Source organism: Chiloscyllium plagiosum, chromosome 3 (assembly GCF_004010195.1).
Source record: "Chiloscyllium plagiosum isolate BGI_BamShark_2017 chromosome 3, ASM401019v2, whole genome shotgun sequence".
NCBI lineage: Eukaryota > Metazoa > Chordata > Chondrichthyes > Orectolobiformes > Hemiscylliidae > Chiloscyllium > Chiloscyllium plagiosum.
Window position 1 is genome coordinate 124,729,989 of NC_057712.1, and position 72,089 is coordinate 124,802,077.

General features: G+C 42.3%; 1 protein-coding gene across 1 annotated transcript; it reads left to right on the forward strand.

Moving 5' to 3' along the window:
* The first annotated feature begins 4,464 nt into the window (after positions 1–4,464).
* Positions 4,465–38,139, forward strand: LOC122548510 (potassium channel subfamily K member 5-like). Its single transcript, XM_043687251.1, has 5 exons — positions 4,465–5,120; positions 30,654–30,765; positions 30,867–31,033; positions 31,997–32,165; positions 34,376–38,139. Exons 1-5 carry the CDS (start codon positions 4,935–4,937, stop codon positions 35,215–35,217), a joined length of 1,476 nt encoding a protein of 491 aa, XP_043543186.1. The 5' UTR covers positions 4,465–4,934; the 3' UTR covers positions 35,218–38,139.
* The last annotated feature ends 33,950 nt before the right edge of the window (positions 38,140–72,089 follow it).

The following is a 72,089-nucleotide window of genomic DNA, read 5'->3' on the forward strand; positions in this document are numbered from 1 at the left end:
ACATTGAGTATCCACTATCTATTCAACCATAAGGGGAAAGTGAGGAGTGAGGCTATATCTCTGTAACTACTTTGTTTTGACCAGCACTTTATCAACCATCACTCTTGATAAACCAGCAAGAATTATATACCTCAAACACTGCAATGTCCAAGTACTTATGCTGCAAATAAAGCATAACAGTGACCCTCTACATTGTGCTTCTATTACTTCTATTTTTTGAGGGATGTTGATGTCTCACAACTTGACTTGGTCAGGGTTTAAGAGAGAAAGTGAGGGCTGCAGATGCTGGAGATCAGAGCTGAAAATGTGTTGCTGGAAAAGCGCAGCAGGTCAGGCAGCATCCAGGGAACAGGAGAATCGATGTTTCGGACATAAGCCCTTCTTCAGCATTGGTCAGGGTTTACTGCGGTTATGTGTATCTCTTGATTATCCAGAATATTTGATCAGTCAGCACACTACTGGTCCCATAAGTGCTGGTTAATAAAAGGTTTGCTGTACCTCTATGTCTGGTAGCCTCTGAGGTCTCTGGGGTTATCCAATTCTGGCTTACTATCCATCATGTCATTCATTTCTTCAAATTCATAGGTGCCAAGCTCAGGACTTCACTCCCGAATCTCTTTCCCTATTTAATTCTCTTTCCTTCTTCAAATTACTGCTTAAAACCTTTCTCTGAACCTTTGATCTGCTGTCCTAATGTCTGTCTAGAGATTGGTGCAACTTTTTCACTGATTCAGCTTCTGGAAAGTGCCTTGGTATGTTTCACAACTGTAAACCTTGCATATAAATGCAAGGCATTAATGCTGAATTTCCTTCTGGTCACTTCCCCAGATGGTGAGCATAGGAATTGAGCATACATTGTCTGTTCAACCAGTGGGGAGGGTATCACCGCAGAGTTCATTCTGTCCTCATATGTGATCTTTTCCTTGGGGAGGGGGAATTTTTTTTATTTCAAAAATATACGTTATTCATAAAATATTTTGATGAGCTGTACAATTGGTCATGCCATACATATGTAAACATTCCATTTCTTGGCATAGAGAGACAGAGTAATCATTCATATATACAGGTCTGTCGATTACTATCCACATATTTAGCAGGGGGGTCAGCAGAGTCCCCTTACTGCGTCAGACCCCTGTGCTTAGGCAGGCAGACGTTACACGGTGGTCTTTCCCCACCGCGCCTTGGCGGCAGCTGCCCCAAGCTTCAGCACGTCACTCAACACGTAGTCCTGGACCTTGGAATGTGCCAGTCTGCAACACTCAGTCGGGGTCACCTCCTTCAGCTGGAAGATCAACAGGTTTTGGACTGCCCAGAGAGCGTCCTTCACTGAGTTGATGATCCTCCAAGCACAGTTGATGTTCGTCTCGGTGTGCATCCCGGGGAACAGACCGTAGAGCACGGAGTCCTGCGTCACGGAGCTGCTCAGGACGAACCTCGACAAACACCACTCCTTGGGGGGGGATTAGTCATTGCTCATAGGGGGAAAAAGTGAAATGCTTTATCAATATTGTTACAATTGGGTGAGGAGAGGTGGTTCAGCTCTCTCTTTTTGATCACCGCGGTTGGTTGCAACAAGTATTTTTTAATTCTTTTTAGCATTCATCTGTACCACATTTCACTTCAAAATTCATACTGGCAAAACTTAAGAAGGCAATTACAAGGCTGGCTTGAGTGAAAGCAAAGTATTTTATTTCTTACTAACTCTGAGAAAAAAAACAATCACACAAAAATACAGTTATTTGCTTAAGACAGGGAGAATGATGACTACAAACAGGAAAGATAAAGCAGACACAATTTAAAACAGTCTTGAGTTGTTAAGTGTTGAACCTGAGACCATGGCTCTGAATTAGTGATGCTGGAAGAGCACAGCAGTTCAGGCAGCATCCGAGGAGCAGTAAAATCTCGGATGCTGCCTGAACTGCTGTGCTCTTCCAGCACCACTAATCCAGAATCTGGTTTCCAGCATCTACAGTCATTGTTTTTACGTGAGACCATGGCTGTTTAGTTGATGTACTGGATCCTCAGCAATGTTCCCTCCCAGTTACATGGCCACATAGTCACCTGAAGGAAATGTGTGTGCTAATCAGCCTGACGACATATTGACATGCAGTTCTGGAAGGTGCTGCTGTGTACAGACCTCAGAAGCCTGCAGCAGTAGTAACAATTACTAGCAATATTTGTAGAAGCCTTGAATTGTCAATTTTTTTTAGAGACATCTGGAGGGCCAGTACCTTGGCTCATTTGTTAGCACTGCTACCTCAGGGACTTGAACTTGATTCCAGCCTCAGATAACTATCTGTGGAGTTTGCATATCCTCCCTGTGTCTGCATGGTTCATCTCCAGGTGCTCTGGTTTCCTCCCACAGTCCAAAGGTTGTGCAGTGGCCATGCTCAATTGCCTATGGTGTCCAGGGATGTGCATGAATGGATTAGCCACGGGAAATACAGGGTTACAAGAATAAGTGGTGGGTCTGGATGGGATGCTCTTCGGAGGGTTGGTGTGACTTAGTTGCTGTAAGGATTATTACATCTTGAATGTGTGTTTAAATAAAACTGCTGGAATACTGAAACAAAGACAGAAGTTGCTGGAGAAACTCAGCAAGTCTGGCAGCATCTGTGAAAAAAAAACAAAGTTAAAGTTTCAAGTCTCATGATCTTTCTTCAGAACTGAGTAAATTGCCATTTCTTCAGTTTGCTTTAATATTGGTGCTGGCTTTTGAGAAACACTACAATGACAATGTTTTCAATACAAAATATCATGTTTGGTTAAGAAGTTATGGCTCCAGCTTGACTCAGCTGCCACCCGATCCAATGTGGTGCCAGGACTTGACTTTATACTGCTTTATGCTTCAGGAAGTCAAGTTGAACGGATAATTTTAATAAAATTAAGTAGGCACAATACAAATGGACAGAAAATTGAAAGCCACAAGTTTTTTTAACTCTGCTTTTCAATTTACTTCCTTCTTATCAATCTACTCAGAAACAGCTAGAAAACTTGGACTTAAACCTCCCTTATCCACACACCAATTAACCACTATATCTTGTTTTGCAGGAGGAACCCTTGCACAGAGGTTATCTCATTGCACAGTTTGCCAAGTGCCATTGCACACTCCTCCCTCTGGTAATGTAGGAACTTTCTATGCCACCATGCAATAAGTCAATCGAATAATGAATCTTATAGCCCAAAAAAAATTTGTAGTGTACTTTGTCTGTTGATAGTTTTGGCAGTATAATACTCAAGTGAAAACATTGTCAAAAAAGTTCAACTGGTTCAGTGGTTAGCACTGCTGCTTCACAACGATAGAGACATGGGTTCAATTCCCGTCTGGGGCAACTGTCTGTGTGGCGTTTGCACATTCTCCCCATGTCTGTGTGGGTTTCCCTCCCACAGGTGAACTGGCCGTGCTAAATGCCCGTAGTGTTAGGTGCATTGGTCAGAGGTAAACGTAGGGGAATGGGTCTGGGTGTGTTGCTTCTCGGAGGGTCGGCCGAAGGGCCTGTTTCCACACTACAGGGAACCTAATATTTTAAAAAATGTGCAACAGATCAGCAATACTCAATTTTGCTCATTAATGGGGCATATCTAGAATTTGCAAAGACGTTCAACGAGCTGCCACTTTACATCAGGAGACTTAAGAGAGTTTAACGCGGGGATGTGGACAGGCTTTACTGATGGTATGCTTCCACGAGCATACGAGTGACTGTTTTTCAATCCCAACGCCCGCCCTCAACGATTAGTGAAGAAGACAAGTGTGTTTGAATTTGAATGCACTTGCTTTCCGGACAGACTATGGGGCGCGGGGGAGAGAGACACTGAACAATGGCCCAATTGAGGCGCGTAGAGATGGGAAAAGAAAACTCCTTCAAATTATTCATTCATCCCAAACAAAAAGTTCACGAACAGAAGTTTTGTTTGAACAAAAAAAAACTTACAAATCAGTCCACTCTTGCATTCTATATAATGGATCTCCAATTAAAAAAAAATTGCCCAAGCCAATCTTTTAAACTTAAAAGTCGAATGTGTTTAACCCATTAACTCAACTGGTTTTGGAGTAAAAAAAAGGGGGGGGGAGTGACTTTCATAAGCAAAATAAACACTTAAAAGAAAACACTGCTTTAAGCTTTAAAATGAGTTCACCTATTTCTCACAGAGAATTTTCTGAGAAAGAAAATTGGCGTGAAGTTTTTGTTTTGTGTGTGTAAAAAAAGGGGGGGGGGGGGGAGTGACTTTCATAAGCAAAATAAACACTTAAAAAAAACACTGCTTTAAGCTTTAAAATGAGTTCACCTATTTCTCACAGAGAATTTTCTCGAATGGAGCAGAGAAAGAAAATTGGCGTGAAGTTTTTGTTTTGTGTGTGTGGGGTGGAGGGGGGGGAGAAACGGTTCGAGCAGCGAGCAGAGGGCGGGAAGAACTCCACCTCCTGGATGATCATAAATTCCTCACAGCCACCTCAAATATTGAACTTTCTCGCCGGGGCTGGACATTTTAAAGAGATCGTCCAGACCGACACGTGTCTCCAAATAAAAAAAACACTACCGGAGAAAGAGGAGGAAAAAAAATAATCTGACATTCCACAACTTTTTTTGTTGTTGTTGTTGATAATACAAACTACTTGTAAATTTTTTTTAGGGTTTTTTTTTAAAAAAAAAGTTTTAACTCCCTCAGAGTCCAGTCGAATGGTGACTGCGTTTATTCCCCGAGTGTCTCCTATTTTTGGTGGTGGTGGTGTTGGCTCCCAGACTCGAACAAGGAGTTGTTCTGTTCCGACCGCCATCCTTCCAAAAAAAAGTTTTTTTTTGGATGAAGTTTTTAAAGAGTTGTTAGTTGGGACTCATCGCGCAGGCGCAGAGAGACGAGCGCCGCAAATTCAAACGTGAATTTCGATCTCTTCGCTTTTGAGAGGCGAAGGGGAAAGAGAAGGAGGGTAAAGTATGGTAGACAGGGGGCCCTTACTGACCTCAGCTATCATCTTCTATCTGTCAATCGGTGCTGCCATTTTCCAAGTATTGGAAGAGCCAAACTGGAGAGAAGCAGTGAATCAGTATGAACTGAAAAAGTCTCAGATCCTTAAAGAACACCCGTGCCTGACTCAGGCTGATCTGGAAAAGATCTTGGAGGTAAGCATTATACGGCCCCGGCATCTTTCCCACCCCCACCCCATAGCCCTTTATTAATAGGTTTTCATGTCTTTCCTATCTTCACATTTATTAATCCTGTATTTACTCTATATTAAGTGGTGCAACTTTTCACTCCTCTGTTAGCATCTTCTCTCAATAACTATATTTTCCCCCCATGAGCTCTCCTTGTTTCCAAAATCCTTGAAAAAGTTATTAATCATTTAAGTTGTGCCTCTGATCAACTTTCATATGACTGTAAGATTCCCTCAAATTAACTTCCATGTGATTTCTTAAAAGTCTCAAATCAACTCTCAAAAACTCTCATCTTAAAACTCCCTCAAATTAATGACTTGTTATAAAAACTCTCAAATCAACACTCAAATTTTAACGCACCCTCAAATTAACGTTCAAGGAATTGTTAAATTCCATCAAATTATCTATATTCTGACTTTAAAGTTCCCTTAAATTAACTTCCGTGTGATTTAAAGAAAAACTCTCACTACATCTTCCATATAAGATATCCCACACTTAAATTTCTTGAATGACTCCTTTAAGATTTCACTCTCTAAATTACTTGGTGTGTGGCTTTGAGAGAGGATATCTGGTAACGTCGTAATGGAAATGAAAATGATTTTTTTTGATCCACTGGAATTTGACGTGTATTTGTTTTAAATGTTATTGAGCCCGTGGTTGCGAGAGACCCAAGTTATGCATCAGAACCTCGTGATTATTTCATTTGGAGTATTTCCCAAACTCCGAGTAACTGAAGCAGTCTGTGTTATTTATGTTTTTAAAAAAAAAACGTACTGCCAATGCGTTTATTCACGATGCAAATCAAAACACACACACACACAACTGTTGAAACCTGACGCTCTGAGGGGAGGGAAAGTGGGGGTGGGGGGTGGGGAAGGGGTCAACACTTTATTGACCCTCCAGAGGCACGGGTTGTGGGTTGCTCCGGACTTTACTTCCCGTATTGAGTATGAAGGCGTGTGACGGTGGTCCCGGCTTTATTTTCACCCTCTCCTCCCTTCCAAAGCGGAAAAGAGAGAGAGAGAGAAAATTTGTTCACAGCCGCCTCCAATCTAAAAAAAAGTAACCCAAATGTGAGATCGAAGCGGAAAATCGCCTCCAGTGTGAAACGCCGGATTTAAATGAACTGGGATCTGAAAGGTAACATCGTATGGAGTCCCCAATCCGTTTGTCAAACGTCCGAAAGACTTGCTCAGTGTTATCACTGTTTGCCACTTGAGCAAGTCTCGAACACAGCGATTACACCAGCACTGAGTTAAGAACGAACAGTGATCCCATATGCAAAGTATCAAAATTTGCACGGAGTTCCCCGTTCCTTCCCGCAGACGAGAAACAAGAAGTTCTTTTTAAAAATAAAACTGTTTAGGTTAAAATATACAAGAAGCTTGTCTTTCTGTAATCTTCCTCGTCCACAGCGGTTTAGCGGTCCTGCCTGACAGCACCAGGGACCCCGGGTTCGATTCCCGCCTCGGGCGACTCTGTGTGGAGTTTGCACATTCTCCCTGTGTCTGTGCGGGTTTCCTCCCACAGTCCAAAGATGTGCAGGTCAGCTGGATTGGCCATGCTGAACTGCCCGTAATGTCTCGGGGAAATGTGGGCTTTCGGGGATTGGGATGCCCTTCGGAGGGTCGGTGTGGACTGGATGGGCCGAATGACCTGTTTCCGCATTGTAGGAATTCTGTGACTTGCCTCGGATCTGAACGAAGTTTGAAAGTGTTGTGCCGTAGACAAAATGTACCAGTTAAGGGAGTTGGTGTGTGCTGTTTATTTATTGATAAGACACACTCTCTCCACACCGCAGGGCAGATTTTAATGAATGAATGTGTGTACATAGAATGACTCTACAACTGTCGGGCGGCAACACAAAGGATATAAGTTGTGAATAGGAAGGGAAAATTTCAGCAATGGATCTGTCCACGGGTGAGTGGGTAAAGGAAGTGTGTTCTGACACTGGAAGGTGGCTGTGTTAGAGAGAGGGGGTGAGTGCGCGTCCAGCTTATACTTCACAACCTGTCAAACATCAACGCCTCGCGTTTTTCAACCCTCCACATACCGATACATCAAGATATTATTATGTATTTAAATATATATTATCAAGGAGGTTTTTAAGCTGTGCTTAAGGCTCCCGGTTTGGGGAGCGATTCAGTACAAGGACAACTTTGCCTTCAAACTTGAACTGTGCAAATCGCGCCACTGAGAGGATATCTGACAGCAGAGTGCAGACTATTTAGTTCCCTGGTCCCTTTTCTTTGGAGGACCCGCTCCCTCCCCGCCAATCTTACTCGCCTCTCACTTCTTCAACAATAGTGACGACTTAAGTCCTAGTACTTGAAGATACAAGGAGCAGTGGGACCCGCAATTCTTTCCTGCCTTTCCCTTGCCTACTTTGTTGACCCTGCCTCCCTGACTTTGACTCGGTTGGTTTGACTTGACCCTGCTTTAGGCTCCCTGCCCGAGTGATGAGCGGTGGGTGGGTGGGAGGGTGCGCACACCGGGTTGTTTTCACTGTGAAGTGCACTTGTTTTGTGTTTTTTCAGAGACCCCACGGTTAGCTCTCGGCAGAAGTGAAACGTGGTGAGTGAGAGAGACCGCAAATTTTTGGTGGGGGCGGGGTATTTTTGTGTTGCTCGCACTTGTGGTTTTACAGAGAGAGGCTCTCGATAACGTAAAAGCAGCTTCTGTCTGACGGGTTGACTCGTTGTCGACACGTCGGGCACCTGTGGGACTTGCCGTGCCCACACCGAGGGGGCGGGCAGTGGGGGGGGGGGGAGAGTGCGTTCTGTTTTCAAGACGGAAAATTTCCCAGGGCAGTTTATGCTGTAGCAAGTTTCCAATCTCAGAACTGAGGGGCAGTATGTGGAGATGGGAAGGTGTGTTTCATCTTTGTGTCTGAGGTGGGGAGAGTGTTGGGAAGATAAAACTCAATTTCCTCTCCTAAATTTTTCCAATCTTGAAATGTCTGGTGGTAAATTCAGGAGAACTTTATTTTTCGCTGAAGAATTGATACAGTACAGAACAGGCCCATTCAGCCTGCCCTGACGCACAAACTACTCTAGTCCCACTTTCTTGTATTTTGCCCATAGCCTTGATTGTTAAACATGTTGCATTGCCACAAGGAGGTGAAGAAAATCTAGATAAGGATGCTGGATAAATGAAGGAGAGAGAGAAAGGAATAGAATGTTCCACTGAACGTGATGGAAGAAGGCTTATATGGACCATGAAAACTATCAAGAATCAAGAATTGTGTACCTTTATATCTGCTGTATATTGAAAGTAATTATACACAGTGTGTCCACATTGTAGGACACAGAAGAAGTGAGGTTTTTTTCAGGAGTGGCGGTGGGAAAGATCAAAAACTAATGGAGATTTTAAAGCTTCTTTCTATTTTGGTTTACATATCCTAATCGAGGTGTCCACACTCAGAACCATGAGCATGGAAAGTCAAAGCAAAGAGACTCAATTAATTCAAAGCAATTTCTTTTGAGGATTCTTTTTCTTCCACTTCCAGCTTTGTTCTTTCATTGTTTAGGTTTTTATTTAAAATTGTAGAGTCATTTTCTTTTGAAAATATATGCTGTGGTCAGCTATTGTGTGTTATTCTATTTACAAACTGGTCAAAGTGTTCTGCAGATGACGGTGCCCTTATTTTTTAAGAGAAACCAATATTATGCAGGCTCTTTTGAATGTAAAACACCCATCAGAATGCTTTTGAGTCTTTGCCAAAATAGCTTTCTGTTTTAACATACCACTTGCCTAGTGAGTGAGGAGATCAATTAACCTTTTAATTGGGCATCTGTTTAACTTTAATAAAAGTTGAGTTTTTTACTTGCATTCAACTTTCTGAACATACATTTTGAATATGATCAAGCCTCAGACCTCAACAAAGCTCTCTGTATCAGTTTTGTTGTGTGTAGAGAGGCTACCATTAGCAAAGTATCAAAAGCAGTTAGCTCCTGCTGACTTTTGAATTGGCCTTCTTGATCCTCTGTGTGTGGATAACAAAACATTGGTGCTGTTCACCTGACAGTGAAATATTCCCTTGTCAAGCTTGAAGAGCTGTTTGTCAGCCAGGGCCCAATTGCATAGTACTCTGGTCCCTCTCTAGAGACTTGATCACATAATCAAGGCTGACACTCCATTCTGAGGACGGGTCACTAGACCCGAAACGTTAACTCCGATTTCTCTCCACAGATGCTACCAGACCTGCTGAGCCTTTCCAGCAATTTCTGTACCTGTTTCTGATACTTTAGTACGTTACTGGGTGAATGCTGTGCTGCCATTGTTTGGGTGAGACATTAACTGAAGGCTTATCCTGTGCAGGTGGAAGTATAAGATCACCTGGTACTGTTGGGAACTGAAAATGTGTTGCTGGAAAAGCACAGCAGGTCAGGCAGCATCCAAGGAACAGGAGAATCGACGTTTCGGGCATGAGCCCTTCTTCAGCCCTTCCTCATTCCTGAAGAAGGGCTCATGCCTGAAACATCAATTCTCCTGTTCCTTGGATGCTGCCTGACCTGCTGTGCTTTTCCAGCAACACATTTTCAGCTCTGATCTCCAGCATCTGCAGTCCTCACTTTCTCCTGGTGCTGTTGGGAAGGAGAGTACTGTTCTGGCAAATATTTATCCCAAACCAGGCATTGTTAATTTATATTTTGTTGTTTGTGGGGGCTCACTGCATGTAAATTAGCTGCTGGCTTTCTGCGTTTCGAGCTCCAACTGCACTCTTTCAAAAGCATTTTTTTTGGGTGTGATGCAATATCTTGAGACAGTACAAAGTGCGATATCAATGCAAATACTGTAGAAGTTGTCAAAGTAAATTAATTGTAAAACTGAAATTCTAAGATTTATTTGTTGGTCTCTGTTGAGTTAGCTGATCATCTTCAATATACTGTTTATCCTCAGTGCTTCAGTCCCACTGAATCAAGGTTCAATTATGTCTGGATTCTTGTTTCTGCTAGAAAATGCCTGTGAGGACATCAGGATGTTTTTTCAGGCTTAGCTGTGAGGCATCCATCATCAAATAGCGCTCTGTTGCTCAGACACCAAAGTATGACTGCCCGTCTGAGAACTCAAATGTTTGCCTGTAGAACTATTTTGCAGTATGAGACCACACTCCCTGGGTGAGAGAGAAGGTGGTTTGGGGAGAAACTGGGTTGGGGAGGAATGTAGGGAGGGAGAGATATTGTGGGAGGAGTGGTTTGGGTGGAGGGATGAGAGATGTTCCATAAAGGTAATTGTGCGGTTATTTTGGAAACATTTAAACTGCGTGTCTTTTCTCTTATAGCTCGCCAAGCTTTCCCAAGCTGCCGGGTAATCTTTGTATATAGGTGAGTGACGCTGAATCCCCTGCCCTCGCTCAGAGGGAGGAATGGGAGAGCGTCGGTCACTCTTACTGGTGTTAGCCAAATTGGTTTCCTTTCTCACTTGTGCTCTCGCGCGCTCTCTTCCAAACCTCTTTCCCTCCCTCTGCTGATAAAACTGCTTTGAAAATCAGCTCTTTGCTTACCAAACGTAGAGGTCTTGACAACAATTTGATGTGGGTGGGGGTGGGAGTTGGGTAGAGGGTGGGAAACCATTTTGTGCTTGGCCACCTTGGCTGATGCGAGATGTCTTGTGCATGGGTGTGAAGGTACCTGTCTGCTGCATGGTCTGTTTTGTTGTGAGATCTTGTCGTTCATTTTTAACATGCATTTTAGAGTGCACTAAAAATTATTTTCTCGTGCAGCTATTGTCGGCGACATAATTTGCATCACGGCTGAACTGGCTAACGTCACCCTGTGTAGACGAGTGCAGTGGAAAAGTCCGCCAAGCAGTTCGCGCATGTGATGACCCCCTCCCCCTTCAGTAAGCTGAAATGACTGAACTCTATTTTTCTCTCTATTGACTTGACTGTTGGGGGGGGACTTAATTCCCTCTGCATAAACCGAATGATGAAAGGGATAACACTGCTTTGGTAGGACATTAACACACTTGTCAGCAAGCACGCATTCCACACAGAGGAAAGAAAACCCTTTTGATCCGGCACTGAACTGATTTTGGTTCAGTTGTGTCTGTGGTGATGACTCTTTGCCCACGTGTTAATGCCAGTGGTAATAAAATTGTTTAATAGACCCCTGATTATTACATTCCAACATGTATTTCATAGGTTGCCCTTTGAATTTCACGTGGAAACAACGTGCTATCTGATTAATTTTATAGCTCCAGTCAACTGATTATAAACTGCAAGGCTAGCTTGGAACTTCTCAAGGTCTCCTTGGAACTACTCAAAACGCTTGTCGCACACTTCCAGAATTTCAAAAAATAAATGCCAAGGTACTCTCTCTCCTGCCACCTACCAGTGGGTGTTGACTCGTTGGGGTAGAGTTTCAAGGGTACAGGTAGCCTTTTTTATAAAATGGCTGATTTGCCATTGTGATTGTGCACATTTTGACAAAGAACATTACCATTTTGGACTGTCTCAGTGAAACCTGTCCTGTCCTCCACTGGTACATGGTGGGATTTGTTGATGATGTAGAATTGGGTATTGCAGTGCATTATTGCTGTGCAATGGCTTTTAAAAAATTTTGTTCATTAGCCAGTATTCACTGCCAATCCCTAACTGCCCCTGCCAAAGGTGGTGCTAAGCTGCCTTGATGAACCTTTGAAGTCCTGGAGAGAGGGGGTGGGGAGAAGGGAGATGCACAATGATGTTAGGAACTGAGTTCCAAGATTTTGACTCTACTGGACAAGAATTGATTTTAGATTTGTGGTCTTTGCTTCACTCAAAACCAACCCAGACACCAACCTTACCTTCTGCTCATTCTGCAGCTAAACACTGTATGAATATCCCCTATTTATTCCAGCTTGATGTTTTACCTCTGGGTCTAGAATTTGGATTCCATCACATTAATGGGAGTGTTATCCTTTGACTGTTCTCTATAATGAGAAATTAAGTTGAGGCATCTCGAGTCCATTGCAAATGGACATCAATTCACAGCATATTACATGTTAATTGACATAAAGTTGTCATCTTGCTTGGCAAAGCCTCAGGATTGGCTGAGTATTTATGTGAAAGGTGGGGCAGAGGGGAATGAAGATGATATGAAGATACTGCCCACTAAGTTGAGAGTAATTTGGGAGAACCTGCTGATCTTAGAGATGTATCAAGTGACTTGACATTCAGCTTTAGGCAAAGTGCAGTTTGGGAGGTAGTGAATTGTCATCCCATTATACAATCCACCCAACCAATCTTCACATTCTAATCAATGGAAAGAAAGTTGGGCAGGGTTATTTATCAGGCTGAAGTTGAATTTCAGCCTAAATGAAACATTGCTGGTTATCCCAGAAACTGGCATCCCCTACCTTTAAGAAAAAGCAAATTCTTAGGAAGGGCTTTGCAAGGCAAGGCTTTTGCCTGCACCTTTCTCTCTTAACCTGACTATTCTGACCAGTGGGCTACAAAAGAACATTTTCTGCTTGACGTAGCCTATAAAACCAGTTGCACCCAGACCCAGGGGCAACTGGCCACTGTTCTTAATCCCTAACTTTATTCTTTTCTCTTTTGTACGTTAAGTGGCGTAACAGGGTGCACCGGAGGCAACTGCAACGAGCGCTGATGTCTCTCGCTTTTGACCCTGGTGGCTGTTGGGAGCTGAGAAGGATTCGGGAGAAATTGTACTGGAGTACTATCGGGCAAGTGACAGATTTTCCCCCGGATTTAGTTGGTGAAAAGCTAGGCTTGAAATGTATCATAAGAGGTGGCCACAGAAGAGGACATTTGCAAATATTCATTGGTCCAAAGGCAGAGATGGCGAAACACGAATAGCCCTCATGGCCTGAATTGCCATTTCTTGATCGATGTTTCTTTTTCCATTGAGTAATTTGATTCAATGGCATCAAGGCCCTCATTGGCTCTGTGTGTATGTGGAAGTTGTGTATAAAATCATTTGTTGTATTTGAGACAGCACCCATACAAACTTCACCTGTATCTAATATTCTACTTCTAAAAGAAAAACATAGGAAGTGAGCAGTTGCCTTTGAAGACTGGGTGGACACTGGTTGGTGGGGTGTGGGGGAAGCGGAGTGGAACCTGTGGTGCATATCACCCCGATAACATTTTGATTTTGCTGTTCTATTGAATGTTTATTTGGTTTTTTTACAGTGTCCCATCAGGCCAAGTCTAACCTGCTGTTGTTTTGTTGAAACCTGGCCTTTACTGATGGCAGAAACTAGTATTTGCAAATAACTGACAAAAAGCCACATCTGTTGTCCTCCAATTGGAACCTCCATTTATGTATGTCCAGAGCAATTAACCTTGGTGGCATTGAAAGTGCACATCATAATGTGTAGAACTCCACATTGTTACTTGATTGAATTGTTGTACTTTACATGATAAATTGTTCCAAACTTTCCAGAATGTCCCTCTGACTTACCCCCTGATCAGTGCCAAAGCAGATTCAACTTTGGATGTTTCTATAATGCTGGATTCATAATGAAGGACATACTGGACATCTGCAGTGCAGTAAGGAAAGGTAGTGATGGTCTCAGCATTGGCTATCCATGGGCTATCTCCAAAGTGGTGGCAATTGTGGCCACAATAAGGAGGTTTCCTTTTGAAGATGTGGTGATCTTAGAGCAGCTTTAGGCCATTAAAGGCGTTTGCGGTCATCATTATAGATGGCAGAGAACAAAAATTAAAAATTTTTAGACATTTTAAGAACATCTTGGTGGTAAGCATTATTCTTTTTTTTTCCAGCATTAAATGGGATCCAACAGAATACTGAGATTCATGGATTGATTCATGGGTTCTGCCATTTTTGTCCTTGCTCCTAAGTGGCCCAACTTAATCATGCAAACCAGGTCATGTGTCTATTTGAAGACTCTTCTGTGAGATTAGTGGTAAAATGGGCAAAGCGTCTATCAACGTGCTCTCGTAGTTTTTGTCCAGCTCTACAGTGGCCTAGCCATTAGCTCTCAGAAGAAGCATCTTGGCCATGGTACAGTGGACAAAGTATTTTCATGTTGATGCAGATCCAGGAGAAGAAGGAATTCCCATGGTTTCGTGGATAAACTACTAGTTACCCCTAACAGGCCACGTTTCACCTCTTCTCTCCTTTCTCACTTCCTGACTATTCTGATCACTGGGCTACAAAACAACATGTTCTGCTTGATGTAGCCCTTTAAAACCTTTGAAGGCAGAGCTGTAGACATTGTCTACATGGACTTCAGCAAGGCATTCAACAAGGTTCTGCAAGTTGGGTGGATAGCAGGGTTTGATCATGTTGAATCTGGGAGAGCTGGACAATTGAATACAAAATTTCCTTGAAGGTAGGAGACAGGGTGGTGGTGGAGGATTGTTTTTCAACCGAAGGCCTCTGATCAGCAGTATTCTGCAAAGATTGCTGCTGGTTCCATTGCTTTTTATCATTCACATAAACGATTTGGTTGTGAATATAGGAGGTATGGTTCATAAGTTTGCAAATGATATTAAAATTGATGGTGTAGTAGACAAGAACGTTATCTCTGAGTAGAACTGGACCTTGAACAGGCAGGTCAATGGGCTAAGGAGGGGCAGATGGAGTTTAATTTAGATAAATGTGAGGTGCTGCATATTGGTAAGGCAAATCAGGGAAGACCTACATATTTAATGGCACAGCCCTGGGGAGTGTTGCTGAAAGAAACACAGGGATGCAGGTGTATTGTTCTTTGAAAGTGGAGTCGCTGGTAGACAGGGTAGTGAAGAAGGATTTTGACATACTTGCCTTCATTGGTCAGTACTTTGAGTATAGCTGAGGGGCTAACCTTATAGAGGTTAGTAAAATCATGAGGGGCATGGATAGGGTGAACAGCCAAGGTCTTTATCTGAGGGCAGAGGATATCTGGTCGGCATGGACGAGTTGGACCATGCTATGTGAGTATGACTCTGACTCTTAAGTGGCAAAACAGGATGCATTGGAGGCCACTGCCTCTTGATTTTGACCCTGGGAGCTCAGGAGGTCTCGGGAGAAATTGTACTGGAATACCATTGGGTGTGTGACAGCTTGACTTGACTTAACAGGCCAAAATTAGCATACTACTTAGGAAAGGCTAGTTGGTATGTTGCTTAGCACCTGCAGCATTAAGGACCAAGAAACAATTATCCACAAAGTTTGGGACTTAGCCTTGGGAATTATTCTCTTTGCATATTTGGCATAAAAAGACTGATCCAAGTATGTTCTGGCTGCTACAAAGTGTGCATTGTAAAACACACCAATGTCTTTTGAGTGTTGTTGATGGGAATATATACACTGAAGAGAAAAATTAGGAGTGGAGTACTTTGACGCACCCCAAACTCTTCCCCCGCTTGGCCTCTGATCAATAACAAGGAGAAAATAATTCCCTTCTCTGCACTTTTTGCAGGCCAAGAATTCAGGACCAAGACCCTACCCTCTAGAAATTTTCCCAAGAACATTTGCCTGGCAACCTTTCACTTTGCCTCCAAGGAAAACTTCTTAGAGTCTGCTAATGTTCGGAGCCTTTCATCTCCTGCACCACTAAATCAGCCCCTCCCTCACCTGTGTCATCCTTGCCTTCCACATGAGGATATTCCACTCAGGTCTCTTCAATCTTTGAAACCTGCTGTATTTAAAAGATGTGAAAATATTATTACTTATACAATATTATTACTTATACAGTTTCTTGTGGTTCTCTGAATGATCTATTCCAAGCCAATATGTCCTTTTGCCTCATTACTGTTTTAAAACAAAAAGATATTTTAGTCACTTATCGCAAATGTTGCTTTTCTGAGGTCCTTCAGCAAGGTCAGTGGGTATCGCTGATTAGTTCTTGGCCTTATCAGTCAAGAAGCTTTCTGACCTTCTCCACCGTGGGATGCCAGCACTCAGAATCTGGATACTCTGGAATTTTCCATTCTCTTCTGTCTGGAAACAACCCTTCCTTCTCCGGAAGTATTGCACTGCTTGAGGCGATCTACCACAATGTAGAAGATGACTCTTTGTTCCCAAGAACTTTTATGCTTTTTCTTTTTTTTTAAAAACAAAAACCCTCCTTTCATTCTTAAAGTTACTGAGAGAGTTGTTGGAAGGAGCTAAGGTCTGAATTGACTCAGTCTGATTCTTGCATGTCCGATCATGCTTGGGCTGTTTCAGGCATTGTATTGCAACATTTGGCAAACTGTGATCCAAACATTCCTCACTGTTCAAGCTTTATCCAGTGCATGTGATTTTTATGAGGATATGTAAGGAATAAGCTGTGCTGCTATGTGCTCAGCCCCTTCCTGAAAGGAATCTGATTCAGTCTTGAAATATTGTGCTCGAGTTCAGAGGTTATTCAGCCCAGTGAAAAGACTTTCACTTTCCAACTCCATAGTTCAGTTTTCCTCATTCTGTCTGGAATCTGGCAGAAACCTGAACTCCCTCATTATAAAATTCCAGGCTGACAGTAAATGAAGAAGTGTTTTTACGCCAGTGATTTTTCATGACGTATGCTTAATCTCTCTCTGAGAAAATAATGTTAACACAGTTAAAGATTTGGCTGAATGCAGGCAAATGTATCGTCTTGGTCTTTGCCACTGATCTGGAATTAGGAGCCAAATACTGACTTAAATATCTTGGGTTAATTTCTCCTCTCTCTTGGCTTCTCGTGAAAAATGAATGTGACTCAGCCCAAGACCAGTGAAAAGCAGGAAAACACATTTGCTCTTATCACTGCATGGAGTCTACTTCCACTTCAAGTACATTTGTGGAAATTAACAGCCAGCCGTGAGGAGCTGCCAGAGAAAGATGAGCTATAATGGAGGTCTTGTGGGAAGAAAATGAAGATGCAGTTCAGCTTGTAGTGAAAACCTGCTGGATACACACAAATCACTGACTTCCTTGAATCAATTATATGCAGCCACCACATTTTATTTTCTGTTTTCTGACTCTGATATGGCATGCTGTTTTCATATTACAGTATAAAAGTCTCTGCATGTGGATAATATTAAATATATCAGGTTCCTATTGTTTCACATTTGTGGAAATAATCAGAGGAATAACATTTAAACAAAATACCAACATAAGTGCACTGTAAAAGAAGACTATGGGGTAGAATTTGCAGTGTGGTCCTGTCATAACTGGGGGGGGGGGGGGAAGTAGCACTACCAACAGTAAATTGCATTGATATATTGATATTTTTCAGCATTAGCGAAATGTCCCAAGGCATTACGCCTGTTCAGGGTGGGAGGTAGATACAGAGACTTCTGGTGCAGTTCAATCAGAAATTGAATATTAGAAACAATATTAATTTTTAGTCTTTGCAATGTTGGTAGACATAAACCTGTCCCATCTGATCTTGAGAATTGCAAACTCAGTAATAAAATTATTAATTAATTATTTTGCAATGATTTGTGCAACTCTGAATTGCCATTATCAGACTTTTTATCGGCCAATGTAATGTTGTAAAGATTATTCCCCACCGCACTGATACAAAGCAGTCCAGGTTTATCAAGTAGAAAAGCTGCAATTTAATGCCTTTTAAATAATTATTGTGATAAAGAATGCTTTATTGCAGGGAGTGGTTGAGGTGGAGACAGATTTTGTTTTGGGAGGGAAATGCTCCTGCACAAATTTAGCAGAGGATGATGTGATCTGGAGTATGGGAGTGCTGGGGTTGAGCAGTGGTGTTGGTGCTGGCCATGAGAAGGTTCAGATGGCTCCAGCAAAGAGCCAACATGGACACCACGGCATCGACTTGCACATTGAGTCGCAAGTCAATGATAAACATGTTCAGCAGTGAGGTAATTGCAGGTTACCGTTGTCCATTTGTTATACGAATGTTTCAACTTTTGACTTGCAAGATTTCAGAAACATGAGAAATTGTAAGTCTCACTTATCCACTTTCCAACGTTGTGTTTGAATATATTTTCAGACATTACCTCAAGTTACTAATGGAGAGTCTTCGTATCAAAATTCGCGCAGGGATTTGTTTGCTTTTGCTGTGGACATGATATCTGAAGGGGTTATTAATACCTTGGAATCCTCTTCAGTGTTTTGTTTTACTTGTGCCATGGAGACTTAACATTTAAATAAACAGAAATGTTACATGAAAAATCCCAGAAAAGTGCCTCACTGAGCAATGATTTCTTAAATTTACACTTCAATAGAATTGAACAGCCTAAACAGTGCTGCTTGTTATAGTAATGTAACAGTCTTTAGTTCTCTTTTTATTATTAGCACATTTTCTATACAATCATCTGATAGTTCTGTTTTGTTGGTCATGCTGATCTGTTCATTTTCCCTCCTTTCCAGGGAGAGAGAGAGAGATGCGGGCACACAGAGCCATTTCCTAACTTTCATTGTACGTTGAGAAATTCAGTAAAATTACTCGACAATCATGAGGTCAGGTTTGGCTCAAGTTGAATATACAACTTGCATGAGACCATGAAGGTTGAGAAGTGGAAGGAAAGGGTGAATTTTAAGCAAATGACTAAATTGAGACAATGAAGCTTAGCCTCTTTCAGTTCTATGTGAGGTAAATCTTCTGCGCTTGGATCAGAAGATCAAAGATGATGACAGGAAGAATTCACTGGTTTGGTTTTACTTGAAGTAGTCACATTTTACACATTTTACAATATTCTGTAGTTATCCTGTTGTAAAGGCTGATGCAATCTTTCCTGATTCAACCAGTTGAGTTGCAGTTGTTGAACTGCATGATATGTAATAAATGTAACTGGATCTCTGAGGAGCCGATAATCTTGAAGGCTTTCAAATTAACACTTGTTTAATTCAGCTCACAACCTTCTGGCTCCCTGATGATGTTCTGTTTATAATCTCCAACTATCTTAAATCTCCAAAAAGCCTGTCAGGCACATTGTTTTTGTTAATTACTTACTAACAGATCTTCTGTGATAATGCTCCTGATGGGTCAGAGGTTACTACTATGAATCTGGCATTAGGAATAAAGTACGACTCCTACTGAGGAGTACACCCTGGAGGCAAAGTATTTTGAAATTACTGTCAGATCTAGTACCGTCAAGGCATCTTTCAATTAGTTTGATGTGGTGTTTCCTTATAGGTGGATCATTAACAACCGAGGTGCTTATTGTCATTTTACCATGTGCACTGGTTAAGAGATGTACAGCATGGTAACAGACCCTTCGGTTCAACTCATCCATGCCGTTAGATATCCTAACCTAACCATTTGTCAGCACATGGCCCATATCCCTCTAAACCCTTCCTATTCATATATCCATCCAGATGTCTTTTAAATGCTGTAATTGTACTAGCCTCTACCACTTCCTCTGGCAGCTCATTCCATACACTCACCACCCTCTGCGTGAAAAAGTTGCCCCTTAGGTCCCTTTTATATTCTTGCCCTCTAGTTCTGGACACCCCCCACCCCAGGGAAAAGACTTTGCCTATATACCCTACCCATGCCCCTCGTGATTTTATAAACCTCAAAAAGGTGACCCCTCAGCCTCCGATGCTCCAGGGAAAACAGCCCTAGCCTAACCAATCTCTCTCTGTAGCACAAATCCTCCAAGCCTGGCAACATCCTTGTAAATCTTTGCTGAACCCTTTCCGATAGGAAGGAGACCAGAATCGCATGCAATATTCCCTATTTTAGCAGATCAAGCAATTTTTGGGGTAGTATCCATAATGGGATCTATGGTAAATGGTTTATCTTAAAAGGTGGGATGAAAGGCAGTTTTCATTCCATATACTCATTTTAATTAGCTCAATTCCTCTGGGCTTTACTGGTTCCTCCAGTGGGGAATGGATCAAAAACAGCTATCCTGTTCAGAGAGATATGGAACTTGCATTCTGATTCTGACCTACAGTACTGTGCTAGGGATGCTGAGTCAGCCCACTACTGTCCTGGTGGTGTAGACGAGTGAGAAAACATTCCAGAGCTTTCCATTCAACTTTTAAAAGTCATAGGGCCTGAAATGTAATTTTGCTGTGAAAATTTATTAATGATTTTGGATCTAAAATGAAGCTCAGTAAATCTGATAATACATCAAAATGGAATTCTGTTTATACCAGTGATGAATTCCTTGAAAAATGGTTTGCATATTAATGTGGGGGACTGGTGGGTCTTTCCAATTTTTGCAAAATGACTGTCTTCTCCTCTGGAAACCCCCGGGCCAGTTTGTCAGACACGAGTTAAGCTTCAAGAAGGTGATCTTGTTGACCTCTGGTGGAAGGACTTTAAAGTTTGATCACTTTGTTATTGTCCTGCCTCTATGTTCTAAGTTTTGGTTTATTTTTCTGTGTTTTAAGGTGGTGCCGGAGAGTGGCGACATTCTGCAACACTTTTTTTTCACTGTGTGTTTTGTAATAAAATACACATCAAATTTTGATCAGTTGAGTTCTGAAGAAAATATCTTCTTCGGAATTGGTATTACTTGGAAAGTTTAATCATTTTAAAAAAATCTTTTGGTAGGAGTAGACATGGGGGCTGGGATAGATGACTCGTGTCAACTGTAATATTGCTATTGGACTCCCAGTCCAAACCCCACTGCAAGGTGTTGAAAGTATTTGCTAAAATTAACTGGAGCGAATAATATACAAGCCAGGGCATGTTGGAAAATGCAATAAAAATGTGGACCTTTCCAACAGAAATGTCACTACATTAGCAAATACTGACTAATTTTGCAGTCTCTCTTTATGACTAAACTCAATTATTTTAATGTACTCATGAGCTAGTCTCCTGACTGGGACCTTAGTAAACTTCAGTTTGTCCTCAACTTTACTGAGCATATCTTAATTATGTGGGTGGGGTTTGTGGTTGAAAACTTAAAGATTTGCAGCCTTTTTAAGTGAACTAATTTCTCTCCATCTTAGTCCCTGGAAGTACTGGAATTTCTTCCCTAGCCCCCTCTGCCTCTCTATGTATCTCTTCTCTTATGACATGCTTCTTGAAGCCTTGTCTTTGTCCAAATATTTGATTGCTTACTCTAATATTTCCTTAAGTTGCATTTGGTGTAAAACTTTTCTATTTTTGGCAATCCACTTCCCTTGCAAGGGTTTAAAAAATCTTTGCATTTATAACTGCAATATTTGCAGCAAAATTCCCAGTTCCTTATTTTTAAGGTAGCACTTTTTAATGTGAACCTGAAAGGACAGATATGACCTTGGTTTAATGTTTTATTGAAAAGGCAGTGCTTTTAACTACATGGCCCTCTCTCCATATATTATAAACTCTCTGTGAATGTACACAGTTCGGGTATAGGGTTGTTCATGCATCTACTGCTACCCACGATTTTGTACCCAATCTGGGCGCTCAAAATGAAGAGCAGATGATTGGGTATGAATTGCAGGACCATGATGAAACAATACGATAGAGTTAATATCTTGTAGAGGGATGCAAACTGGCAGGGAGGAAGAAATCCAAAAAAAAGGTCCCACTAATTGCAATGAAAAGACTGGGTGTGTACTCCCGGAAGTTGGCTGGAGATCCACTTACTCTTTAATTAGACTTTTGAACTGACTTTGTGTTCAATGCTTTGAAATGTTTTATTCTCTCACTGTTATTGCAGAGATATTTGGATTCAGACTGCGCCTCATTCAGTGTTTCCGGCTCTGGGTACCGGAAATGCTGGAGGCATTGAAGTGTTGAAAGTAGACAATATAAGAGCCACAAGGTTCAGTCTTGGCACTGAGATCTTAATTGAGGGAAAGTTAGCCCTGTCAGTTTTGACAGGTGGCGTCACCATGGATGTCAATGAGGGTGGGGCTTAAAGTTGCAAAAGATTGCCGTGTATTTTCGTAAGTTTTGAAAACTGGACGTCTGAGGCAAGGTTTATAATTTTAAGAGTTTATTAGAGTGGATATGAACAGACTGTGTTTCTCTGGAGGGAATTGAAAACAACAGAAACACAATCTTAGTCTTAAAACTAAAGCCAAGTGAGTGAAATCAGGAAACCAATTTTTAGAAAGGGTAGTGAGAATCTAGTGTTCTCTTGCTCTAAACTCCTCCCCGTATGTACGCTAACAACAAAAACAAAACTGAACTCTGGGGAGTTAATTGCAGTTTGCAAGATTCAGGGTTTTTTTTTGCTGTGCAAGGGCATCAAGGGATATGGAGACCAGGCGAGAAAATGTAGCTGTGATATAGATCAGCCATTGAATATGTAGATCAGTCTGAGAGGTGTCAATAAAATTACAGTATGGCAGGAGTAGGACAAATGGACACAATCTTAAACTATTAAGTTTTTAACATCCATCATATTATCTTCAGTGAGTGACACACACAGCATGTATGTGATGGTGAGAAATGATTGCAGATTGCAATGGTGAGAATGTATGATCTAGCAAGATCCTAATTTTAAAAAGACCATATTAAGACCTTCCCAGAATTCTCTACAATGTGTTTCATTGAATGAATGTATTCAAGAGGTGGCTAGATATAGCACTTGGGGCGAATGGGATCAAAGGTTATGGGGAGAAAATGGGATTAGACTGTTGAGTTGGATGATCAGCCATGATCACGATGAATGGTGGAGTGGGCTTGAAGGACCGAATGGCGGCCACCTGATCCCATCTTCTACGTTTCTATGTTAGGATATCCTCAGCTATGACACATATATTCTATGGATCACAACATTTGTTGTGTCAGAGTGCCAAAGATATGCTGGGTTGGAGAGAGGGGATAGAGAAACAGTTAAATTGTTTTCAATGGTACAAAAATGGAAACTATTTTTCACTTTTACTAATCTAAAGTTAGATTATAACCAAGGCCGCAGATTAGTAATTTTTCATAGAAGGTGATGGAGTCATGAAATACAATCCCCCAGAACACTAGGGAACGTCCTGAATCTTGAATTAAAAATGAGTAAACTTAGTTTAAAAGCTACCTTTTGTCAGCACTGTGTTTCTTTACTGCTTCTTGCCTTCAGAGTTGTTCTTGTTTTAATGTTGAGTTGGGAAGCATGGCTAGAGATTTGAGGAAGGGAAATGGGATAGTGTAGAAAGGAAGGGAAGGCTGTATTTGGAAGGGTTTAAAAAATAGTTTGAATTCTGCTGCTTTGATCACACTTTTGTCTAACATAGCACCAAAGTGCTTAGAAACAGCCTTGTTAAGGGGTGTTATGTTGCTCTGTACCAGACCTGACTGTTGATAGACTCTAGCTATTCTGAAGTGAAGAACACAAGAGTCTAGTTGTAAACCCTACCAGAATGTTTGCTTTTACTATCAAAGTGATAACTGCCCACAGATAGCAAGGCAGATGAATTTGTCTGGAATGGTAAACACAAGTTTTTATCACAAAACTTCCATAGTTAGGAATTTTAAAAAAACATTCCAAAACACAATTCCTGGAATATTTTTCTGCTGGTCAAAGGGAGGAGTTGACCAGTTGACAATCTTGCAGTCTGACCTTGGACAGGTAACTCTGTGGGTTATCGGGTGCCTGGAGGTTACATTTGAGAGAGACTGAGATGGAGGAGAATGTGTTTTATTTCTGCACAAAAGTGTACCTGTCCAGGAGAGTCTCGTTTCCCAATGAGTGAGACCACTTCTTTTTTGCGAAAATCAACAATTTGAAAAATTCAGTAATTAGAAAAATGTTTGCATTCACTATGATTTTGAATGTGCATAATTATGTAAGTGGCTTTTTATTTTAAGTAGAAGTTTTCCAGCTGTTGAGTATTTTGGACATTTGTTTCTCAGCAGTGTTGTACTGCACTGAGCTGCTGATAAGTGATAATAATGCTGATTCATAGGGTAGAATGCAATTTTACTTGCGGGTCTAATCCTTTTCTCTAATGATACATGTTTTTCAAGGAATAGTCAATATGTATCCTTGGACAGGCTGTATGGTCCTCATTGATCACAGTCAGCAGTCAACTCTCTTAATACTGTACAGCTTCTGTATTCTCCATTATTTTAATGGAATTACTTTCAAGACAACCCACTTGTGGCTGTTGATCTAGATTGGGAGGGAGCCTATGCTTTTTCAGAAAGCTTTATCATCCTTTTACAAGCTGCTTTGGATGGAAATAGATTTGAGATGTTGTTGCTCTTGCTCTTTACCTATGTTTTTTTTTAAGAAAGGAAACTTGCATCCTCCTCTCCCTGTAACCTTATGCCCATGACACTTAGCAGATCTGTGTTTCTCTATTTTCTTGAAGGAATGCAGCCTTTTGGTAAACAGCATTGTTAGTATATCTTGTATTAGTATGCCTCGAGATAAGTTTGTCTGTAAGCAAATGGACCTATTTTTGTTGTTGCATAAAATGCTGCATTCACTGGCCACAAAGCTCTGCAAATCCATATAGTGCCTTCATAGCCTGTAATTTGAATCTGTAATTGTAGTCCAGAGTATCTCCTTGTTCATATGGATTATGAAAAATAGCACATGCCACTATTTATATTTCCCTCCCATCCCAAGAATAAGAACATGAGTAATATTGGACCTCAACGACTCTTTGTTGACACATTTCTGCTATATTTTTCTTCCATCTGTGACAATGAAAGCAAATAAACTTAGCAGTAGCACTCTGGTCTGTGAATTAAAAACACGAGTTAAATGTTTTGAGTGCATCACCCCCTTTCATTCTCCACTCCCCTGTTGTGCCTTTCCAAAATGTGAGGATATTTTGAAATGCCTTTGCACTGTAGGGCAAGTTGGCAACCAGTCTGCACTCAGCTAGTCTCACAAAATAACAGTGATAAATCACAGTACGGTCTTTCTGTAAGAATGTTGATTAAAGAGTTGGTCAGAACACTGAGGGGAACTCTACTGTTCTTCTTCAACATTGCCTCAGGATCTTCAATGTCTGCCTGAGGTATAGAGCCTTGGTTTTCAGTCTCATCTAAAGAGTTTCTGTTTTTGCATGCTTGTTGCACTCTGTCTCTTCCTCCACAGGAATGTGGTGCAAGTCCTGTGACCTTGGTTAAACATTAACCAAATGCCCAAGTTCAAGAACTGCAGGTGTGTATGGGAGAACAATTTGAGTTTAACCAGCTAAGTGCCATCGAGATCACTAGTACAGAATATTTATCCCATTGGGGCTTCATTTATCAAACTTACTTGGCACAAAGTGGGCAGAACTCTGGTGCCCAGTGACACAAGGACATTCTTCCACCACTCTAAGCTTCATTGCTGAAATAGGCTGATTCATTGGCACCTCTGCTTTGAGTGCCACTTGTTGCTGAGCTATTGGCACTCACTCCTCTGAGGACAAAGTGAGGTGCTGGAGATCAGAGTCGAGAGTGTGGTGCTGGAAAAGCACAGCAGGTCAGGCAGCATCTGAGGAGCAGGAGAGTTGACGTTTTGGGCAAAATCCTGATGAAGGGCTCATCCACGAAACGTCTACTCTCCTGCTCCTTGGGTGCTGCCTGAGCTGCTGTGCTTTTCCAGCACTACACTCTCGACTCATTCTTCTGAGTTGAACGCAGATTTTGAGATTGACACTGGAGAAGTGCTGCTCTTCCAGATAATTTAAGAAACTGAGGCCATGTCTATCCATCTGGCGAAATCTGTCCCTCAATCAACTGTGCACAAACAAATCAACTGGTCACTGTCACAATGCTGAGCAGGTTCTTCCAAACAACAGAAGATTGGCTTCCTACATTTTGACTGATAATGAGAGGCAATGACCTAGTGATAATACTGCTAGGTTATTCAGAGACACAGGTAAAGTTCTAGGGACACTAGAACGGGTTTGAATCCTGCCACAGCAGGTGGTGGAATTTGTATTCAACAAAAATCTGGAATTAACAGTCTCATGATGACCATCAAACAGTTGCTTATTGTCAGGAGAAAAACTCATCTGATTCACTAATGTCCTTTAGGGAAGGAAACTGCCATCCTTACCTGGTCTGGCCTACATGTGACTCCAGACCCACCGCAACCCCCCACCTCTGAGTAATTAGGGATGGGCAACAAATGCTGACCGAGCTAATAATGCCCAGATCTCCCATGAATTAATATTAGAAAAAGCACATCAAATGTTCTTAATTAACAAATCCAGTGGCCATTTTTCCTTTTTTGTAAAGGGATGGTTGCTTGTATCAATATGGTTAATACTTTTAAGATAGATGCATTTCTAAATGCTCCAAATAGGTTTGAAAGCAATGGTCCGTTAATTAACAGACACAATGTGCTTCCTTTCTTAATTGCGACATTTTTTATTTCAAAATGAGCTGTCTCTCGTGACACTTCATTTCCTCACAAACTGTAAACCTTTCTCATGCTAATTCTGCCTCGTCAAAATGGTGTACACTAGCTGCTGTCGTGTAGATAAGCAGACCCACAGACGGAAAGGAAAGGAGGAGCCTTCTGTATATTTTTATGTTTATAAGCTGAGTTAATTAACAGCAACAAGTGTGTCGCATTTGTCGGTCACAAATTCTTGTTTTGTTTTGTTTTTAAACTCCAGTCATACACTATATTGTTGCAAAATGCAGTGTAACTATAAGTCACAAAGTTGGTTTGGTGAAAATGATCTTTCAGGCCTATTTTTGAATTGACCCTCCTAGAATGGCAACTATTCTTTCTTTCTATTGCAACTGTCAGTATCCTGGGTGCATTGCTTTTCAGTTGTATTGGGGGGAAAAATATTGTCATCAACTACTTTGCTGAGCTCCAGATCTTGATAGTCCTGGAAGAGAATGTTTTCTTTCTTTTTTCAGTGAATTAGCTTGTACACTTTATTTCCACTAATTTCTCCTATTGATCAGATTGTGTGTAACTGCTCCAAAAGCTAATTTGACAAGGTGTGTCTTCAAATATTGGACTAAATGAAACTCATGACCAACTTTTTCTTTTAAAATTTTAGTTACTCAGTCTTTAACTAAGATTAGGCCTGTGGATTTTTTCTTTAGGTCGTTAGATACAATTTACTGCATTTAGAAATCACACATCCATTCAGTTTGGCAGGAACACCACTCCTGACCTCACTACCTCTCTCTGTCTCTGTCTATTACTGCTTTATAGACAATAGTTTATTTGAATAAATTTACTTTTAATTAGCTTGTGTTTTTGTAAACTATCCTAGGCTGACATGTTGCAGTATACTTAACATATCTCGAATGCTTGAGGTGTGCACTAAGCATTGACTGCATTCAAATTCTTCCCCTAAAATCAAGCAATCAGTAGCTTTTGTTTTACACTCCCAAAATAAGCATCTTTTCAAAGTGATATACAAGCTTTCAAATACTCCTGCCAGTCAGACCAGGGTGTAAATATGGTATTTGCAGACCAATGTACATAATACTTAGTAGAGTTGAGATAACAGCATCATGTATGGTCGCCTTAGAAAGAGATAACTAGAGTGAGTGTATGAGAAGTGTTAACTGGTTAGAGCCCTTGTTGCTATATGTTTGTCCACTATCTGGCTTATCAGAATAACAAGTAATAATGTAGCAAAACAGAGCCTTGCCTCAGTTATGTCACAGAATCCCTAGTGTGGAAGCAGGCCATTTGGCCCATCAATTCTGCACCAACCCTCCAGAGAACATCCCACCTCTACCTTTACCGTATCCCCATAAACCTGCATTTCCCAGGTTAATCCACCTAGTCTATACATATCCCTGGACAATGGGCAATTTAGCATGGCCAATTCATGGAAACCCATGTAGATATGAGGAGAACATGAAAAGTCCACAGAGACAGTCACCCAAGACTGGAATTGAACCTGGATCCCTGACACTGTGAGGCAGCAGTGCCAACCCTTTTGCCATCTTTGGTTCAACTTTGGTGTGGGGAAGTGAAAGTAAGGGAGTAATACTCTTGAGTGATCCCTTCCCGAGAGCAACGGTTTGCAACTGCAGTGTGCCTCGACCAGGTGGAATGTGTGCCATGAACCTTTTGGGAAGCGGTGCTGAATGTTGAGGCTACGTCTGTATTTCCAATCTCCTCCACAGCCTCAGTGGCCATTAGTGACAGCAGCATCTGCTGACACCAGGCACCCCTATCAACTTCACAAACCCCAAGAGCCACTCTTGTGTAGACATTTGATACCCCACATGCAGTATGAAACAATTGGGTGTACTGTTGGAACTGTTTGTCTCATTTCAGTATGCCTCGACACTGAAAAGGTTGGGAGCCACTGCCCAAGAGTGAGAGATCCAGGAGGATAGAGTACTCTATTGTCATGTTCTGAACTTGAGACCTGGAGTAACCCTTCATGATGTTTACAAACCAATGGCTTGGAGGGTAGCAGGCAGACCCTGTGGTAAAGCCAGTCCGCCCTGCCACCTTGTGGACTGCGCTTCATGTGGTGATGGTCTCCACTGACCAAATTTAAATTTTTTTTAAAAATTCATCGCAATAAGCCAAGGAGTTGAGTGAGTTTTCACAATCCTAGCATTCAGGGGTGAGATGTTGAATTGGGAGTAGAGTGCCAAGGAATGGTTGGGCAGTGTTACAAATAGAAAACCACAGTTTTCGAGAATATGTCGTCGTCCTTTTTCTGTGTTCAAAACGTACGTTGTTTTGTGGTTTCTGGAGACCGATGGGATCAGATGGAATTTGGGCAGGGCCAACTGGCTGTTCATCAGCTAAACGTTCACTCCAAGAGCCAAGTTTCAGTGTTGTTTTGCTGAGTTTGTAATGATCACCTGCTGAATTAGCAGCAAATTGCTATTCCAGATTAATGTTTAAAAGTTGCACAGGTAGATGAGACAGCCTCCTGTTTGCTGAGCTGTGCTTGCTCATGTATGCAGTTAAATCTCAGTTTTGTCAACTCACCAGAGCTATGGATCTGTCCTGCTCTTTGGAATTGCTGTGCCATTGGCATTGCCCCTCGTTCGGATGGTAATGATTTCTAATATGAACTCTTGGTGACCATTTGAGTTCAAAAAAAACAAACTTGTCTTGCGTGCTGTTGAGCCTGCGTTGGTGTGCCTCTGCTTATTACGTGCTTTGTACACTTGTCTCTGTCTCTGTTGATCTAAGACGATGAGGACACGAACGGTACAACATAGATGTTTTCTAGTCAGCCGTTGCAGAGATATAGTATACGCCACCTCTAGAGCAGGTAGGGCTTGAACCTGGGCCTCCTGGATTACACTATCACTGTGCCACAAGAGGCCCAGAAATGATACTACATGAATTTTTATTTAGAGTATTTTTTAAATCAATCTGTTCAAAGATGTTATTACACACCTGGAGCGTAGGTGGGACTTACCCTGGACCAGGAGGCCCAGGTTCAGGGACACATTGGAGATGGTCATTGCCTGGCATTTGTGTGCCACAAATGTGACTTGTGACTTGCCACTTGCCAGACCGAGTCTGGATATTGTCCAGATCTTGCTGCGTTGGAACATGGACTGCTTCAGCATCTGAGGAGTTGCAAATGGTGCTGAGAGATTTGGCGATTTCTGGGATGTTTTAGTCCACTAGTTCTCTCCTCTGCATTATTACATCCATTTGTCTACCTATACTGTGTGAAAATTGAAACTTAACGCTGCCGACTCTCAACATTTTAAAGAGCTTCATTCATTTCTGTTGGAATTATGTGTTCAGGTCTGTGGCCATTTCTGAACTTGGTTGAGTAAAATCTGAGTGGTAGTTAAGTGTTGTATTTTTGAATTTTCTTGTCTTCCCCTACACCCCCATCCTAATAATTACAATCAAAGCAGAAATATGGTGTCTGAATCCTGGCTCCTTCTCCTGCTATTGACCTTATGCTTTGATTTACTGCCCTGTTCCACCTCAGTGCCTTTCCATCAGGCACAGTCTTAACTTATTATGTATGAGAGCAGCTTATGATCTGCCGTAGTTTTAACCAATGTGACAAATGGATGACGTTCTCAACACTAATGTAACTTGTTCCTATTTCCTACAATTTTCCTTTTTCAAACTCTCTTGTTGATTTTTGTTTATCCCTCCCCTCCTCTTCTCTCATTTCCTTCCTTCCTCCCTTCCTTACTTCCTTCCTTCCCTCCCTCTCTCCCTCCTTTTCTGTGCTCCAGTTGCCAAGCAAGCTCTGGCACATGGTCATGGAGCAGAGATCGTTAACTGTGTGAAACTCCTTGGGTCCCATCTTGGCCCTGTCCTCTATCTGCACACATGAGTTACTCCTATTCCTTTCAGTTGACTGCCAATAATCTGTTCCTGTGGGAATGCAGCCTATTTCTCTTACCAGTGTTGCTGTGTACACTGAAAACAAGAACTGGTAGTAAATGTTCTCCCCTCCATCCCCCACACTCTTTTCATTGGGACCAATTGTTGCACCATTAAAGCACTTACACAATTGGTCGAACCTTTGCACCCCCTTACTTTTGTATTGTTTGTGTCTATTCATCATCCTCGGAGTATTTTAATGTGAGCACTTAAGGTGACACCATGACATAAGAATCAGTGGCAAATCTAATGAAACACTTCAGGACAGGAGCGTGCCTTGTGTGTATTGAAATGTGAAAATAATTCCTTGCATTGTTACAGTGGGGAGGGCTGGGGGAGGGTAGTGGGGCCTGTATCCTCTTCTGAAAAGGAGGTTTAAAACCATTGTTTTGCAGTGCTTCTATGAGGGGTTCTAAGCTTAAGCTAGTTTATTAAATTGTGCCCCCACCCTTCTTTGTGTTTTACAGACTGTAGAAGAGGCTGCAGGGCAAGGTGTCACCATCACTGGCAACAGGACCTTCAACAACTGGAACTGGTCTAATGCGGTTATTTTTGCTGCAACAGTTATCACCACAATCGGTAAGGCACATCACTGACCACTCATCTGAATATCTGGATGTGACCCCACTTTGTCTTGTTTTAAAATTTCTCTCCTCTGCTTTCTTCTCATGTGGTGACAGGTTATGGAAACATTGCACCCAAGACGTCACAGGGCCGCCTATTCTGCATCTTCTACGGGCTGTTTGGCACACCACTCTGCCTCTCCTGGATCAGTGCATTGGGGAAATTTTTTGGAGGACGAGCTAAAAAGCTGGGTGAAGCCTTGACCAAGAAAGGCATAAGTCCAGTAAGAATATTTCTCTCTCTCTCTCTCTGCGTTTTACTTTTAATTGGTGTGTACAGTGTATGCCTGAAGCGTACTCTGAAAATAAAGAGAGCTTTATTGCAAGATGCTGTATTGAGCTCCTTCTATTTTCACAAATACTGCCAGGTTTTCTCCCTCTTCATCATTACCCTTTGATCTTCAGTGGTCTGTTTGTGTGAACTGAATGTGACTGGGAGGGAATCCTTGCATTGCCATAGTGCCTTCTGTGGTCTGGAAGATTTCTTAACTGCTTCGCAGCCAGTGAATTAATTACAGAGTATGGTCTTTTCTAATATGGAGAACAACACTGCCAATGTTCTACCTAGCAAGATCCTAGTATTGCTAGTTGATGAATAAGGTTGGTCAGGATACGAGAATAAGCTTTTCTGCCATTCTCCAGGTGGTACCTTCCTTTTTATCTCCACCTGAGACTGCAGGTAGTCCTTGCTTTCTGATGAGATCAGAAATCCAGCACAGCCAGTGTAGTGCCCCTCGGAACTATGCCTGAGACTGACTACATGCTGTCCTTATGTTTCTGAAGAAGAGCCCACAACCCCCGACTCGAGGTAAACGTGCTGTAAACTGAGCCATCATTGAAAAGGCTTGTGTGTTCAGCATGGTTAAACAGCCCTTAAATGAGGATTAAGTAATGATTAAACAAAGCACAGGTTAAATAAGGTTTTAATTTTAAGATGCTGTGTCTGTAGAGCTGCTATATTTCCAGTTATTTGGATTTTGTGTTAAGTTAATAACATAATATTGGCTTTTTTTGGCATGAACCTATTAGTTGAAATTGGAAATTAGAAGGCAGAGATGTGTTTGTTGGGAATGTAGCCATGTTGATGCAATTCTGAAGGTAACAGCTGCTGCTGTTTGAGTAATCTGTGGTATCTGTCTCTCTCCGTCTTTGCCCTAATGCTGTGTTTTATCCTTTTCCTCTAATAGCGGAAGGCCCAGATTACCTGCACAGCAATTTTCATTGTATGGGGTGTCCTGGTGCATCTAGTATTGCCACCCTTTGTCTTTATGGTGACTGAAGGCTGGTCATACATTGAAGGCTTGTACTACTCTTTCATCACAATATCCACCATTGGGTTTGGAGATTTCGTGGCAGGTAAGAATGGTGTCCTGAATTGGTGGGCATGAGGTCTGCTTTTGCATCATGTAAATTTGAATGTTTGAAATGATGATGATATTTGAATACAAAGACATTTTGATCAGAGATGTCTATTCTGTGTTGCACTTTGCAAGGGAGCTCCTCTGTCACCACAACCCCTATGGTACACATGCTTAAAGCATCAATCTGTTCAATTGTTAACCGTGAACTTTAGCAACAGCATAGCACCAGAATGGAAATCACTTCAAAGATTCCCTGCTGCAAACACAATGATATTCCAGCTAAGAATCCTGCAAATGAGAAAAAGCTATAAAGGATAAACCATTCACTACCAGCAGTAACATTACACTGCAGTCCCATCCTGCCACACTTGACTCTTCCGAATTACGTTTTGTTTTTGCTAAAATAGAGAAGAATGATTGATTGGAATGAACAACTGCTATTGAAAATATCTATTTAATTGGCCACAAGCCGAACATAGACCTGTTTTGGGACTGAAGGAAAAGGGAAGTTGGTATTCTGTCCCTACCCTGTCTCAACATCCCTCAAGAAAGGGATGTATGCTGGATGTACAACCTATGCATCTCCTTACTGCCACACAACCTAGCATGTGGATTTAGAACATATAACATAGAAAAATACAGCACAGAACAGGCCCTTTTGCCCAAGATGTTGTGCTGATGTTTAATCCTAATATAAAATATAGTAACTTAACCTACGCACCCCTCAATTCACTGCTCTCCATGTGCATGTCCAGCAGTCACTTAAGTGTCCCCAAGGACTCTGCTTCCACCACCACAGCTGGCAATGCATTCCATACATGCACAATTCTCTGCATAAAGAACCTACCTCTGGCATCTCCTTTATACCTTCCTCCTAATATCTTCAAATTATGACTCCTCGTACCAGTCAAACCTGCCCTGGGGAAAAGTCTCTGGCTATTGACTCTATCTATTCCGCTCATTATCTTGTACACCTTGATCAGGTCTCCCCTCTTCCTCCTTCTCTCCAGAGAGAAAAGTCCGAGCTTATTCAACCTTTCTTCAGAAGGCAAGCCCTCCAGTCAAGGCAGCATCCTGGTGAACCTTCTTTGCACCCTCTCCAAAGCCTCTGTATCTTTCCAATAGTAAGGCAACCAGAACCTGACACTGTATTCCAAGTGTGGTCTCAACAGGTCTTATCCTCATCAGCTACACAATGGGAAGGGGAGGAGAACTGGGAATTTTCTCTATGTGCAGAAAGAGTCCCAAAGTAAAGAGGCAAGGAAGATGGGCAAGAAGGTCCTTCAACACAATTCCTGAAATTAAGCATGTTAAACATCCTGTCTCATTGACAAGATTGGTTGGACATGGGAAGCTCTATTCTGTCACTGGTTTGAAGATGATAGGCAATAGGAGACCTGGGGTGGCTACAAGCACGGGAAAGGTCAACACAAGAGGCAAATAATCTGTCCACAGTTTCAACTGACACTGACTGTGGGCCCCAGCCCTGCTTTTGGTCCCAGACAAATTTGGTGGTAAGATGTCCTCAATACCAAAGGTGTGGCTTTTTAAGAATCAACCACTTCAGTTGCCGTAATGAGTATCCCACTGTAATGCCTCCCCTCCCAATGCAGTCTTCCATTGATGAGCACTAAGTAGTCCTGCCTGAATGACTACCTCGGCACTGAGGTGGGGTCACTGAGTGAAAATGTCAGAGTGGCTGCTGAGAGGAAATCCACTCTACTCATCTCGTTTCAACTTGCATTTTGTCTTATCATGGCCAATTAGGAGCCTAGTGAAACAATCTACGCCCGTGGTCTTCCTGAAACACCTTCAGTTGTGTGAAATAGTGGCGTAACTTTTTGAAAATCTCTCTCAGCTTCCTCATTCCCTCCTTCACTGTTTACTGATTCTGAGATATCTTGTTGCAGAGAAGGGGGGGCAGGGGGAGAAATTACCAGGGTGTTCCTATCTGCCTCTTTGTCCTCTACTATTCAAAGCTGTTCAACCTCTTTTATTTACCAAGAAGTGTGTGACCCTTCAGACTTGGATACCTGAAAGATGGAAGGACAAAATAATTTGACACTATTCATAAATAAATGAAATAAACTATTTTCGTCGTCTAGAATTGCATAAATAAGCTACTGGTTGTCTAATTTGCAACATTTAATTTTGTTTCGGTTCAGTAGGTGCCAGATGATCCTTAATCATATTCTTGTTCCATAGGTGTAGACCCAAAGGCCAATTACCACATCCTTTACAGATACTTTGTTGAGCTTTGGATCTACCTGGGTCTGGCATGGATTTCCCTTTTTTTCAACTGGAAAGTTAGCATGTTTGTCCAGGCACACAAAGCCATTAAGAAACGCCGGAAGCGAATGAGGGAATCTGTGGTAACCGTGTCAAGCACCCAGCCTCTGAACTCCAAAATATCAGACTCCAAAATTTCAGAGTCCACTGAGGTAAACATTTTTCGCTTCCTTTCTAAAAAGCAAGAAAGCTACAATGATCTCATCAAGCAGATCGGCTCAAAGACTTTGAAGAATAACAGCAGCAAGCTTTTGGGTGTTGAGGTCCCAGCCAAACCCATGACTACGGACGATGGTAATGGTAAGCTCGGAGCAGCTCAGTCGAAAAAAACAACAGGTCTGAAAAGATTCTGTTATGAGCCACCCAGCTTGCCAGCTATTGAAGACACTGAGATTACAGTACCACTAAATGAAGGCAAAGATTCAAATTCACAGCCAGATTGCACTCTGCAGGAGAACCAACTGGATAAAACCACCCGAGAAGACCGCTTGTTGTGGGACACTCGCTCCCGCCCACCATTGTTCTTTGAGAATGTCAACATCAGATTCATAGATGAACAAAACCTTCTCAGTGATGATGAGAAGGTGGAATTGTCATTGGAAGAGAACTTGGTGGACGAGGGAGAGTCTGATGTTTTGGTACAGACGCCAGACACAAACCATTCAGGTTTTCAGGTGTGTAAGCTGGGAGATCCACCTGACTATGAACAGCTGATGAATGGATATAACAAAGTGCGCAATGTTGAAGTGGTAATATAACCAAAGGCATCTGGGATCCACTTCTCCAAACTTTCTCCTATATTACAACTTTGTTCATTCAGCACTAGGACCTGAACAAAAAGGGACAGCCGTCACCCTGTTAGTTTGGAGGAGCTGCTAATGACATTTGGCTGTTAGTCAAAACACCTCCAAGGTACAAGCGCAATCCTTTTTTTATTTAAAAAAAAGGCCTTAGCTGGAAAGGAAACATCCCTCTTCTAAATGGGAGAGTCGGACAGCAGAACTTTCTGCAGAAATGTTGACTGATGAAACTGTGACCAAACCTAAGTCGTTTCCAAGTGTAAAGATAATCAAATAATTCTTGCTATATATATGTAATATATATACTGTGAGCATTTTTCTTTGAATTACCAGTTTTAACAAAAAATAGCATTTTAAGATTTTAATTTTGAGCCAAGAAATGTAGATATTGAACAACGCAGTTGTTTTTAGTTTTAAGTATTTCAAGGTGGTATTGGTACAGTTTTCCTTCTGACCTGAATTCATTGAAGTACAATTCAGAATGTCCACATTTTGCAATTTGAGAGATTCAGGTTCAATTGGGATTCAGATGGCTTGTTTCAGTGATTTGTCAGGACATTTTTATTTCCCTGTCCCTGCCCCTGCCCCTAAGTGTAAAGCCATTTCTAATGCAGATTGTGTAACAGTCTGGGAGTTTGTGTGCACTATACTGAATCCTATCCTAGTCACACTCCTCCAGCCCTATATTCTTGATTTTGATCTGCACCTTATGAGTGACACTTGTGTCTGTTTTATGTGTATTTTCACCTTTTGAATTTTTCCAATAATACTCCCAACAGAAATTAAACTTTCTTTTTCTATTCTGGGCTATCTGATGCAAATCCAGAAGAAAATGAGTGGGAAATCAGTATGCTCTGAATAAGCCAAAATGGTGTTTTCCAGAAATGTTTCCAGAGGAGGTGACAAAATTGCAGGCAGAACCTGGTGGTGATCATCAGAAGTTGCCTATCAATTCACGAGAATCAGACTCCTGTTCTTTTACTCCCTAGCCACCTCTGCACACCATCAAAATGTGTTTTGACTTGTAAATAGTGGTGCAACTGAGCCATTGGTCACTTCTGTTTCTCTACACTGTTACACGCCAACTCCTCAGTCGTGAGCAGTAAACTTCTTCAGTAGAAACTGGAATGCTTTTTTTGTTGGCACTTAATTGTTTACATTTGTTACGAAGCTGGTACTAATTTCAGTGACCAGTGGGTATAGCTGCTTGTGTTTTGGAGGAAGAGCAATGGGAGATGAATTCAGGCACAGAGCCAGCCGATGGTACATTGGTCAGGCCACAAGCATGGCAAAAAGTGCAATCACTACAGGTGCATGATCACTGACGTTCATTCGTTCCTGGAGCTGCTTCTATTTGAGAAGACTTAACAGTTACAGAATGGTGGAGCTACTGCTGGAACTCAGCTTAATCGGGCGTTTTCCTTTTTTTTAAATGTGAATTCGGATAGCCTGAAGAAGGTGATGTGTCCCAATAATTCCAGGCTGCTGTTGTGTTTTGTGTTAGTGGGATTGCATACCAAAAATGGCCCAATGTCCTGGTGGTACCATGATTATAAGATCTGAGGCATTGGGTACCTCTCCTTAATTGAGGTGAGGATAGGAAAATTGGGTGCAAACATTTAACATACCTGATTTATTGCCACCCCTGTTTTTTTTTTTGCAAATAGCTTAAAGTTATTTTTGAGGATTGTTGCTCCAGAATCTCCTTATTAACTAACGATGATCATCAAAAGTTCTCATTTATAATAAGTTGCTATCTACCATTGTTGAGGAACTGTATGGTGAGGCATTGGTGTGTTTTTAAAGCCTCATTGTGAATTGAAGGATCGCAGAAGTTTTAAAAAGTTTTACTTTTTTCTTGTCTTCAGTCGAGTAACTAGTCAAGCAAATGGAAATTGACTAGTTACTCTATAAAACACACACCCCGCTAGACCATTTTTGATGACTCCAGTGAAAGATGTTGCATGCAATTGTCTCCAGTGTAGTAACGGTTTAATAACCATTTTCACATATCAGGATGCTCCTGCCCTTTCACCTTGTGTGTTAGGTGGGAATACCTTTGTTATGGAAATGCATTGTAGAGACACACAGACATCAATTGGCCAGCCTACCCCTGGCTAAATGTCTCGTTATTGGAGACATTGCACACCAACTCCATCCTCCCCCCTCCAATTTAAAATATGTGATCAGTGAAGTCTTTAGACGTCTCTGCTTAATAAAACCAAGACTTGACTCTGTTGAATGCTGGAAGCCCAACTGTAGGAAGTCCATTGCAGAGCAGAGACTGGGTGACCTTGCCATTAAAAACCAAAGTAATGACAGGTCATGGAGCTTAAAAACTGAATGCAGTGGCTGTCTTGTTACTAGAAATCCATTGGCAAGTATCAATCATGTGATAGTTAGCTTGGGTATGCCAGTCACTTTATTTAAAGCGGCATTTGTGAGGAAGGATACAAAAGCCCCGAAGGTTGGGGCGGTCTAATAGTGTATAAGCTGTAAAGGTGTATGATTTGTCAAGTTGAGTAGTTTAATTGTCTCCACACACCCCCCTCACCTCACTCTCACACATAGACATGAGGAAAAAAATCTGTAGCACACTTTTTTTCTGAAGGGGGTCAGTGTCGAATGACTTTACAAGACTGGCTGCATAGGAAGGTTTGAGACTTCTTACAGTTAAGGAATAGGTTATAACTATATCTATCACTCACTCCATGTATTGAAATAACTGTTAAACTCCAGAACCCTGTTTGTTGTATTTATTCCTTGAAATGTCCTGTATTAAGTGCTGTCCTTTCCTGGTTCTCTGTTAATTGTGGACCTAATTTATTTCTATATTCATTTTAAAATGTAAATAAATGTTTTGATATGTACAATGTGAAATGACTTGGGTGTTTTTAAAAATTAAAATAACTTCCATTTTCCCAAGGCTTTAAAACTGTAGTACATATTATCTGCTTCATACATCCTTTCTTTCCATGATTTAGTTCAGGGGTTGGCCTAGACATTGGTATCTTTGTATTCACTACTTCTCCATTTTTCTCTGCTTCCCTTAAGGTCATGACATACTGTGGTTAAGCTTCTCAAACCTGCTCTGCCATTCAGTGAGATCATGACTGACCTTTTTAATTTCAACAGAGTTCCTCGGCTTAATGTTTTAGGCTGAATGATCTACAGCTACGTCATCAGTGACCTCCCCCCCCCCCCATCAAAACGTCAGAAGTGGGGATGTTCATTGATGATTTCACAATGTTGAGCATGATTTGAAACACCTCAGTATTTGATGTCCAAAATCATCAAGACCTGGGCCATATACAGGCTCGGGCCAATTCAAGTAACACTTGGTACAGAGGTTTGCCAGGTAATGACCATCTCAAAAAAGAAAGCATTTTACCACAGTCCCGTTGATATACTCCTCTTGCTGAATGAGTGCAGGTCCAATAGCACTCAAGCTTGACACCATTTCAGGACAAAACAGCATACTTGATTGACACCGCATTCATTCCCACTATCACTTATGCATAGAAGTTATAGTGTGTACCATCTACAAGATATACTGCCAAAGTTCACAAAATATCTTTAGACAATACCTTCTGAATCCATGGGCCCAACCAACAGAAGGGAAAGGCAGCAGACTTGGGCAGCACGGTGGCACAATGGTTAGCACTGTTGCCTCAGCGCCAGAGACCCGGGTTCAATTCCCACCTCAGGCGACTGACCGTGTGGAGTTTGCACATTCTCCCCATGTCTGCGTGGGTTTCCTCCGGGTGCTCTGGTTTCCTCCCACAGTCCAAAAATGTGCAAGTTAGGTGAATTGGCCATGCTAAATTGCCGGTAGTGTTAGGGGCAGGGGTAAATGTAGGGGTCTGGGTGGGTTGCGCTTTGGCGGGTCGGTGTGGACTTGTTGGGCCGAAGGGCCTGTTTCCACACTAAATAATCTAATCTAATTTATTGAAATACTACATATTGTTAGTAAACAGGATAAAGGAGAATCCCAAGAACAAAGGAGGGAATCTATGGTGTGGAGCCAGAGTAGGTAGGTGTGGTCCTAAATGGTCCTTTGTGCAAGTATTTACCGAAGAAAATAATTTGGTAGATGATGATCTCAGGGAGTGTTGAGTTTCTAAGCCAAATTGCTATTAAAAAGGAAGAGGTGATGTGCGTTTTAAGGTAGATAAGTCCCAACGTCCTGATGGGATTGATCCCAGAATATTGAGGGAGGCGAGAGAGCAAATTGCAGGAGCATTGACAAACATCTTTGTCTCCTCCCTGGCCACAGATGAGGGTCCAGAGGACTAGAGAATAGCTAATGTTATCCTGTTGTTTAAGAAGGGTAGTAGGGATAATCCTGGAATTTACAGGCCTGTGAGCCTCAGGTCTGTGGTAGGGAAATAATTGGAAAAGATTCTCAAGGCCACTATTTCTTCATGTTTACAAGCAAATGGACTTAATATGGTTTTTTGGGGGGAGGTTGTGCCTCAGTAATTTGATTGTGAATAGCAGAACTCTTCAGGAATGTTGATATGCAGAGGGACCTGGGTGTGCAGGTCCACAGATTAGTGAAGGTGGCAGCATGGGTAGAGAAGGTAATAAAAAATGTTTATGGCATGTTTGCCTTCATTGGAACGGGCATTGAATATAAGAATAGACAAGTTATGCTGCAACTTTATGTTTGGCCACACTTGGAATATGGTGTATAGTTCTGGTCATGGCACTGCAAGAAAGATGTGGAGGCTTTGGAGAGGGTACAGAAAAGGTTTACTAGGATGTTGCCTGATATGGGGGATTTTAGCTATGAAGAAAGGTTGGCTAGACTGGTTTGTTTTCACTGGAATGTAGGAGGTTGAGGGGCCACCTAATAGAAGTTTATAGGATTGTGAATGGCATGGACAGAGTGGAACGCGTGACGCCTTTTCTCCTAGGGTGGTGGGGTCAATTAGTAGGGGACACAAGTTCAAGATGCAGGGGGGATGTGAGCGAGGCAATGTTTTCACATAAAGGGTGGTGAGTGCCTGGAATGGACTGCCAGAGGAGGTGGTGGAAGCAGACACAATAGCAGCATTCCAGAAACATCTGGACAAATAAATGAATATGCAGGGAGTAGAGGGATAAGGATCCTGGAAGTGAAGACAGGTTTAGCATAGAAGGGCAAAATGTGGCAGCTTAGGCTTGGAGGCTTGAAGGGTCTGTTCCTGTGCTGTACTGTTCTTTGTCCTTTGATTATATAAAGTTCATTTGTAAGCCATGTGCCATCCTGACTTGGAAGCATATCGCTGTTCCACCACAGCTGCTGGTTCAAAATCCTGGTGGAAGTTCCTAACAACATTGTGATGTACTGACACCACATAGACAACAGTGATTTGAGAAGGCAGCTCACCAACACCTTGCCAAGAGTACTTGGGGATGGGCAATAAAACCTGGCCAAGAAAAAAAACCTTTCCAGCACTGTCATCATACCTCCCCATTTCAAATGTAGAAATCAGTCATTCTTTGCCTTGAACATACATAATGATAGTTTCAATCAGAGGGTGATGCGTGTATTGAACAAGCTGTCAGAGGAAGTGGTGGAGGCGAGTGTAATTATAACATTTAAAGGAGACCTGGATGGGTATATGAATAGGAAGGGTTTAGAGGGATATGGGTCAAATGCTGGCAAATGGGACTAGGTCAGATTGGGATGTCTGGCTGGTGCAGATGAGTTGGACTAAAGGATCTGTTTCCATTCTGTTTGACTGTATGATTGACCCTGCCTTGTCCTCTGGGGTAGAGAGTTCCAAAGATTCACCCCACCCTCAAGGAAGAAATTCATCACACCCTCGTCTGTGTCCTGACTGAACTGTCTCATGTTCTAATACTCTGTATTGACTTTAAGTGCTCCACACAGGGAAACTTTTCTACAGCTACCCTATTGAACTCCAATAGTTTTGCATTTGAAAGTGATCATCTCATTCTTTTAAACACCAGAAAATAAAGATGCATTTTATTTAATCTTTCCTCATAGCAACCACCTGTGAAGGAGGGGTTGTCCTTTGTGAGTATTTATGCACTTCCTTTACGTATATATTTCCTTGGGTAAGGAGACCAAAACTATGTACAATACTTGCAGTACAGCCTCCCCAAGATTGTATTACAGTAAAGTATCTTTGCTTTTCCATTCACATCTTCATGTAATAAAGGCCAACATGCTTTTGCCACCCTAAATGCTTTCCACGTACTTGCATGTTAACTTTTAATGATTTCTGGACTTAAAATGAGGACACCTAAGTCCCTTTGAACTTAAACACTTCCCAACATCCTACCATTTTGGGAATACTCCATTTCCAATCAAATGGATTACTTCATTTTTCTCTCACATTGCAACCCATCTGCTAACTTTCTGCACACTTAGCCTCTCCAAACCCCTTTCAAGATTCCTTGCATCCTCTTCACAACTCACCCTTTGTTATCTGTAAACTTGGAAATATTCAATCTCATCCCATATTTCGAATCAGGATCGAAAGTAGGATCCAAGCTCTGAGCCTTGCAGTTCACCACAAGTCATAGCCTGCCAGCATAAAAATTGAGCCGTGTATTCCGACTCGCTATTTACCATCCACTAACCAGTTCTCAATCAATGCCAGTATGTCCTCCACCCTTCATGAGTCCATCTGCTCGAAGTTTGATTGCCAACTTCCTGTGTGGGATCTTATCCAAAGCCTTGTCAAAGTTTAAATATACCACAGCCACAAATTTTCCCCTTCTCTGTCCAATTAATTACATCTTCAAAGAACTCCCAACAGGTTTGGCAAACATGATGTTACTTTCATAAATCACATTGCTTCTGCTCATACCCTATCATTGTTTTCTAAGCATCCTACTATGTCAGGATGTAGCATTTTTTTTCTCTGACTAATGTTGTACTTACAGTTCCGTAGTACCCCACTTTGTCTCTCCCTCCTTTCTTAAATAATGGAGTTATTCAGCCACCTTCAAGTCTTGCAGAACTGTTGCAGAGTTTATAAAATTTAGAAAGATGACCACCAATTCATCTACTGTCTCTGCACCTGCCTCTTTCAACACTCTAGGATATAGATTATCATCTCCAGGGGGGTTATTCACTTTCAGGTATTAATTTCCCTAGTTTACCTATTTGCTCATGTTAATATCTTATATTTCCTCATTTACACTAGTCACTAGATTCTCCACTATTTCTGGGAGGATTTGAGGGTTGCTCCCCCTTATTTTAGAATGAGATCATTCATAGAGTGATGTCAGAAAGCATGAGTTCACATGAAGAAATGAAGAAATATGGTGAAAAGATTGGAAAATACAGTTGAAGTGTGGAAGATTAACGATAATAGAGGATAACAGGGCAAACTTGAACAGCCTGACTTCATATATCGAATAGGTTTGGCAACTTAGGAACTTCTTTCTCTTTCTTGCCAAATAAAGATTTGTTGGAATGAGATCCATTGAAAGTTTTAAAACTGAGGTTGACCATAAGATCACTGGATGTGGGAGTCAAAGTAAATCATTAAGCATATCGATTCCATGACATCATGGCTAACCTGATAATCTTCAACTCCAGTTTCCTACATTTTTCCCTATAATCCTTCATTCTTCTCCCGATTAAAAATGTCCATCTCAATTTTGAATATACTTAACAACCTAGCCTCAAGAGTCCACTTCAGTAAATAATTTCTGAGAATTTCTACACTCTGAGAGAAGAAATTCCTCCACATCTAAGGTACGGAATGTGTGATCCCTTCTTCTGAAATGATGCCCTCTGGTCCTAGACTGACCTACAAGGGGAAACAAACTCTCAGCATCTATCATGCCAAGCTCCAAAGAATCTTGTATGTTTCAATGAGGTCACCTCTCAGTCTTCTAAATTCCAATCAGTACAGGCCCAACCTACTCAACATCTCCTCATAAAACAGTCCTCCCTTCATACTTGGGCTCAACCTAGTCAACATTCTCTGGATTGCTTTCAACACCAGTGTATGTTTCCTGAGATAAAGGGCCCAAAACTGTTAGCAGTATTTCAGCTGTGGTCTGATTAGTGCCTTGCATTGTTTCAGTAAAATGCCCTTTGAAATAAAGGCTAATATTCCATTCACCTTCCCTATTACATGCTTAACTTGTGTGGAAGTTTTTTTGTGATTCCTGCACAGGGACTCCCAAACAGAGTCGGAGAGTCAGAGATGTACAGCTCGGAAACAGACCCTTCGGTCCAATGCATCCATGCCAACCAGATATCCTAAATGAATCTAGTCCCATTTCCCGGTATTTGGTCCAAACCCTCTAAACACTTCCTATTCATAAAGCCATCCAGATGCCTTTTAATTGTTGTATTTGTACCATTCTCCACCACTTCCTGAGCCTATTGCTGTTTGTCACCTGTATCAATGATTTGGATGAAAATATGTAAGGCATGTTTAGTAAGTTTGCAGATGATACTAAAATAGAAGATATCATGGACAGTGAGGAAGGTTATCAGAAATTGCAGCCGGACCTTGATCAGCTGGGGAAGTGGACCGACAAGCAGCAAATGGAGTTTAATGTCAATAAGTGTGAGATCTTGCATTTTGGAAAGCCAAATCAAGGTAAGAATTTCACGGTGAATGGTAGAGCCTTCAGGAGAGTAGTGGAACAGAGGGATCTTAGAGTTCAGGTGCACAGTTCTCTGAAAGTGGAGTCCATGTTGGACAGGGCAGGGAAGAAGGCTTTTGGCACAATGACCTTCATCCGTCAGTGCACTGAATATAGAAGTTGAGGATTTATGTGGAAGTTGTGCAGGATGCTAGTGAGGCCACACTTGGAGTATTGTGTTCAGTTTTGGTCACTTTGCAAGAGGAAAAATATTATTAAACTGGAAAAGAGTGCAGAAGGAGCTTACAAGTTTGTTGCTCGGACTCAACGGTCTGAGTTATAGGGAGACGTTGGACAAGCTAGGACCTTTTTCTTTAGAGCATAGGAGACTGAGGGAGGATCTTACAGAAGGGTATAAGATCATGAGAGATATGGATATAATGAATGCACTCAGTGTTTTTCCCAGGGTTGGGGCATCGAGGACAAGAGGGCTTCAGTTTAAGGTTAGAGGGAAAAGAATGAAAGGTAACCTGAGGGGCAACTTTGTTTACAGAGGGTAGTACGTATATGGAGTGAACAGCCAGTGGAAGTGGTTGGGGCAGGTACTTTAACAGCATTTAAAAGGCCTATGGATAGGACAAGTTTAAAAGGATATGGGAGGAGAAAGTGAGGGCTGCAGATGCTGGAGATCAGAGCTGAAAATGTGTTGCTGGAAAAGCGCAGCAGGTTAGGCAGCATCCAAGGAACAGGAGAATCGACGTTTCGGGCATAAGCCCTTCTTCAGGAATGAGGAAAGTGTGTCCAGCAGGCTAAGATAAAAGGTAGGGAGGAGGGACTTGGGGGAGGGGCTTTGGAAATGCGATAGGTGGAGGGAGGTCAAGGTGAGGGTGATAGGCCGGAGTGGGGTGGGGGCGGAGACGTCAGGAAGAAGATTGCAGGTTAGGAAGGCGGTGCTGAGTTCGAGGGATTTGACTGAGACAAGGTGGGGGGAGGGGAAATGAGGAAACTGGAGAAATCTGAGTTCATCCCTTGTGATTGGAGGGTTCCCAGGCAGAAGATGAGGCGCTCTTCCTCCAACCGTCGTGTTGCCATGGTCTGGCGATGGAGGAGTCCAAGGACCTGCATGTCCTTGGTGGAGTGGGAGGGGAGTTGAAGTGTTGGGCTACGGGGTGGTTGGGTTGGTTGGTCCGGGTGTCCAAGTTTAGGGAAATGGGGTTCATGTAGATGGACATTTTGGTCAGAATGGACTAGTTTGGGCCAAAGAGCCTGTCTCCATGCTGTAAGGCTCTATGACTTCCTCTGACAGCTCATTCCATATACGCACCACCCTCTGTGTGAAAAAGTTCTCCCTTAGGTCCCTTTTAAATCTTTCCCCTCTCACCTTAAACCTATGCCCTCTAATTTGGGACTCTCCTACCCTAGGGAAAGGACCTTGTCTATTCACCCTATCCATGCCCCTCATGATTTTATAAACCTCTATAAGGTCACCCCTGAGTCTCCAATGCTCCAGGGAAAACAGCCCCAGCCTATTCAACCACTCCCTATAGCCCAAAACCTCCAACACTGGCAACATCCTTCTAACTCTTTGCTGTACTCTTTCAAGTTTCTCAACATCATTTCTATAGCAAGGAGACCAGAATTGAACACAGTATTTCAAATGTCCTGTACAGCTGCAACATGATCTCCCTACACCTGTACTCAATGCACTGACCAATAAAGGCAAGTGTACCAAACGCCTTCTTCACCATTTGGTCTACCTGCGACTCCACTTTCAAAGAGAACTATGAACCTACACTCCAAGGTCTATTTGTTTGGCAACACTTCCTAGGACCTTAACATTAAGTGTATACATAATTCTTGCCCTGATTTGCCTTTCCAAAATGCAGTACCTCACATTTATCTAAATTAAACTCCATCTGCCACTCCTCAATCCAAATTTTGCTGTTCTGTTGCTTTCTGCAATCTTTCTCCACTTAACATTAGAATATAATATTTGTCTCCTCAAGTCCTGCTGCCAAAATGCATTATCTCACATTTCCCCAAATTATATTCCATCTGCCAATTAACCTACCTATATCCCTCTGCAGACTCTTTAAGGCATCCTCACTACATACCTTCACACCTATTTTTATGGCATCTGCAAACTCTTGACTACACTACATTCATATTTATCCTCCAAATCATTAATGTATTGTCAATAATTGTGGCTCCATCCCCGATCCTTAAAGACTGTAATTCTGAAAATACCCACTTATCCCATCTCTCTGTCTCTTTCAATTGGTTAGCCAATCCTCTGTGTTTTGCTAGGGTTTTGTTTGACAAAAGTAGGGAGTTACTGATCAGAAAGATGGGTAGATAGAACTAAGATAAAGACCATCCAGTTAATGGCCCACTCATGACCTGATCATAAACTCCTCCACTTATTGCCTCTAATCTCTAAGTTTTCATAATTTGGTGGACATTCAGGCGAAATATTAGATTAGATTAGATTAGATTACTTACAGTGTGGAAACAGGCCCTTCGGCCCAACAAGTCCACACCGCCCCGCCGAAGCGCAACCCACCCATACACCTACATCTACCCCTTACCTAACACTACGGGCAATTTAGCATGGCCAATATTGTAGGATAGCACATAGAATGACAACTATCTGTGGCTACTTGTTCTTTGGATTACACTTGAATAAAAGGTGCTGTTGAGTCTTGACTGTTATTAATAAAGAAGGATGGGAAAGCTATTGAACCAAGTAATCATGCAGTTCAAAAGAGGCACTTTGGCTCATCAAATCTGTATGCCAGAAATATTTGTTTAGTCTACTGCATGATCGCACTCAGGTGTATGTTACATCAGTAAGATAAAAATTATTACTAAGCCTATGAGGGACTCAGTGTATAAGTCTTCTTTCTACAAGATTCAGAGATATTTCTGCCTCTCCCCACCAAAGTACTGATAGCATCATCAGAATGATTGGATCTTCTTGCAGTCTCCAGTATTAAAGCTTTCAGGATCATAAGCTGATACAATACTTGTCTGTATTTTGTATTCACTCAAAGGACATGGGTATCACTTGGCTGGGCTGGCATTTACTTCCCATTTTTAGTTGCCCTTGAGAAGGTGGGGGTGAATTGTTTTCTTGAATTGCTACAGTCCAGACTTCAAAAGCATACATTCCATTCAAAATGTATAATGCGTGGTTTTCTTGAAGACTTAAATTTAATGCCATTTATAGCTTCAGAAAATCCCAAAATGCAGTCAACAAAGTGTTATCTTAATATAGGTAATGACTACTTAATCTGTTTTCGAGCGGTTGGTTGAACAATAAATATTGGTCACCAGGAAGAACTGCTTTGAGCTTTGTTGTGAGATCCATCTGTGTACAATGCAGTATTTCATTAAATGTCAGCTCAGAATACGTGCTCAAAGGCTAAGGGATTGGACTTTTAGCCTTTTGACTCACTCAGACTGAACAGCTGATCCAAGCTAATGTGCAGCCTGGAACCAAACTGCTGCTCTCAACTGGGACCCTTTGCAACATTTTCTAACACACAAGACATAATATTCAAATTATAACACATACTTGTCTGGCATATGTTCTGTAAATGGCCTTGCTTTGCAAATTGTTTGATATACATAGAAAAAAAGACAATCTTCTGTTGGTTTGCTTTAATCCTTATTTTAAATCCATTACTTTTAAGTGCTTCTTTCAGTCTCTCCACCAGACCCGTAAACCACCAATCTCTAAATTTGAGCCCTGTACAGCTCAAGCAGTCTCCAGACACAATCTGTGTTAGGCGGATCAACATCTATTATCAGAGTTGTTATTAACATAGTATGAAAGCTCGACATCACAAAAATGGTGTTCTTCACAGTTTCAAACAATATTTTCATTTAAATTAGAGCAAGGTCAGGCACTAGAGTTTGTAAAAAGTAAAAGTCTTCACTGCTCTCAAGTTTCAGTCGGAATTTTAGCTTGAGGAAAGCACGATGCTAATGATGAATTTAAGTTGTGTTCTGTTAAATGCTTCCTTGAAAAGGTGTTGTATTTCTGGCCTGCAACTTACGGAGTCTGGTGGTGGGTCGTGATGAAGGAACTGAGTTGAGTGCATTCTTGCTGGCTGGAGCGTCCATGCTAGTTGCAAAGAACAACTAGCCTCTGTTTGTATTGCTTGCTTGTGGACAGGCTCCCGACAAGTGGCTCAGTTAATACTTCAGATTCTCTGAAGTTTGTTGCCTGAGATATGATGTCACCTTCACACCACACAAATTTCAGGTATTGATTATTTCTAATAATAGACAATCTAATCCCCATTTTTTAACATTCAATGGTGTAACCATCACTGAACTATCAACATTCTGGGGATTACCATTGATCAGAACCTGAACTGAACTTGCCAAATAAATAGTGCCTACAAATGCAGGTCAAAGGCTAGGAATACTGCAGCCAGTATCTCACCTCGTGACTCCTCAAAGCTTGCCAACCATTTATGAGACACAAGTCAGGAATGTGATGGAGTACTCTCCACTTGCCTGGATGAATGCAGCTCCAACAACACTCAAGAACCATCCAGGACAAAGCAGCTTGCTTGATTGGCACTGTATCTCCATCCACTCCTTCCACCACTGATGCTCAGTATCAGCAGTATGTACCATCTACAAGATGCACTGCAGAAATTCACCAAGGCTCCTCGGACAGCACTGTCTAAACCCATGACCATTTCCGTTGAGAAGGATAAGGGCAGCAAATACATGGGAACTCCATCACCAGAAATTTCCCTTCCAAGCCATTTACCATCCCGACTTGGAAATATAATGCCGTTCCTTCAATGGGTGAAAATACTGGAATTCCAACCCTAACTGCATTGTAGGTCAACTTACAGCATGTGGACTGGAGCGGTTCAAGAAGGCTCACCACCCATTCCCAAGGACAACTGGGGATGGGGAATAAATGCTGCCCTGGCCAACAATAGCTCAAAGACCTAGAGATGACTCCACAACGGTAGTTTCCTATGATTAGGGAGGTCTCCTCAAGTCCCAATGTGCACACTCACTTTTTTAAAAAAACTCACCCAAAGTCTCAGAGTAAAACATCTTGGAGCCGGGTCTGCGAGAATCTTAACACTGTTCCTGAGTGAAAAATAAACTATTAAAAGTATCAGGCAGTGAAATATGACTTCATTATTACATTGAGCAATTGTTTGCAAATCTCTGAAAAGTGCGGTCAGTGTGCCACACCTGAATGCTGTCACAGCGAAATCATTGAATAACTACAGGCCAGACAGACACAGACCATTCAGTCAGTCAAGCCCTTAACCTGTTATCTGTAATAGAGATTTCACTTGTCACACCTTTCCCATAGCCATGCAAACTTTTCTCCTTCAGATAACTTATCCAATTCACTACTGAAAACAATAATTGAATCTGCCTCCATCAATCTTTTATAGAGTTGTAGGGTCATACAGATGTACAACATGGAAACAGACCCCTCAGAGAACATAGAACAGTATAGCACAGTACAGGCCCTTCAGCCCACTATGTTGTGCTGAGCATTTATCTTAATCTAAGATCAACCTAACCGGCACATCCCTCAATTTACTGTCATCCATGTGCTAGTCCAGCAGTCACTTAAATGTCCCTACTGTCTCTGACTCCACTACCACCATTGGCAGTGCATTCCATGCACCCACCACTCTCTGTGTAAAGAACCTACCTCTGACATCTCTCCTATACCTTCCTCCAATCACCTTAAATTGCCTTGAGGAAAAGTCTCTGGCTATCTACTCTATCTATGCCTCTCATTACCTTGTACATACCCATCATGTCACCTCGCTTCCTTCTTCTCTCCAGTGTGAAAAGCCCTATCTCACTCAACCTTCTTCATAAGAAACACTCTCCAAGCCAGGCAGCATCCTGGTAAATCTCCTCTGCACTCTCTCTAAAGATTCGACAGAGGAACCTCGATTATTCGAAGGATACAGGCAGGGAGTATTTTTGATTAATCAAATGCCAGGTAATCGATGCCAGACATAATAGTTTAAAAATGCATCAGGACCTTGTGATCTCGCTCAGATAATCCAAAATTCGGTTAATTGAATTCTGGATAATTGAGATTCCTCTGTACATCCTTCCTATAATGAGGCAGCCAGAACTGGACACAGTATTCCAAGTATGGTCTAACCAGGGTTTTATAGAGCTGCAGCAAAACCTCACAACTCTGAAACACAATCCCTCTGTTAATGAAAGCCAAAACACCATATGCCTTCTTAATAACCCTATCAACCTGGGTGGCAACTTTGAGGGATCTATGTATGTGGACGCCAAGATCCCACTGTTCCTCCACACTGCCAAGAATCCTGTCTTTAACCCTGTATTCAGCATTCAAATTCGACCTTCCAAAATGAATCACTTTGCATTTATCCAGGTTGAACTTCATCTACCACTTCTCAGCCCAGCTCTGCATCCTGTCAATGTCTTGTAGCTTGCAATAGATCTCAACGCTATCTACAACACCACCGACCTTTGTGTCATTGGCAAACATTCTAACCAACCCTTCCACTTCTTCATTCAAGTCATTTGTAAAAACTACAAAGAGCAGAGGCCCAAGAACAGATCTCTGTGGGATGCCACTGGTCACTGACCTCCAGTCGGAATACTTTCCATCCACTACCACTCGCTGTCTTCTTTCGACCAGCCAATTCTGTATCCAGACAGCCAAATGTCCCTGTATCCCATATTTCCTAACTTTCTGAATGAAAGTTAATCAAGGTTCTGTTGTGCTCTGGTACATTTCTTAGCAACCACTTCAAATCTGGTTCCTGAACCTTCTGCTAGAGGAAACATTTTTTCTATTTACTCTAGGCCCCTCAGCTGGTCACTCCTCAGACCCAGAATAAGGACAGCTGGGTTACAGTCAGGGGGAGGAAAGGGAACCAATAGATAGAGCAGGGATCCCCTGTGGCCATTCCCCTCAGCATTAAGTATACCGTTTTGGATACTGCTGGTGGGGATGGCCTACCAGGGGAAAGCCATAGTGGTCAGGTCTCTGGCACTGAGCCTGGCACTGTGGCTCAGAAGGGAAGGGGGAAGAAAAGAAAAACGCTCGTGGTAGGGGACTCAATGATTAGACAGATTGACAGGAGATGTTGAGGTCAGGAACAGGACTCCCAGAAAGTGCGTTGCCTCCCCGGTGCCAGGTCGGGGATGTTGCTGATTGGGTTTACAGGATCCTGAAGGGGGAGGGTGAGCAGCCAGAAATCCAGGTGCATACTGGCACCAATGATATAGCTAGGAAAGGGATTGAGGATCTGAAAAGTGACTACAGGTTGGAAGCTGAAGAGCAGGACCGTTAGAGTAGTGATCTCAGGTTTGCTACCAGTGCCACAAGATAGTGAGATGAGGAACAGTTAGCGAATGCAGCTTAACATGTAGCTGCGAGGCTGGTGCAGGAGGGAGGGCTTCAGATACCTAGACCATTGAGATACCTTCTGGGGAAGGTGGGGCCTGTACATGAAGGACGGGTTGCTCCTGAACTGGAGAGGCACAAATGTCCTGGGTAGGAAATTTGTTTGTGTGATTCGGGAGGGTTTAAACTAGTTTGGCAGGGGGGGTGGGAATCAGAGCTACATATCTGAGGGGGGGGGGGTAGTTGTAGATGGGCAGTGACAGGATGTAGTGAATCTATTGGGAAAGTTTTTCATGTGGTGAAACAAAGGGATCAGTTAAAGTGTGTCTGCTTTAACGCACGGGGTGTCAGAAATAAGAGTGATGAACTTAGAGCATGGATCAGTACTTGGGGCTACAATGTTGGGGCCATAACGGAGACGTGGGTTTCACAGGAGCAGGAATGGTTGCTAGATGTTCTAGGGTTTAGAACGTTTAAAAAGAACAAGGAGGGTGGAAAAAGAGGAGGAGGTATAGTATTGCTAATCAGAGAGTGCATTACAGCTACAGAAATGAAGGTTGTTAAGGAAGGTTTGTTGGTATGATTGGAAGGTAGGAACAGCAAGGGAGCATCCACCTTAGTAGGGTTTTCTACAGACCCCCCTAAATAGCAGTAGAGAGATTGAAGAACTCATAGGCTGGCAGATTTTGGAAAAATGCAGATGGAGCAGGGTTGTTGTTATGGGTGACTTCAACTTTCCCAATATTGACTGGAACCTCCTTAGGCAAAAGTGAGGACTGCAGATGCTGGAAATCAGAGTCTAGATTAGAGTGGTGCTGGAAAAGCACAGCAGGTCTGGCAGCATCCGAGGAGCAGGAAAATCGATGTTTTGGGCAAATGTCCTTCATCAGGAAGGCTGATGAAGGGCTTTTGCCTGAAACGTCGATTTTCCAGCTCCTTGGATGCTGCCTGACTTGCTGTGCTTTTCCAACACCACTCTAATCTGGAACCTCCTTAGTTCAGATGATTTGGATGGAGCTGTTTTTGTCAGATGTGCTCAGGAGGGTTTCCTTACTCAATGTGTAGACAGGCTGACGAGAGAGGAGGCCATTTTGCATTTGGTCCTTGGCAATGAGCCAGGACAGGTGTCAGATCTCATGGTGTGAAAACACTTTGGTAACAGTGACCACAACTGCCTCACATTTACCATAGCCTTGGAGAGGGAAAGGAGCAGTTACCAAGGGAAGATATTTAATTGGGGAAAAGGAAATTACGACACTGTCAGACAGGAGTTGAGAAGTACAGATCGGGAGCAATAGTTCCACAGAAAGGGCACAATAGACATGTGGAGACTGTTTAAGGAGCAGTTGTTGCAAGTGATGCACAAATTTGTTCCTCTGAGACAGGCAAGAAGGGATAAGATTAAGGAGCCTTGGATGACAAGAACAGAGGAGCTTTTATCATAAGGGAGAAGGCAGCTTATGTAAGGTGGAGGAAGCAAGCGTCTAGCATTGCTTTCGAGGATTACAGGTTTACTAGAAAGGAGCTCATAAATGGACTGAGGAGAACCAGGAGGGGGCACGATAAAGGCTTGGCAGGAAGGATTGGAGAGAACCCGAAGGCAGTTTACTCATACGTGAGGAATAAGAGAATGATCAGGGAGAAGGCAGGGTCAGTCAGGGATAACGTAGGGAACTTGTGCGTGGAGTCTGAGCAGATAAGAGAAGCCCTAAATTAGTTTTTTGATTTGGTTTTCACTAAGAAAAGGGACCTTGTTGTGAATGAGAACTTCGAGGAGCTGGGAGACAGGCTTGAACAGATCAAGATTGATGAAGTTGATGTGTTGGAAATTTTGGCAAACATTAAGATTGATAAGTCCCCAGGGCCAGACCAGATTTATCCCAGACTGCTCTGGGAAGCGAGAAAGGAGGTTGCTAAGCCGTTGGCGAAGATCTTTGCTTCCTCACTCTCCACAGAAGTCGTACCAGAGGATTGGAAGGAGGTGAATGTTTTTCCTTTTTTCAAGAAGGGCAATAGGGAAATCCCTGGCAATTACAGACCAGTCAGTCTTACGTCTGTGGTCAGCAAGGTTTTGGAAAGAATTTTGAGGGATAGGATTTATGACTATTTGGAAAAACATAGAGTGATTAAAGGCAGTCAACATGGCTTTGTGAGGAGCAAATCTTATTTAGTTTTTTGAGGAGGTGACGAGACAGGTCGATGAAGGTCGAGCAGTGGATGTGATGTATATGGGCTTCAGCAAGGCATTTGATAAGGTTCTCCATGGTAGGCTCATTCATAATTTCAGGAGGTATGGGATACAGGGAAAGTTGGCTGTCTGGATTCAGAATTAGCTGGCTGACAGAAGGCAGAGAGTGTTGCAGATGGAAAGTATTCTGCCTGGAGGACAGTGTTCAGTGGTATCCCACAGGGCTCTGTTCTTGGGCCTCTGAACTTTGTAATTTTTATAAATGACTTGGATGAGGACGTTGAGGGGTGGGTTAGTAAATGTGCCGATGACACAAAGGTTGGAGGTGCTGTTGATAGTATCAAGGGCTATTGCAGGCTGCAGCGCGACATAGACAGGATGCAGAGCTGGACTGAGAAATGGCAGATGGATAACTGTGAAGTGATGCATTTTGGAGGGTCAAACATGAATGCTGAATATAGGATTAAAGACAGGATTCTAGGCAGTGTGGGGGAACAGAGGGATCTTGATGTTCAAGTGCATAGATCCATCAAAGTTGTGACCCAAGTGGATAGGGTTGTTAAGAAAGCATATGGTGTTTTGCCTTTCATTAACAGGTGATTGAGTTTAAGAGCTGTGAGGTTTTGCTGCAACTCTACAAACCTTTGGTGAGACCATACTTGGAATATTGTGTCCAGTTCTGGTTGCCCTATTATAGGAAAGTATCAGAGGCTTTGGAGAGGGTGCAAAGAAGGTTTACCAGGACGCTGCCTGGACTGGAGGGCTTGCCTTATGAAGAAAGGTTGAATAAGCTCAGACTTTTCTCTCTGGAGCGAAGGAGGAAGAGAGGTGACCTGATCGGGGTATACAAGGTAATGAGAGGCTTGGATAGAGTCAATAGCCAGAGACTCTTCCCCAGGGCAGGATTGACTGGCACAAGGGGTCATCATTTTAAGATATTAGGAGGAAGGTACAGAGGAGACATCAGAGGTAGATTTTTACGCAGAGAGTTGTGAATGATGGAATGCATTGCCAGCGGTGATGGTGGAAGCAGAGTCATTACGGACATTTAAGCAACTGCTGGACATGCACAAGGACAGCAGTGAATTGAGGGGTGTGTAGCTTAGGTTATTCTATTTTAGATTAGGAATAATGTTCAGCACAACATTGTGGGCCGACGGGCCTGCTCTGTGCTGTACTTTTCTATCTCCTATGTTCTGTGTTCTAGAACCTCCCCCTCTTCAGGAGAAGGAACCCCAACCTCTGCCATCTATCCAATTAAATTAATGCCCTCATCCCTTGAACCATTCTCATAAATTTCTGTTACGTCCTTTCTCAAAGTGCATTGGCTAGAACTGAGGTCAATCTGTCCATCTTCCTTCCCATCTATCCACTCCATCCTCCCCTCTGACCTTTCACCCTTCACCTCCATCCACCTGTCGCACTCTCAGCTACCTTCCCTTCAACCGTACCCCCCCCCTCCCCTCCCATTTATCTCTCCACGCCCGAGGCTCCCAGCCTCATTCCTGATGAAGGGCTTTTGCCCGAAATGTCGATTTTCCTGCTCCTCGGACGCTGCCTGACCTGCTGAGCTTTTCCAGTACCACACCCTTGACTCTAATCGCCAGCATCTGCAGTCCTCAGTTTCACCTTTATAAAGGTTTGTCAACCTTCCTTGGTTTTTAAAAATTTATAGCACCTCGTTATAAAGAAGGTGCAAGGTATGTCAGCAATGTTGTTATTCTAGTTATATCTGCTGTGAGCTATACTTTATAAGGTACACGAATACCGAGACAACTGGATTGTTTTCAGGAATATGGTAGACAATAGCAATAAAACAAAACAGGGCAATTCTGTACAATCATGATAATTACCCCAGATAACTGTTATCATCACATTTAATCACAACATTCAGTGCCAGTTGATGGGTCCATCAAAAACACACACCGCGTTGTTTACCAACTCTTCCAATCTTCATCAAACAAAAAAACCCCTGATAGTGAGGAGCAGGTCAAAGGAATCAGGAACCATGACCTGCAAATGGGAACTGTCAAGAGTACAGTTAGAGTGATGGCTGTTGAATCCATTTTGCGAAAGGGCAAACATAGAGATGGATGGATGCAGTTAGGGTGTACATACAGAGGGGGCTTTATCACATAACTCCTGAAAATTGGTCTTGCTGGCTGCAGCCATTCAAGTGGTTAGGCTGTGAGACAGCTCTGTCCTGACTGTTTATGAACAAGAATCTGGCATGCAGCCAATACTATGTTGTCGAATAGCTGCCCACCACAGCAGAGTAGTGGGGAGGGGAGATTTGTAAAATTGACAGAGGCTAGCACAAGTTAAAGCTGACCTGCACTATCTAAAGTCAGCCTGTACCCCTCAAGGTGAGGTGCATTGTGGTTCGGATAGGCGAATGTCATTCTGACTTAGAGAAGACTGATTGTTGGCACAACATGAGACTGAGTGCACTTCAAAATTATCTATCATAGCATCGGAGGCCCTGCTGTAAAGGGGGGAATGAAGAGAACTGGGAGCCAGGTAGCCCTTCAGAAAAACTCAGAGAAAGCCATAAAATCAGACACCTGTGGTGATCAATGTTATAAATCAGGCCCCAAGGTACTTGGATGCAATCAAGCAAATAACCTTAGGCAAGCCATCGAGGGTCACCTAATTTATCTTTGAATGTCAAATGCCACCAACTCCATTACCATCCTCAGATACTACACAATACAGCTGTGAATATAGGAGGTATAGTTAGTAAGTTTGCAGATGACACCAAAATTGGTGGTGCAGTGGACGGCAAAGAAGGTTACCTCTGAGTACAACAGGACTGTGATCAGGTGGGCCAATGAGCTGAAGACTGGCAGATGTAGTTTAATTTAGATAAATGTGAGCTGTTGCACTTAGGTAAGACAAACCAGGTCAGTACTTATATGCTGAATGGTAAAGCCCTAGGGAGTGTTGCTAAACAAAGAGATACAGGGATGCAGGATTCAAGGACTTCACTCCTTGAAAGTGGAATCGCAAGTAGACAGGGTGGTGAAGAAGGCTTTTGGTATACTTGCCTTCGTTGGTCAGAACATTGCATATAGAGGTTGAGAGGTCATGTTGCAGCTGTACATGACATTGGTTAGGCCACTTTTAGAAAATTGCATTCAATTCTAAACTCATTTATAATCACTACAAGAGCCATCAGTGGTCAACAGGTATCTAACCCATAGGTAATCAATGGTGCCTTTAAATAATGATGGCCTTTCATGTTGAATGCATGTCTGGCCAAGCGTTATTAAAGGACAATAGCTGGAATATTGAGCTCCAAAACTGCACAGCTGGCATCAATTTAGAGTTCCACAATGGCTGGTATTAGTTTGCTGACTCACCATACTTCTGTGGGCACTCACTGACTGCTCATTATCTCCCTCACCAATCTGTGTTGTGTAGTGTAGTCCATTCAAAGGCCCAAAACTACTTTTTTGCCATGGGATGTGGGCATCACTGGCTGGGCTAGCACTTATATCCCATTGTTAATTGCCCACAGGGCAGTTCAAGGTCAACGACGTTGCTGTGGGTCTGGAGTCACATTCAGGCCAGCTCAGTTTCCTCATTAAATGACACTAGTGAACCAGATGGGTTTTTTCCAACAATGGCTTCATGGTCATTATTAGACTCTTAATACCAGATATTTAAAATAAAAAGATTGAATGTAATCTTTTGCTGCTGTGGGATTTGAATGCAGGTTCCATAATATTACCTAAACTGCTAGTTTAATAGACTAGGCATAATTCCACTAGGTCAGCACTTCCCCTGCTGGGTATCATGCACCATGTTGCATGCACACAATATCACAGCAGTGCCTCAGATTACAATGAACTACTTTTGAGAAATTGTGACTGTTCTGAAACAAGCTCTTTGACTTTGACTGCATTCCCTAAAATGACCACAAAGTGAATGACTGTTGAATGCAATTTTGTCTTTGTGCTGTTTTGGCTAGTGAAGAAATGTCAATCGAGACACTGGCAGGACTTTTCTATTTCAAGTATCGCATGAAGAATGATCATATGGGGAGCTGCTAAAGTGCGGCAACTTCCAGTCAAATCTTTGTCTGGAAAGGTGACAAATGAAAGATCAGCTTCCAGGATTTAGTAGGTAGCACCTGCACGTCGAGGACAGATACAGTGAAGGATCTAAAGGTACTGCTGAAATGTTCCCAGAAGGAAATCATTGGACTCTAAGATAAGACAAACCTCAAAACCAACTAATCTTAGTCTAAGATAACATTATCTTCTGTATGAGTGTTTGCAATGTGATATCGAACAGCTTGGTTTATCTATTATTCTTGTATCAGTTTCATGACATGTAGATAAGTGTTCTCTGAGCTCTATAATAAACACAACCTTCTTTAACGCATAATTTGATAGATGACGCATTAGATTGGGTTGCTTCAGTGCCACCCTAAGTTCCTATGGGAATGTACATAGTTCATGAGGTTTATTCTGGTTAACTATTCACTTCATACTGCTCATTTATTACGGGCGAGACGAGCTCTTTCTGAGGTAACTTCTCCCTTTTCTTCTTGCTGAAGTCTGCCTGTACCACTCCCAGCAGCTTTAAAGAAGCCTCTGTTGAGTGACAAGAATTGATTGCAGCAATCCACCCACCATCATAACTCTCTGTAACTCTCCAACCATCTGTTGCCACAGGGTATAGCCTTGTTATGTAATATTGGACAAGTCTGATTCCAGACTGAAACCAGGCTTGAAGAACATTAGGTTCCATTTTGCAAATCGATTTCCATAGTGGTGAGCCCCTGAACATATTCACTGAGGCTGTCAATGTACCTTTAACAAAAGAACATAGGTTTATTTCACAAAAGGAAAATAAATCACACATATAGTGTATTTATGGTCTGAACATTAACATCAAAATAATACATTCAACCCTGTTCTAGCAATAACTCATTGACTTCTCCTCAATTAACCTTGCCTCCATAGCAAGCAAATGACATTTTCCAGTCTATTAAAATAACAAACAACATTCACCATTCTCCAGTCTTCTTGGACTTCGTCTGTGGCTAAAGAAGATGCAAAGATCTCTGTCAAGGGCCCAGCAAACTTGTCCCTTGCCTCCTTCAGTATCCTGGACTAGATCCCATCAGGCCCTGGGGACTTTTCTACCTTAAAGGTTTTTCAAGACACCCAACACTTTCTTCTTGTTAATATCAACATGCCATAGAATGTCAACATACCCTTCCCTAATCTTACCATCATCCTTGTCCTTCCCCCTGATGAATACCAATCTGGAGTATTCATTAAGGACCTCATCCTCTTCCTCTAGTTCCAGGCATAAATTCCCTCCTTTGTCTTTGATTGGACCTAACCATTCCCTAGCTATCCTCTTGCTCGTAATATATGTATAAAATGCCTTGGGATTCTTCTTAATCATACTTACCAAAGATATTTCATGGCCCCTTTTCACTCTTTTAATTCCTTGTTTAAGTTTTTAAATAAAGACTCCTCAGATAAAGAAATAGTTCATGTTGAAATCAGACCTGAATAATGTTCAGACTTGGGCTGATAAGTGACAAGTTATAGTTCCACCACAGGAGTGTCAGGTAATGGCCATCTTGAAAAAGAGGTGATCACCTTCATTGTACACTGCGATCATCAAATCTTCTGCCTTGAGTCTATTGACCAGAAATTGAATTGAACCAGAAACTTATATTTGTGGCCATAAGAACAGTTCATAATCTGGGTATTCAAGAGATGGGTGACCCTGAGGAAGTAACCAGAAAGATTGATGAGGGCACAGCAGCAGATGTTGTTTATATGGACTTTAGTGAAGCCTTTGAGAAGGATCTGCATGGTAGACTATTTGGTAAAGTTAGATCACATGGGATTGATGTTAAGCTTGCTAATTGGACACAAAATTAACTTAATAGTAGGAGTCAGAGGGCGGTAGTGGAGAGTTGTTTTTTGGCTTGGAGGCCTGTGACCAGCTGTGTTCCACAGGGATCGGTGCTGGGTCCACATTTGTTTGTCATTTATATAAATGATTTGGATGAGAATTTAGGAAGCATGCTTGCACATGGCAGCAAAATTTGTGGTATAGTGCTCAGTGAAAAATGTTATCTAAAACTACAAAGAGTACTTCATCAGTTAGGTCAAAAGGCTGACGAGTGGCAGAATTTAGTTTGGATAAATGTAAGGTATTGCATTCTGGTAAAACAAGCAAGGGCAGGACTTATACAGTTAATGGTAAAAGCCTGTAGAACAGGGAGAGACTGAAGGATTCAGGTAGGTCTTTAAATCTGCATCACAGGTAGACAGGGTAGTTATAGCATGCTTGCTGTCATTGCTCAGACCTTTGAGTACAGGAGTTGGGACGTCATGTTGAGGTTGGAGAGGACATTGGTGAGGCCTCCTCTGGAGTACCGTGCACAGTTCTGGTCACCCTGCTGTAGGAAGGATATTAATAAATTGGAAGGAGTACAGAAAAGGTTTACCAGGATGTGGCCAGGAATGGCGTGCTTGAGTTATTAAAAATAGGATGGATAGGTTGGAACTTTTTTCCCTGGAGCATAGGAGGTTAAGTGGTGACCTTAGAGAAGTTGATGAAATCATGAGGGATATAAATGAGGTAAATGGAAGGTGTCTTTCCCTAGCGTGGATGAGTTCAAAACTAAGGGGCATATTTTTAAGGTGAGAGGAGAAAGACTTAAAAAAGTTCACGTGTGGAATGAACTACCAGAGGAAGCGGGCACAGTTACATTTTAAAGATATTTGGATAAGTACGTGAATAGGAAAGGTTTAGAGGGATATAGGCCATTCATGGGCAGGTGGGACTAGTTTTGTTTGGGAACATGGTCAGGGTGGACTAGTTGGACCACAGGGTCTGTTTCCATGCTGTACAACTCTATGATTCTACAACTCCTAACTCCCCAATGACTTCACACCACCTTTATGCACAAGTCAGAAGAAGGCTTTTCGTTTGTCTGGATGGATTCTACTCAAGAAACTCCATTCAGACTGAAGCAGCTTGCTTAACAAGTGGATAAAAGCAAATTACTGCTGGTGCTGGAATCTAAAACCAAAAGAGAAAATGCTGGAAAATCTCAGCAGGTCTGGCAGCATCTGTAAGGAGAGAAAAGAGCTGAAGTTTCGAGTCTAACTGACCCTTTGTCAAACCCACCCAGACCCATTCCCCTACATTTACCCCTTCACCTAACACTAGGGGCAATTTAGCATGGCCAATTCACCTATACGTGGGAGCTTTTGCAGTTTCTCATCCAACTCACATGCTCTCCTTACTTGAAAGTGTAGTCCAATGCTTGATAAAAATCCTTGAATTCTGTCCCTAACAGCATTGTCTGTGTACTTACACCACATGGACTGCAGCAATATAAGAAGATTTTTTATTGGATAATGAATGTTGCCTTTGCCAGCAATGTTAATGTTCTGTACAAATGAACAAATTAAGAAAGTTACAGCCTCATTAGATGTAAGCTTGCACACTGAGCTGGAAGGTTCATTTTCAGATGTTTCGTCACCATACTAGGTAACATCTGCCTCACTATTGAAACTCAGCTTACTCAAATGCTTCTGTATGTTTCAGGTCATACAGTCATAGTATGAAGCTCTGACGTTAAATTCCCTCAGACATTTCTATTGTTGGCATGAGACATGGATATTACTGATAAGGCCATCATTTATTACCTCCCTAGACAATTCCAGAGGGCAGTTAAGAGTCCACCATATTGGCATGGGTCTGGAGTCACATATAGGCTGGACTGGGTAAGATGGCAGATTTCCGCATTGTAGGAGTAGACAGCATTTCATGGTACTATAAATCCAGATGATGGGGTTTGAACGCATGTCCCTGTAACATTGGCCTCAGGACTCTGGGTTAGTCGATCATTGACATGACCAGTAGACCATTGTCTCCCCTTGTCATTCTCCCTATCGTCTCTCCTTGAATTCTGTGCAGATGTTTGCTGCCGTGTGCTGCTGCTGTCATTGTTCCAGGTTTCAGTGGAAAGTAAATGCAACAGCCTGGGTCAGTAATCCATAACAAGCAAATCCAGTGAAGCAATTCTTGCCAAATTGTGCTTCACCAACTCTTCCAATGTGGTAAAGTCTCAGTAAGACAAACAACAGAATCCAGCTCGGCAAATGAGAGATTTACCTCTAAGAAGGATGTGAGTACCCTTAAATAAAAAAAACAAGGCTGTTGAGGAATTGATCACACTATGATTTCTTGGGAAGTTCATACAAATGATGTTTTGGCTGTGCACAAACACCAAGTTAACTCAAGAGACCAAATCCCACTGTTGAACCTTCATTTTCATACTTAATGACAGCTACAGCTATAGCAAGTTGCCTATTATCAAGCAATAGGAACAAAATGGTATAATGTGCGTCTCTGGTGGTCTCTCCAAAGCAGCAGTGGACCTCATTGCATCATTTTTTAACCTCTAGAAATGTGCAAGAACATTTGCAATTTCTATCTCTTAATGTCCTTCTGTGGTACGCTGCATCACCAAGGCTGTTGAGGTGGTGAATATTGGTGGGATTTTAAGGAGCAAGTTGTCTAAACAAAGCCAATATTGAGACCAACCAGGTTTACAGTTTATCTGCCCTCATTAATAGATCCAATATGTCCAGCTGGAGTTTATAATGGTTCTAATTCTGTTTTTATTTTATGGTCGGTAAGTCCTACTGTGATAATTCACTGCAGTGACATGGAAATGATTGTGAACATGTGTCAATGATACCATTTTAGAATATTCCACTGCGGCTTCCTAATTCAAACAAGTTCACTTCTCAACAATCAAATTACAGCCCGGAGGCTGTTTTGAGACTTGCTATTAACATTGCGATAAGGATCATGTGAACTTAACTGGATTTTATGAAGAGCACACTGTTACTTGGATTTTAAATTTGGGGCGGGATCTTATGGCGTCTTGGCAAGAAATCTGAGAAAATTATGCGAGAATTCGCCTTTCTTGCCCTTGAGAGCAACAAGTCAAATTTTCAAAACGTCTTCAGAGCACTGAGATGGAATCCTTACCCTTGAGCAGTGAGAGCTATAGTAATGGGCTTATTGCTTGTTATCACTCTCATTAATCAAATCAAGCCTTATAAAGTGCGGGTTTCATTTCTCACTGGATGGAAACTGGCCATCAGGAAAGTGGGAGAAGGTGATGTCCAAGTGGTATTATCGCCGGACTGCTAATGCAGAGACCCAGATCATGCGAAGACAAGTAGTGAGCATGACACAACGAGTCGCAGAGGGATATAGATAGGTTGAGCAAGTGGCAAATGGTATGTAAAGTGTGGAAATGACGGGATATCCACTTCGGCAGCAAGAAGAGAGGAGCTGAATATTATTTAAATGAAGAAAGACTGCAGAAAGCTACAGCACCATGTGGTTTGCAGTTCACACAATAGACTACATAAACTTAGCATCAAGTGGGTAATAGGGAAGGTGCGTATTAGCCTTTATTTCAAGGATGTGGAGTATAGAAATAGGGAAGTAATGCAAGCTGTACAAGGCATGATTCAGACAACAACTGCTGCACAGTTGTGGTCCCCCTGCAAACAAAGAATATATTGGTATTGTCAGCAGTACAAAGTAAGTCCTGAATATAGATGGAATATCTTACGAAGCGAGGTTGAGTAACGCCATAGAGCCATGTAGCACAGAAGATGCCCTTCAACCCATCAAGTCTATTCTGATCTATCTACACTTGCCCACCTTCCAACACTTGCCCCTTAGCCTTGAATGGTGTGACATTTCAAATGCTCATCAATGTGATTTTTAAAAGTTGTGAGGGTTTCCTGTTTCTATTACCCTCCCAGACGTTCATCATCCTCAAATCCACTCCGAAATTTGGTACCCTTTATCCCTATTCACCCTTATTATTAACATTTCAACGAAGGGGAAACGGCTGCTTTCTATTTAAAACAAAAACTGAAAGAAATGTGGACGCTGTAAATCAGAGACCAAAACAGGAACTGCTGGAAAAGCTCAGCAGGTCTGGCAGCATGTGTGGAGAAAAATCAGAGTTAGCAACTTTTGAGAAGATTTGTAGCTCAGGTTGATGATAAGTATGTAAGTTAGCTCGCTGAGCTGTAAAGTTTATTTTCAGATGTTTCGTCACCATACAAGGTAACATCATCAGTAAGAGTCCCTGGTGAAGTGCTGGTGCTCTCTATTTATAGGTCTTGGTTTCTTAAGGAGGGTGATGTCATTTCCAGTCCTTTTTTCCCAAGGGAAGGTAGATAGGCTCTAAATCGATGTGTTTATTGATGGAGTTCTGGTCAGAATGCCATGCCTCTAAGAATTCTCGTGTGTGACTTTGTTTTGCCTGCCTAGGGTGTGTGTGTTGTCCCAGTCAAAGTGGTGTCTCTCAATCTGAAACATTAACTTTGACTTCCCTCCACAGACGGTACCAGAACCTTCCTTCTATTCACCCTGACCATGCCCCTCATAATCGTATTGACCTCAATCAGGTACCCCCTCAGTCTTCCCAGTTCCAAAGAAAACAACCTGAGCCTATCCATAGGTTGGGCCTGTGCTCACTGGTGTTTAGAAGAATGAGAGGTGATCTGATTGAAACATACAATTTTCCGAGAGGATTTGCTTGACAAGGTAGTTGTGGAAAAGTTTCTTCCCCTTGTGGGCAAGTCTACGATTAGGAGGTATAATCTCAGCATCAAGGGTTATGGAGAAAAGACAGGAAAATGGACAGGAAAATGCACTGGTGGGAAACCATTCCAGCAGCCAATCCCATGTCCCCGCTGCTTGTCCTCGAGTTTCCATCACATGCATGTAATGGAAACTCAAGGGCTCTCTGGACATTTCAATATGATCTGCCCTTCCCCACCACTACTCAGCAGGCAAACATTCTACCCTCCATTCTCATCCCAATAAGTTCACCCTCCCCTGACCAGTTTTCCCACCTCCTAGGGGACTGGAAAATTCTTCCTTAGTTACCCTTGGGTAGTTAGAGGAGCTTCTTGGAAATATTACACACTAGGGGCTTTCGAAATGGACTGGCAGCAGGAAAAAACCGCAGCCTAATTTTGGCATCTACTGAAGGCAACCAAACATAACCCTGATCCTGCTGACGTCACCCTTACACTCAAACAATTCTAGTTTTAAAACTAGCCCATTGATTTTCAGAAGCTCTTGAAACCTATCCATTGTGTCTATGTTTTACTTATTTGGTAGTCTTTACAATGCTACGTATGGCACTGTTTAGTACACAACAGGCTTAATTCCACTGCTGTTAGTGGTTTTCTCTGCATGACCCACACAAATATGAATAGAACAGAGACCTGAAGCTCAAAACAAGTCAAGACAATGTTGCGGCAATAGTATTGAAGGCTTGTGCCGTAGAACTTGCCGCTTTCCAAGCCAAGCTGTTCCAGTACAGTTACAACACCAGCACCCACCCGACAGAGTGGACTAATTGAGTAGGATGACGACTATTACTTTGCAAGCCGGAGGAAGTGGTGGAGGCTGGTACAATTACAGCATTTAAAAGGCATCTGGATGGTATATGAATAGGAAGGGTTTAGAAGGATATGGGCCAAGTGACGGCAAATGGGACTAGATTAGGTTCGGATACCTGGTCGGCATGGATGAGTTGGACTGAAGGATCAGTTTCCGTGCTGTACATCTCTATGACTATATGTCTCTAAATTCACTTTCTGTCAGAAAACAATCTTAGGAATAGGCATCTAGGATTGAGAATTTAATATAATTTAAACCATCTGGAAGTAAATATTGGTATATTTAAAAGTGACTGCCTACTGAACATGTCATAGCAAGAATCCGACTGGTTCACTAACGTCCTTTAGGGGTGTGAGTGACCATCTTTACTTAGTGTCACACTTCACTGGGGGTAGCACACGAGAAACCAGGCCTTGCCATTCCCAGAATTGTGACAGAAGTTAGTGATTTTAAAAAGTATGCAAAGTTCCGCAATTTACCAACTTTCAGCTCCTGGTTGTTGTCGGCCCAGCTGTGGTCTCCTGGTTATTGCGAGGTAGTGATGGCAGCCTCTGGTTGTGGTAGGCCCAGACTGGGGTCTCCTGGTTATTGGAGGTGGTGATGGTAGCTCATGGTTGTGGTAGGCCCAGAGTGGGGTCTCCTGGTTATTGCAAGGTGGTGATGGTAGCTCATGGTTGTCGTAGGCCCAGCTGGGGTCTCCTGGTTATCAGCAAAGTATCGATGGCAGCTCCTGGTTGTGGTAGGCCAAGAGTGGTGATTCCTGGTTATTGCGAGATGGTGATGGTAGCTCATGGTTGTGAAAGACCTGGAGTGGGAACTCCTGGTTATCAGTGAGATGGCAGTAACAGCGGAGCCCATGGCTGCTGGTTGAAGAGCAAATGTGGGTCCAGAATGGGACCAAGCATCGGCGGTGGTGGTGAGCTGGACCCAGCAGTGAAGAGATGGCACCTGAAGAGTGGTGAGTCCTATGTTAGGGGGTCTAGCGCAGGCGGCAGCGAGGCAATGGAGGAAGGGTGATGGTGCAGGTGCTGTTGGTGAGCCGGCTCAGGAGGTGGTAGATTGAAGACAGACTCTCTATCAGGGAGACCGTTTTATTCTTACACTATTCAAAATGGCACCAGATTGTGGCAATGGCTGAAGGTCTTCACTGTATTTTATTGTATTATTCGCTGCAAAAAACAAGTCACAATAAATCGTCAACAATTCATTCAAGTGATTGGAATCTAGTAAAAGTTATAAACAGTTGTCATGTGATACTATTGATTAAAGCTCTAATCCTGTTAGAAACTCCACTGACACACAGGCACATTCAAACAGACAGGGAGATAGGTTATTGAACACAGGAGATGAACTGGAAAGACAGTTCAGAATATTGTTGAGATGGTATTTATTACCCTTCTGCTGGACAGCATGTTGCATCAGTCTTTTTTTTTACAGATGCTTCCATCGGCTGTTAAGAGACTTGGGGACCAGTTTCCTTATTAAAAAGTCTCTGACTTTCCTGTTAGAAGTCACAGCTTACAATAACATTTGCAGGAAAGATAAACCGGTTTTTTTCACATTCACAATGAGTTTTGAGTACAGAGAAAGAGTGACCGCTCCAGAGATAGAGACTGTTCCTGAATTAGTTGGGACCTCCTTCCTAACATCTGGGGGCTAATGCCAAATTTTGGAGGGCAATATCACAGACGAGTCAAGCAGCAGCCTGACATAGCCACAGTTACGGAATCATACCTGACAATGTTCCAGACATTACCGTCACCATCTCCGGCTATTCCCACCTGCAGGACAGATCCAGCAGAGGTGTAGCACAGTGCAGTCGGGAGGAAGTTGCCCTGGGAGTCCTCAATGTTGACACTGGACTCCATGAAGTCTGATGGTTTTGGGCGAAAGGTGGATAACGAAACCAACTTCTGATTACAATATACAACCCTCCCTTGGCTGATGAATCAATACTTCTCCATGTTGAATAAAATTTGGAGGAAGAAATGAGGTTGGCAAGGGTGTAAAATGTAGTCTGGGTGAAGGATTTCAAACCTCATTCCTGATGAAGGGCTTTTGCCCAAAACATTGATTCTCCTGCTCCTCAGATGCTGCTTGACCTGCTGTGCTTTTCCAACACCACTGTAATCTTGACTCTAATCTTCAGCATCTGCAGTATCCACTTTCACCCGCCTGAAGAATTTCAATGTCCCTCAAGGATGTAGCCGTGAGACTGAATCTGTAGCAGGTGGGTGAGGGAATCAACAAGACGGTCCATACTTGACCTCACCCTTATTTGTTTGCCTGCTGCAGATGCATATGTCCATGACAGTATCAATAAGAGTGTCACCACATAGTCCTTGTGGAGACAAAGTTCCACCTTCACATTGCACATAACCTCCATTGTGATGTACAGCACTAACACCATGCTAAGTGGGACAGACTTCAAACAGATCTAGCAATTCTAAAACTGAGCATCCATGAGACACTGTGGCCCACAAACAGCAACACAATCTGTAACCTCATAGCCTGGCATATTCCCCACTCAACTATTGCCTGGTTCAATGGACAGTGAAGAGTGATGAAGGCAGAGTGGTAGACATTGACCTTATGAATTTCAGCAAAGCGCTCGACAAGTTTCTGCATGGTAGGCTGGTTAGCAAGGTTAGATCACATGGGACCCAGGGCAGCTAGCCAATTAAACACAAAGGTAGGAGTCAGAGGGTAGTGGTAGAAGGTTGCTTTTCCATCTGGAGGCCTACGTGCCATAAAGATTGGTGCTGGGTCTACTGCTTCTCATCATTTGCATAAATGGTTTGGATGTGAACATCGGACAAATCCTTAGTAAGTTTGCAGATGACACAAAAATAGGTAGTGTAGTGGACAGTGAAGAAGTACTACAGGACTTTGTTCAGATGGGCCCATGGACCAAAGAGTGGCAGGTGGATTTTAGTTTTGATAAATGTGAGGTATAGCATGATGGCAAGTTAAACCAATGGAGGAGCCGTACACTTAATGGTAAGGCCCTATGGTGAGTTGCCGAAAAAGCAGGTCAAGGTGTACAGGTCCATAGTCCCTTGAAAGTGGAGTCACAGATAGACAGAGTGGTGAAGAAGGCAGTTGATAAGCTTGCTTTCATTGGTCAGTGCATTGAGTATAACAGTTGGGATGTCATGTTGTGGTTCTACAGGACATTGGTGAGACCACTTTTAGAATACTGCATGCAGTTCTGTTCATCCATCTGTAGGAAGGTCGCTGTTAAACTTGAGGGGATGCAGAAAAGATTTACAAGGATTTTGCTGGGATTGGAGTGTTTTAGCATAGGTAGAGGCTGACTAGGCTGGGGCTGTTTTCCTTGGAGCATCAGAGGCTTGGGGTCGGGGGTTGGGTGGTGACCTCATAGAGGTTTATAGAATTATGAGGGACATGGATAGGGTGAGTAGCCAAGGTCCTTTACCTAGAGTGGGGGAAATCTAAAATTAGACAACATCGGTTTAAGGTGAGCGGGGAAAGATTTAAAAAGGACTTGAAGAGTAATTTTTTTCATGCAGATGGTTGTGCATGTATGGAATGAGCTGCCAGAGGAAGTGATAGAGGCTGGTACAATGACAGCATTTAAAAAGCATTTACTAAGTATATGAATAGGAGGGGTTTTTAGGGATATGGGCCAAATGCTGGCAAATGGGACTAGGTCAGATTGGGACGTCTGGTTGGTGTAGATGAATTGGACCGAAGGATCTGTTTCTGTGCTGTATGACACTAGGACTCTATTACTCACCACCCAATGAATCACCTTCCATCCATGTCAAATCACTCAAGTCACTCCATCAAGGGTTTACCTCAGACCTATGCTGAGACCAAATAAAATAAAATTCTAAATATCTATTGCAGACTTCACAAAATATAAAAGGAATTTTGCTGAAAAAGGCCCATTTAAAACATTTATATCCCCTCAAGTACTTAATCCTTTATGAGAACAAGCATTTGTATTCATAATCCAACCTCAAAGAAAACTAATTGTTTATTAACTTTTTGCAGCTGCCAGTAAAACTCTGAAGTTACAAAGCCCCCACTGTGTTAATAATAGGTTGTGAAAGCATTCACGCAGGAATAATACTACAGTGGGAAGTCTCAGATCATGTTACTAAGAAGCTATTGAAACTGGAATGTCTGATACTCTTTAACTCAAAGCCCTAGCAGTTTGTTTTCTTTTCAAAATTTACAGGGAAGGAATTTAAACAACTTGACAGCTTCATAATTCTACAGACCGTAGCTACTTATTAGGAAGATTTACGCTGACTGATAAACATCAAAAGGCTTGCACTGCAAAAAAAAGGACCTTGCTGCAGTTAAAATGGAGTCTCTTTGAACTCAACACTGAGTTCCAATGGCCCTACTGGGTTCAGGTCTTCTAATCCTGCCCTTTACCTTCCAGGAGAAAATAGGAGGTGGGAGTGGAGTTAGACATCTGGCTTCTGGATCATTTTAGGATAACATGCTCATCCTCATGGCTTGGTGAAAACCTGAGCACCTGTCAGGAAGTTGGTTATAACATGGAAAGAGAGGTGCATATGTGTTTACATGGTGTCTGTCAGGACCTCAGAATGCACCAATGTCCTTTACAAACAATGTCACATTTTTGGACCCCATTGCATCTAATTTGCAACAGCATCTAACTTGCAGAAGTGTTAGTTCCCAGGTACTGAAACAAACACATTTATGAGATTGGAGAAAGTGAGGACTGCAGATGCTGGAGATCAGAGCTGAAAATGTGTTGCTGGAAAAGTGCAGCAGGTCAGGCAGCATCCAAGGATTCCTGAAGAAGGGCTCATGCCCGAAACGTCGATTCTCCTGCTCTTTGGATGCTGCTTAACCTGCTGCGCTTTTCCAGCAACACATTTTCAACATTTATGAGATTATCTGATTTCAACAAGGAACTGCTCGCAAGAAAACCAGGTGTGCACCCCTGTTTTTCAAAGAGTACCAAGGGATCTTTAATGTTGACACGAGAGAGTAGGGCTTTATACCATCTTATTCAAAAGATAAATATTGCAGTGTGTCAGCCTGGAAGAGGTGCTTACAGGTAGGGCTAGAGCCCATAGCTTTCTAACTCAGTTGTGACTTTTCAGAGCTACATATTAGAATGCTGTTTGAAGAAACATTAGAGCCCTAGCCCAGACACTGGTTTCATGTTATTTCAAAAATCCTTGAGACAAAATATGTTCATACAAAAACTCTCCTATTAAAAGTCCCAAAATGCCAGTGACTCAAGGGCACTCTCATGCCAGACAAAACAAACAGTGTTTTTCTCAGACAGTTGTAGACATTGGGATAGTTCATTGAAACTACTGATAATTGAGGTGCTTACATCAACAATCAGGGAGCTTTGTCCAAGGCAACACAAGCGAGGTGAATGTAACAGTGCAAAGGGATAGCAAACCATTATAAAATAAGGTGCGATGAGCAGAATGGCCTCTTTCTGTTCAGTCAAGTTTTCTAATGGAAATATTAAAATTGTTTTCAATCCTTCCATGGGCTTTCCCGTGTGATTCTACAATCTCCTGAGATCTTTTACTCCTCCTGTGCTGCTGACTTGCATGTTTATGATGTTAAATTATTTCTCCACAGACGACTGCACCTTTAGCTCTGAATTTTCTGGAATTTTCATCCTAAACCTCCAATCACCGCCTAACCCCCCCACAAACTTGTCTCTCCCTCTTTAAGACTCTCCTTAAAACCTAACTCTTTGATTAAGCCTTTTGTCGCCACTTCTGATATCCTTATGTGGTTTTGCTTCAAATTATATGATAGTTCTTCCATGAAACACTATGGGACATGTTACCATATTAAAAGTGCTGAATACATGCAAATTTTTGTTGTTGCAAATGGTGTCATACCCTGCAATTTAGCTGCTTTGCAGTTGATATGGGATAGTTGAAGCTCAATTGGAAAAGCACAGCAGAATGGTAGTGAGTTGTTTGACAGATGGGCAAATGTATCATCTTTCGGTTAACAGTTGATATTTTTATTCACCCTAGGGCTGAGGTTAACTTAAAAAAACCTGAAACCTCATCTGAAGTCCCCAAAGAAAAGCTGTAAGCAAATTCCTGAGGCTTGTATATTTCTCAAAATAATAACTGGAAACTCCACCAAATCACTAACCATTTTCCTTTAATAGAGAGGACTGTGTTCGTGTTAACGATTTTATTATTTAGCTTTAACCTCAGACCATGTTTTGGTATATTTCTCTATTGTATAACTAAACCTCCTCACTTGTCAATGTACAATTTGAAACTCTGATGGGTAATGACGCAGCTAGACCTTATTGAACATGACAGGCATGTCCATGTTCCTACATGGAAAACTGTGAACTGGCAAGATTGAGCCAGACAAGGGACTGCAACACTGTAGTGTGAATTAATCGACCCGTTCTGCTTGGAGTTGTGGAAACAATTTCTTTCAGCCTCAGTAGGCAGGAGTTCTACTAACTGAGGCGTGCCTGATATCTTAAGTACATTTGAATGGACATTGAGCACAGCACCAAGGCATTAAGTGTCTTGAACTATAGTCCCTGTATTAATGGAGAAACCATGCAGCTAATCTGTGGAATGCAGCTGCCATAAGCAGTGATGAGATACTGGTTAGATCATTAGTTTTCATGGTGTTGATAAACAGGTAAATATTAGCCAGGACAGTGGAGATAACACACTTACTTTCCTTCGAGATAGGGTCATGTTATATTTTATGTCCATCTATGAGGGCCAGGTGGGACCTTCGGTTAACATCTCAGCTGACTAACAGCCCCTCCAAAGTCAGCGCTCTCCTAGTAATGCTTACGTAGTCATAGCCCCACTGTCTCATTGGAGACAGAGGATTAGTGATGGATATACCTGAGGGTCACCGCACCTCAGGCGAGAGGAGAGATTGAGAAGGCAGGACTTTTCATGGTAACCTCAGTTAGTGCACAAAGTTAAAAATCACACAACACCAGGTTATAGTCCAACAGGTTTAATTGGAAGCACCAGCTTTCGGAGCGACGCTCCTTCATCAGGTGATAGCCACTACGCTCCAAAAGCTAATGCTTCCAATTAAACCTGTTGGACTATAACCTGGTGTTGTGTGATTTTTAACTTTGTACACCCCAGTCCAACACCGGCATCTCCAAATCATGACTACTATCAGTTAGTGCAGGAA

Excerpts from the sequence above, each read along its gene's own strand:
- LOC122548510 (XM_043687251.1), top strand. The coding sequence starts at position 4,935 with ATGGTAGACAGGGGGCCCTTACTGACCTCAGCTATCATCTTCTATCTG. Across the intron at positions 5,121-30,653 it reads ATCTGGAAAAGATCTTGGAG|ACTGTAGAAGAGGCTGCAGG; the intron begins GTAAGCATTATA and ends TGTGTTTTACAG. Across the intron at positions 30,766-30,866 it reads AACAGTTATCACCACAATCG|GTTATGGAAACATTGCACCC; the intron begins GTAAGGCACATC and ends ATGTGGTGACAG.